This window comes from Protopterus annectens, chromosome 13.part0 (assembly GCF_019279795.1).
Source record: "Protopterus annectens isolate FY-2018-M chromosome 13.part0, PAN1.0, whole genome shotgun sequence".
NCBI classification, from domain to species: domain Eukaryota; kingdom Metazoa; phylum Chordata; order Ceratodontiformes; family Protopteridae; genus Protopterus; species Protopterus annectens.
The window spans coordinates 998,484,450-998,556,538 of record NC_056747.1 but is presented as its reverse complement, the minus strand read 5'-3'; positions in this window follow the sequence as shown (position 1 = coordinate 998,556,538).

The window sequence follows — 72,089 nt, the reverse complement described above, 5'->3', positions numbered from 1 at the left end:
TAGTTCAAGTTCTTAAATACTTAAGAAAATGGAATCATACCAGCTTGTTATTATTTTTGTATTTATTTGACATTTGTCTACTGGGATAGTCTGACTGGACAGAAGTCTATTTTCAGCAGAGGCGCAAACATTACAAAAATAAAAATATAACATTAACATAGTTGATAAAAATAAGGTAGTCAAAAATACAAATGACTTTATCTTACATCTAAAAATAGTCAAAGGTACACAGAATTATAGAAACATTTATATGCAAAAGGTAAAACATGATGTAATTGAAGAGTTGAGCACAGATAGAAGCACAGAGAAATGTATAGAAAATAAATAGTAAGGTACTATAGTAGTAATAAGAGTGATAGTTTTACATATAGCATAGATCCAGGAGGATATATAGCATGACAGTAGACAAAATATGTAAAAGATTAAGACAGAGAAAGGATAACGGGGATTTTGAGGAAGATGAGAGGGTTTACATTTGATGGAAATTATAAGAATGTAGTAAGGTAAGCAATATAAGAAGGGTGAAGATCCACCAGGAGGTAGACAAGAGCAGAGCCAAGACTTAGCTAGATGAGCCTTGAGGAGTATTTTGAACTGTGAGGGGTTGAGATTGGTTAGGATGTACTAAATATGTAATAGTCATTACTAAAGGTAAGTTGTCATAAAAGGCTTGTCAAACTTATAGGTTCATAGGTTCATAGACAAGTACAAGGCAAGCTGTCCTTGCAGGTCATTTTAAACCTAGCCAGTTTTCCTTTTTCTGCTCAAATTAACCTATGCCATTTGATTAGAGATTTACCCATCCCTTGACAGATAAATAGAAGTTATGTCCTTACCATAACGTTCCATGTGGAGTGTTCATCTCGCCTTTGTTCTTACACATGGGGTTCTCGGCTCCATGCCCAAGCTCTGCATCGAGAAGAAGCTCGAGACAATCTAATACCCACAATCCCCCTCTGCCTTTACCTCAGATCTAGTTTGCAAGCAAACCAATCTACAGAATAGCACATTCATGCTTATACACATATGTATAGAAAGAATCTACAGATAACTATATATATATCTAAACAGACACATATATATATATATATATATATGTATATGCCAACTATGTACACAATATCGTAACAGTAGCAGAATGCTCCTGGCCAGGCATCAAAGAACGTTCTTCCTAAGGGTAGATGAACACTCCACATGGAACGTTATGGTAAGGACATAACTTCTATATGTGATAGTGTTCAATCTCCCTAGCTCCTTGATCCTGAGGAACTCACGGGAGGACGTTCTTGAGCACAGTGGAACCAAAGGTTTCCCTGTCCCTAGAAACCTTGTCTACTTTATAATGAGAAATAAATGTATGTGGCTTAGACCAAGTAGCAGCCGCACAAATAGCATGAGCCAAAGCACTGACCTTGTGGAATGTCCTTTGGGTTTGTGTAAAAGGGGTTGATTTGAAGAATCGAGACATAGATTATACAATCCGTTAACCATTTAGAAAGAGTTCTTTTGGTAACTGCAAGTCCTTTCCTGCTATCAGCAAAAGCCACAAAGAGTTGATCTGTTTTCTGTGATCTTTTGTTCTATCCAAATAAAATCTTAGCTGTCTGTGAACATCCAATTTGTGTAACATATACTCCATTTTGTTGGAGTGGTTTTGAAGAAAGTGGGTAATTCAATGGACTGATTAATATTGTTAATAGAACACACTTTAGGGAGGAAGGATGAATTGGTTCAAGAGAAACTCTGTCAGAGTGAAAGATCAAATAAGGGTGCTTGATGGAGAGAGCCTGAAGTTCAGATACGTAATGGCTACCAGAAAGAGAGTTTTCCAGGACAAAAATTTTAATGGGCAAGAAGAGGCGGGTTCAAAGGGGCAACATTAATTTAGATAACAATAAATTTAGACTCCAAGGTAGATCTGACCGTGGTCTAATATGAAAAACTCCTTTTAAAAAGGCTTTACAAAGTCTGTGAGCCATAACAGGAGCTCCACATTCTTCCACATGGAAATTCGAAATGGCAGCCAACTGAACTCTTAGAGTAGCAGGAGAAGCACCCTGATGAAATAAGTCCGTTAAGAACTCTAATATCTTATTCAAAGGAGCTATAAAAGGATCCACATGGTGTGTATTGAATACAAATCCATTTGCTAGTATATGTTTTAGTAGTGGAAGCTTTATCACCAATATATCCTGGCCTGCTGGTCACAAAAGATCAGACCTGGCTAAGTTGCAAATCGGACCAGCCAAGCTCCTAGATGGAGTGAGATGGGGAACCCCTGATGAGTGAGTCAATAGATCTGGCTCTGGGTCCAGAATCCAGGGTCCCCGAATGCAGTGTATCTTCAGGAAGGAAACCAAATTTGACGAGGCCAGAATGGAGCAATGAGGATTATCGTCCTGTGTAGGTTCCTGGCTTTCTGGAGAAACTTTGATATCAGAGGAAATGGAGGAAATGCGTACAGGAGTCCAACCAGTGCGTCCCTGGGGACTTGGTAATAGGGCAAAGTAGCTCCTGCATTTGGCATTCATTGGAGACGCAAACAGGTCGCAGGAAGGCTGGAAAATCCTTTTCGCCACTGACTGTTTTAGGGACCGGTAACAGAATTGCTCTGCTCAGCCTGTCGGCTATGGATGACCCGGGATGTGCGTTGCTATTAGAAAGCGACCCGTGGACTCCGCCCACTGCCAAATTCTCATGGCCTCTCTGCATAGTTGATAGGACTTGGTTCCCCCTTGCTTGTTTATGTACCAGACTACAGACATGTTGTCCGTCTGAACTGCAATAGTCCATAGAGGAAGAAGGGGAGCAAAGTGTTGCAACGCTAGAAACACTGCCCTCAACTCTAGAACATTGATGTGCAGATTGTACTCCAAATTGATCCATTCGCCTTGGACAGTCTGTCCCTGAAAGATGCCTATCAGGGAAGCGTCCGTGGTCAAGCCACCAGTTTAGATCTGTTTTGCATGTCTTTGTTATAAGAATCTGTGTTAGAGGTAGTTGTTGAACGACCATTGTGCAAACAGTAGCCATTGTAGGACTCTCATGTGCAGCCTTGCAATAAGGGAGGCTGACATGACACCTTCAGTACTAGTTTTGCAGGAGATTTCCTTGACAAGAGTAGAAGACGATATGAGTCTGAAGTGATAATATCCTTTCTGGGGGAAGCCTCAGAATCAACTGACGTGTGTTTAATTCTGCTCCTATGAACAAGATATTTTGTGATGGCTGAAGTAAGGATTTTCAAGTTTACGGAAATCCCTAGGTGAACACACAGTTGAAGAACAAAGTCTCTGGCCTGCAGTAGTTGGGTGGTGGCAAAGGAGCCAGTCGTCCAGATACGGAAACACCTGGAATCCCTGGCGTCTCAAGTGAGACGCTACCACTGCCATGCATTTGGTGAAGACCCTGGGGGCTGAGGTCAGACCAAAGGGCAAGGCTCGAAATTGAAAGTGACTGGCTCCCAGAATGATCTCTGGATGCCCTGGCCATTTTGATGTGGTAGTATGCATCCTCTAGATCTATTGAGCACATCCACTGCCCTTCTGTAAGAATGGAAGGATCGATTGAAGCGTGACCATTGAACTTTTCTTTCCTGACGAAAGTATTGAGGTAGCTTAGGTCTAGAATGGGCCTCCAGTCCCCTGTTTTCTTTGGAACTAAAAAGAACCTTGAGTAAGTTCCGAATCCTTGATGGTCCGCTGGGACTGGTTGGATGACTCTTTTTTCTAGCAGCTTTGAAATTTCTATAGCTGCTGGCTCTATGGGCGGTACATCTGGGAGTCTTTTCTTTGGGATGGGATGGGATAGGAAGGGTATGTTGTAACCTCTGGTAACCACGCTTTTTACCCACTTGTCTGTAGTTATATTTTGCCAGGCCTGAGGGTATAAAGCTAAGCGACCCGACTGCCTCCAGAGCAGGACAGTCGGGCCTCCTCTCAGGAGTGCTGGAAAGGTTTACCAGGAGTGTTTCCCTGTCACCTTGATGTTGCGGACCCCTCTGCCACCAGGGCGTCTTCCACCTCTGCCCCCTCCTCTGCCTCTAGAGGGGGCATCACCCTGTGTGCCTGAGAAAGATCCTTGGGGTTTTCGAAACCACATTTTTCCACCGCGTTGCCCTTTGGGGTACGGTCTGGTTGGGGTGGAAAACGGACTCCGACAGCAGACAGAGTCTTTCCCTCTTGTTCACACCGGGTAAGGGTCTCCTTTACCTTGGGGCCAAAGAGAGTGGCACCGTCAAATGGGGCGTTTGTAAAAAGACTTGAAGGCTTCGCATCCAGGATTGTCTAGAGCAATCGCTGAAGCTGCTGCCCTACTCGAACCTTGAAATCAGCCTCATGGACGAGTTAACAATCGATGTTAGGGTATTAAGTTGCGCTGTCACTTTCTCTGAGACAGCTGCATCTGTAGCACCCTGGAGGGTATCTCCCAACTCTTTGACTAGATCCCTCTGTAGACGTGTAAAATGGGTCAAATAGTTCAGGGACACCATGGAAAAAGCCGCTGAACTAAAAATGTGCTTCCCGTATCCATCGTCCTAGAGTCTTTATTAGGAGGATGGACAGAAGACTCCGACATCTCCTTTTCGTGGCTGCTGCCACCACCATAGCGTCTACTGGAACTCCTTTTGTAAGGTAGGACTTATCCTGACGTGCTGTGATGTATTTGTTAGGTTTCCTTGGAACAGGTTCCACTGTGTCAGGAGCCTCCCAGCAATTAGTTCCATTAGTGGCGGAGTGACCCAGGAGGAGGAAGGGCGAGCACCAAATGCCTTCAGCAGAACTGACTCATCCTCAGAAGGGGGAAGGGACTGCCAGTCACCTCTCTGCTTCAGGATCTCCAATATGTCTGAAAAAGAGACATCTTCTGAAGGTGACTTAGGGGACCCCTCTGACTCATCTAAGTCAGTATCAGATGTCAAGGATTCCTGTGGAGAATCCAAGTGTCTCCTCTTACACAATCTCTTCCTAGGGACTTCCTCGTGGGGAGCATCCGAAGAAGCCTCGGAGGAAGAGGGCACCTCAGGGGTGGCTGAGACACTGGTGCCCGACACTTGGATGTGGCCGTGGGTGCAGATGAAGACAAAGGCCATTTATGGGGAGGAGAGACTGCTTCCACTGATGTGGTTGTCTGGGTAGACAACACCTTCCTCATCAGGTCGAACGCTCCCAGTTCCCGCATCGAAGAGTCCCCCGGTTCCAAAGAAATGGGAAGAATCCCCGACACAGGCACCGAAGGCATCGACCCGAGGGACGAATCGATCCGCCGAGGCCCGAGGGGAGAGTCGGAAAGAACAGACCGTCGGCTCCGAGACTCCGGTACCGGGTCCGACAGAGTCGAGGTGAGGGGAACAGACCGAGAAAAGGACGGTTCTGGACCCGAGGGCTCCGCAATCAGTAGATCAGCCTCTTCCGGCTCCAAAGACTGAATCGGTCTCGGAGGAGGAATGGATGGATATACAGGGAGGCCTTCAAGTTTCGACACCAACTGGGTGGAAACCGAAATAAGTTTGGAGAGGGCCGAATGCTCCAATAACTTCTGCACCACGCGATCCACATCGACATCCGAAAGTTTGGAGGAAGAAAGGAACCGAAGACGGAGCCGACCTCAATAAGGTCGAAGGAGGGAGCTCCATCACCGGTTCCAAGACTCGAGGCTCAGGAACCGATACCAGTTGAACACTCGGCCCCGAAGTCTGTGGAACCCGTGATCTAACCTTTGAAGAAGAGCTCGGAGCCGATGACTTAGGCTCCGATGTCTTCGACTCCTTAGAGGACTTTGATGCCTGGTCAGAAGCATCCAGAGCCTCTTGGAAAGCAGGTTTCGATAGACCTCTGTCCACCCTCCCACTAAAAGAGTGACAGATGGAGCAATCCTCTTGTAAGTGGAGAGGGCCAAGGCAGTAGGAACTATGGTTGTCAGTGACCGACATTTTCTGGCCACACTGACAACGCTTGAAACCAGACTTTACCTTCTCAGACATTATAGGGAAGAAAGACAAATCCAGTAAAAACAGTCAAATCCGATAAAGTTAGTCAAAACCGATGAAAATTGTCAAATCCGGTAAAATTTTCCTTAACTAGGTAAAATATGAAGGGTGTAGGCCCCGACAAATATTTAACCGATAATTATAGATAACGGTACCAATAAATTAACGGAACCACAACACAATCATACAGTTAACACTGAAAAACATCAAATAGAATAGAATCCTAATAAAATATAACAAAAAAAGTTATATCTTAGCTTAGAAACTCTCGAGCTAGCTCCCAACGATGCGTATGCAGCAGCGGCAAACTAGATCTGAGGTAAAGGCAGAGGGGGATTGTGGGTATTAGATTGTCTCGAGCTTCTTCTCGATGCAGAGCTTGCAAGAGGCCTAGGATCGGCTCCGAACCCCATGTGTAAGAACAAACGGCGAGATTGAACACTATCACATTTATATATTTACCCTAATGACAATAACTAGGATCATACCATAGATAATTTGATTGGACCCATGTATGGGATAAAACATTTAAGAGTTGCCTATGTCCATTAGTAGTATGGGGGCAGTCTGGGTAAATTTTCTGCTTCCTATCTGTAGATCCAAGTTGCACTTGAATGTAGACAGGGATGAATATTATTTATGTGGATGGAAAGTCTATTGTAGAGCAGCTGTATCCTCTGAGAGATAAACCTGTCCCTTCAAACTGTTCTGTTGATGTTGCAGGAGAAGTTTAAATCCATAGACCTAGTATTTCTGATAACATCTGACTTGCTGATGTGCAGTAACTCCATCAGTACTGGGTTGAAGGATGCCTTATATGTCAGATAAAGGTCACCTCTTAGCAGTCTGTAAGATACCAAGTATAGTGATGGGGCTTCCAGTCAGACATGTTGTTTAGGCCTTGTATCCTTTTAGCATGGTATGTTTGTGGGTGTTCCACTTCTTGCATGTCTCTGGACAGATACATGCCAAAGATAGCATTATATTCAATGATTGGCTTAATGAATGCTGAGTAAAGAGGGACAATGACATCCTTGTATCTAAGCACAATCACTTTGTTTATAAGCTTTGTTTATATGGATTTATTTTAATAATGTAAGTTTTGGAAACAAATATAGGGACTGTTAGGGTACATGTGGTTTTACTGATTTAAAAGAAAAAAGAACAAAACAATGCTATTTAAATCTCTAAATCTAAGCTTTTTTCTAGCATATACTGGAAATCCTTTACATGGAAAAATATATATACAAAGTATTTATTACTCCACAAAATATTTTCAAATGTATTAAATCCAATTCTTTATTATATTGTTGGGGCAAATAAGTTACTAATGCTGATCAAAATAGAAACATATTTTACGGATTGTGACAAACTCCACAGTTATTGAAAGGAAATTGTGAGTTTCTTTAAGTCTTTGGACAGATAATCGTCTATCAACAGGGTCAATACATTAAGAAATATTCTTGCTCCAGATGAAGTTAATTAGGGATATTCATTATTACATAGTTTATTACTAGCTGGAAATTGGAAATCTGAGTCTCTACCTTTATTTGATGACGTTTGAGAGTTAGCCACAATTTTATGTAAAACAGAAAAGACACAAATTATTAAGATCAACAAATTGTTAACTTTGGTTGTTGGAATAGCAACAAATGTTGCTTTCAATATATGAAAAAATTGATATTTATAAAACTGTTTAATGTCACTTGCCATTTGTTGACAAATAATGTTGCTTGTGACTGTTTTAAACTCTTCTTTGTAAATTTTGTATATATGTTAAAAGTTTAATAACATTTTGAAAAAAAAAGAAAGAAAAACTCATTAGTTAATGCCTCCTCCAAAGACCTAGCTCTGTGCCAAAATATTGACAAGACCTAGATCAGGAATACATTATCACTCCCCACCTCCATTACATATGCATATGGTTTCCCTTATATATTAGACAGTGTAAGATCACACTTTAATTAGATGAATGGATGAGATACAATAAATTCATCCCATGAATCACAGGCTATAAACATTTAACTATGTCAGACTAAACAATATCAGACCCCAATCCACTTTATTCCTTCTAAGCTTCCGTTTTCCTCCCTCTTTTCCAACTTCACTCTATTTTTCGTCCTTCTAGGATAATCCAAGCTGAAATTATTCTATCTATATCTCCGTAATTAACTATACTTCTAATACAATCTTCTTGGCTATCAGCTCACCTTCAAGGATTATTTTTCTATGGCATTGCTGGCAAAGCTTACAATGACTGACATCTGGCTGGGTTGGTATAAACCTATAAACCTGTTTTTACTGAATTACAATGAAAAGATTAATCCAGGAATGCTAAATTACAGCATGCACTTTTAATATATTGAAAATAGATTGTTAATGAGTAAGGCAATGTCACTTGCTGTCAGTTTTTCACAGCAACACAATCCTCTTATTCATAAAATGACATGTTTATTTTATTATTAATATTCACACAGAAAGGTTTTCTTAGAACATCCACTGGTGACCAAATATACTGCTTTTTTAACTTATCTGAATATTGGCCAACTAAAATGTTTTGCACGTGCAAATATGTCAAAGACAACACAAGTAATGTGTGGTATTCTTAGTCATAGATTGTACAAGTGCTTTAGGAAATTGGCATATAGCAGCACTACATAGAGTTATATTTCAACATACTGGCACTGATCATCATACAAGTGGAGGTTATGACAATTTCCGCACATGAACTGTGCAGAGCCTAAACTGTGCAAGGTAAATAAAGTATGCAAGAAAATCTCTACACAAATACATAGAATGCACGTATGTGAGCAACTTAGCTGTAGCATTGCATGTCTATGAAATATGGAGTCAGACATGCACAAATATCCCAAGACTTGGCTATAAGATTTCATACATAGCAGTACTGTTGAATGGAGAAATCCAGTCTACAAGCATTCTGAAAAAGAAAATGTCTAGTGAGGGATATACAAAGGAAAGAGCAGGAGTGTTGGGAAAGGAGGGTACATCATTTTTGTGGAAAACTGATCCCCTTTCTTTATAATATATTGGGGAAGAGGGGGAAGGGTATACTGAAGCAAGTGTAGAAGTTTTAATTATGGAAGATGAAAGGGTATAGACAAAACCACTTAAAAAAGAGACAAAGAAGTGTGGATGACCATGCAATAGGGAGAATTCACAAATGGAGGGGGAGACAGATCAAGGACAGACAACTGGTGATGAGTGTGGGTATGGAACAATGCTCAACAGCTGGGTATACCATAATAGGATGGGTACAAAAAGATTGGGGAATAGGAGTGGTATATCCAAACTAGCCCATTCATTAGTTAGTGGACCCATGCCTGGGGGTGTCAGGGGGCAACTATTGTAGTGGTGGGTCCACTGAATCTTCTATCCCCTTGCAGGAGTTCTTGGAATGTATCCCGCCATTTTTCAATCACACTGTCCTTCACAGCCTTGACCACTGAATGCAGATGGGCTTACTGAGGCTGTGACACTCACAGGTACCTTCACTCCTTCCAGATAAGGAACTTCCTATATCATGGATGGGATGCAATAGCGATGCTCATCACTCTTCTGGACCTGCAGAAGGAGACAAAATGGGGAAAAAACAGCATACAGTGAGTATATGGTAAATGAGAAAAATATGATATGAAATTTGAGGAGTGTAAGGGTAAACACATGCCAGACCAGGGGACAAAGGTTCCAACCTCCTATGGAACATACACTTGTTTATCTCTCACCTCATCTCATACTAGAAAAGGAAGTATGCACTGTCTATATGTAGTAAAAAGCACAATATGCTGATATGCTTTGTATATGTCTTGTCAACATGCCAGACCAGGGGACAAAGGTTCCAATCTCCTGTGGAACATACACCTGTTTATCTCTCACCTCATCTCATACTAGAAAAGGACGTATGCACTGTCTATATGTAGTAAAAAGCACAATATGCTGATATTCTTTGTATACGTCTTGTCACCATCACAGAATTGTCAGCAAAATACACATGTCATGTCCACTGCATATCAGGTAGGTAGGTAGGAGAAAAAAGCAGACATTGCAGAACACCTTGGAATGGTGAATAGCTGTGCAAATGATATATGGCCATGGGCAGCCATCATGTGAACACATGACATCAGGGTATGGGCCACCCAATGCATGTGAACACATGACATAAGGGTATGGACCACCCAATGAAGTGTAGCCGCTAATACTTTGCTCACAAACAACTCCTATGCCTAATGCAGGCCAGCCATCAACCCAACTCTAGCTGCTATTAAACCTGCTATCCATCTGTGGCTATAGTATGTATTTGTGCAGATGCATGTAGATGCCCTCAAAATGTCTGCTTTGAGTCAGAAGTGGTATGACAAGAAGACATACTATGGAGGATTACCTAAAGAGGATGTGTACCCTGTTGTGTGCATAGGCATGTGTGCATGCATATAGAGTACAGTTTACTGCCCAGGTGCTAAAAAATGCAAATATGAATTCAATAAAACCTATAGAGATAGTATCAGTATGAAACAGTAACATACTGAGATATAAGTACAATAACAGAAAAAGACAACCATAATAATACTGTGGAAGTAAAACAGTGCCAAACGTAGGTAAAGAAGCTTAGTCTCTAACTCAGGCCATGTTGTTCTTACTTTTGCCTCAGTCTGAGCAAGATCAGCTCTTTTATGACTGTGCAGGTCATAATACTGATGCATGCACTGCTCTTCAGATCCAAGTATGACAGTAGCCATGCTGAGCTCATTAGCTAGATCTGTCCCCAAATCAGCCTTCTTAAAAGGTCCAGTCTGAGCTGCAGCCAGCCATTACTGGTACTGGGGGATGTACTGATGGAGAAATAATTTAGTCTCTTTGCATCACCTGGTGAGCAGTTTTCCTTGGGTTCTCATAAATGGCATGATGCTGCTGAGTCATGAGCCAAAAGAGAAACTGATGTGTGGAATCACATATACAGGCATATCAGGTAGGTGCAATTTTGCAGATTGTTGTACGACATGCGATAATATGCATGCAAAAGTGAAAAGAAACGTATCCTCACATGAGATAATACTTGTCCATGCATGAATGAAGTTGAGTGAAGCATTATAGAACTAAGCACATGCATGTAATACTGTGATTCATTGAACATTTTATTAGAAAGCCTCATTTGCTTATGAGCTTCGTAAACTGATATGAATCAGCTGAAACAGTGAATGTGTCACCATTTTGTGCAAAGGTGTGCACAGAATTTTTGAGAATTTCATTTAAATGACAAACCATTCTCCACAGACTGAAAATGGAAATACAAGAAGTAATGGTCAACATATATAAAACACTTCCAGAAAAAGACTATGGGGTACAATACACATCCACAGCAATGGTGAGCTGTGTCTTAATGCTGCTATTACAAAGTGTCATTCATGCCACAATATGAACCTGTGCATCTAGGAAGATATAAAAAATTCTACTTCTCTATGGAGGAGAAAAAGGAATCTCAATTAGAGGGGGACAAATATATTTTTATAATTATAAGCCCTCCATATACAAAGGTAGGCCAAAATAAATTATAAAACACAGCACCACTTTACATGCATGATGAGGTTGCTTCTGAATGCAAAGTTATAGAAGATGTGGTCAAACATGTCTTGTTGGCAAAGATAACCTGTGTACTAGCACTGTATGTCTCTGTCCAATGGCAACTGTACAAATGATGATGACTGAGGTCATAGGTTCATAGGTTCATAGAAGGTTACTAGGCTACTGGCCCTAGAGCTCTTACAAGCCAAGCCATATTTAACCCAACTTGCTCCAATTGTCAGTGGTAAGGTGAGTGAAGTTCACAGAGGTAAGGTTCTATGGTAGTTAATACTGACTTCCTCTGTCCAGAAAGGACATGGGCACCACTCCAGGAGTGAATTTGCGGTCACCTATCCATTAATCTAGGTTACATTTGAAGAGGGTCAGGAATAGGCTCTGTTTCACATGAACTGGAAGCTTGTTCCAGAGAAGCATCAGTCTCTGGGAAGTGTATCTATCTCTCCAGCATGAGCTATTCATGCCAGAGGCCAGGTTAAGATCCCAGGAGTGAGTGACCATCATGCAGTTTGATTTACAAATGACTAGCAATCCCATCAGGGCTGGGTCAGAGATTGCCCTGTAAGGCAGGCACAGGTCACCCCTTAGCAACCTGTAGGAGACAGTGACAGGGCTTTCAGTCTGTAAAGTCTGTATAATGTGTGGGATAATGTTTGATGCACTAATGGTGCTGAGCATACACTGAACAGCAAAACCTACAGTTTTCACTACATGGACCTAGTGTCACGTTTGTAAATTTACACTGCTAAGTAATATTTGTCATACTCCATAGCTGTGGGCTAGACTCTATCTCTGCACATCTGCTACTGTAAACCATGAATATGTTTGATGGAGTGTTGTATGGCTGCATTTGGGTGGCTATTTACATTGTCCTCACTGTTGCTAGTTGCAGATGATCTGTGTGAGGGAAGTGCATGACCTGTGATAGGTCAGTAGTGCTGGACTATACTTACACTGTGTCATACTGTGCAATATGCAGCAGAGAGTCACCATTTTGCATGTAGAGGCTGGATCATACTGCAGTTCCCCTTCCACCAACTCATCCTGACAATAGAAATGGGATTTAAGTTGGCTAAAGACTCACTCAGTGGCTATATGGACCTGTGACAGGGCAGTTTTGTGTCATATTTCATCAGCTCCCTAAGGTAGTATGCTGGTGTTATAAACCATGGTTTGAGTGCATAGCGTGCATCACCTGAACAACATATGGAGAAGGAAGCACATGCAGGCAGGGTGGTTATACATTACATCTTTCTCACTGTAATGTAATGACCAGTGGGGGTTTAATGATTTCTGAGGTACTTACCTACTTATCTACTAGTTGTCAATGTGGTATCTGTTCATGTAGAAAATGGCAATAGCATGAATCTGAGTCCAAGTCTGGGAATCATGGGCTCTGCCAGGATGCTGGACTGAGGAATTAGTGACACGTCCATGTGTATCACACACAGGGTTGCCAGACGCAGATCACACACTACCTGGCAATTGATAGAATAGTTGCCTTCTTGCTGTCATGGTACTGTTGTCCGATGAGGAAGATGGACCATAAAAGCCATATGGGTGCAATCTATTGCACTATACACCTGAGGGAAGTGTTCCAGATAGTAAATGGCATGGATGATGGCAATTTTCTCTCCTGTAGTGCCTAATGAAAATAGACATGCTCCTCCACATGGTCTCAAAGCTCTTCAAGGAATTGCTGCAGTACCTTAGAGCCCAAAGCCTGTGATGTACCTAACATGTCCCCAGTCTGTCTTTAAAGTGACCTCATGGCAAGTATAGTAAGAGATATACATACATTGGTATCCATGCAGATGGGCAAGCCATGCATTCCCCCATTTCTAGTTTTGTAGGTCATACAAGTTCACCAAAGTAAGTATGATCTCCCCATCTGCACAAAACCAGTCAAGCACCTCTCAGTCTGTTGTCTGCAATGCATACATTGCTGGCAGACATGGGCAGAGCCAGATCATGGTGAAATGGGACCTTAGGCAAAGTAATGGGTCAACAACCCCCCCAACAGCCGGGGAGTCCATATTAGATAGTCGAAGTTTCATAACTCCGAACACCTAATGGTCGAACCATTATGTTCAAAGTTGCAGAACTTTCAGTATCTAAAAAAAATAACTACACAATGCACAAAACAAAAACTTGTTTTAAGAAGGGGGGCAAACCCCCCTGCATCCCCACATCCCCGCTACTTAAATTTACCAACTTCGAGATCAAACCACATTGAAGTGAATGGAAATCTCCGCTTATGGAGATTTCCATTCAAATGCTCAAACTTTTACAAATTCGAACATATGGTCTCAATCATATGTGGTTCAAACTTGTAAAAGTTCGACCACGTGATAGGAACCCCAGCCAAGCATCCATTAGCCAGCAGACCCCACAACCAGCCCACCACAATTCTAGAGCCCCAATACATATACATGTCTCCCCAGTTACCATAAACACTCTTCAAACTTGTCAGCATGCATACTATTTTCTTCTTTACTTCTGTAATGATTGCAGATATTTGGATTTAATTTAACACTTTTATTTCAAATGTTATAGCATAAACACTGATAGCCATTTGTTAAACAAAGCAATACAGTGTCACAGTGAAAACAGACTTAACATGAGTAACAATAAACTTCTCTGCCCTTGAAATTCACATTCGTTGAAACCTACATCCATAGAAAATGCATCGGGTCAGTGTGAGATTGTGTACCATTGAGCTGTTTTCAAACCTCAGGCACCCTGCACACATTTTTAGGACCATGCAAAAATACATTTGATCTTTGATTCATCTTCCTGATAGTATTAAACAATATTGCTTGTTTAACACAGCATCACTTATTAGAGAGTGTGTTTTACATTTTTAGTTTTAAACATTTTCCAGTAAGCAATAATACAAAACACATGAACCAATAATGATAAAACTACCCATTTCAGAACATTTCAGCCATAAAAGGCCACTCAAATGGTTGGCATTATAAATCCACCAATATCAGTCAATATGCACAATCCCTGCAGAAATAAAAGCCATCTAAGTAATTCCTCATTAAAGAGAACTATAACTAATGAAGAAGTTGCACTGGCAAAAAAAAAAATAAAAATTTTGCATTTCAGTGTTTCATTTACAAATTCAGTTCCCTATGGCCTTGAGGAATAAATTGTCTGTGTCACATGATCAAGTTGATGTGCTGGTGATATGTAATAGGGAATAGCTGGCAAACTGGCAACAGGTTCATAGATAAAGACATTTCATCCAAAGGATGACACACTCAGGAATATATCACTCCCCACTTTATGCTGCACAGTAATGTTAGCAATTGATCTGCCTGGTGTGGAAACAGAACCCAAAGATTTCTGCACAAAAAACAAGGGTGCTACCTGTTGCGCCACTGAAAATGAAAGGCACACTTCTGAAACTCAGACTGATATTGACAAGCTGCAATCCTCAGTGATCTACACAAACATAAAAAAGTAAGAAAATAGAAGGTGACCTGGTAGTTGTGGATGGAGGTTTAATGCTCTTGTCTGCTCCTAATAATTAAATGGTTCAGGGTTTGATTAACACTGAGGTTTCTGGGGCTTCTAGAATTCCCCCATGTTGTGAGAACTTCTGCAAAGCCCGAATGCTTGCTGTGTTTGGTCAGAATTAACAGAAGGTTATTTAATAAAGTTTAAATTTTTTTTATAGTGAACCAGTTAACATGCCTTCCCCAAGCCAACATGGGACTCTCCAAGATGACACAGGCCCTAAGCAACTGCCTAGGCCACATAGTGCTGGATCCCACTCTGTTCATTGGCTCCAAGCTCAGTGCGGTGGAGCAGATTGTGCTAACATGGCAATGAGTATATCAAAGCAGTTTATCACCAAGCTTGCTGATAAGCTTAACATCTTCACAGATGGCAGAATCTTTGGAAATGATAGTGCTTACCCTTTTGTAACCTATCTTTGCAAGATGCACTTATGTGTCTTTCTCATTATCCATGAACATATAATTAGAGCAACATTTGCATACTTTCCTTCATTTCTGTGTCATCATGCCCTCATTTTATAGGACATTTCTTGAGACTTTTAGAGGTTTGCACACATGCACTTGTACTCAACTTGAATACTAACCAGCATATTTAGTAGAGGGATATTATAGAGGGGTGTTGGAGAAGATGAAGGTGTATGTGTGTAAGAAAGAGTTGTGAAGGTAGAAGAAAGGGATTATTTTGATATGCATCGCTAGATATATCTATGTCTATATATATATATATATATATATATATATATATATATAGATATACATATATACATACACACACACACACACACACACATATATATATATATATATATATATATTATACCTAGCTATATATCTATATACCTATCTATCAATCTATCTATCTCTATCTATAGCTATAGCACTATAGATAGGTAGATGTATTTTAGGAATTACCAGAACATCAATTCCAATCTATGGGATAGAAAGGGTTAGACAATATTGATTTATATATAGGCTCTTTAAAATGAGGGCAGTCAAAACATGAGTTTGATTATTTTCTATTAAGTAACAGTTTATGGTGCTGAGTAGAGCTGAGCAAGCCTTATCTAGAGTTCATGCTTTAGCACTAAGCTAATCTTACACTTTCTGAATATCTGAGAGTCAAGATTTGGTTTGACTAAATTTGGTAAAAATATGTATTTTGCTCAGAATAGTGTGATGTCAGAAATATGCAGTTCCTGTGTAATAGCATAACATACAGTAATCCTGTCTTGTTTTTTTTTTTTGTTTTATTTTTTTTGACCTGTAGGGTTAACACAGACCTCTGGCTCAGCATTAGCTTGTCTCTTAGAAAAATACAAATTGCAAATGTATAGGATTACATGAATTTGTGAAACCCTTTCAATATCCACTTTTTTGATACTAGCTGATTTGGTGCCTGGCGTAAACTGGTTCACTTACATAACTTACAAAGAGGTGACAGTAGTAGCAATCTGAATGTTGAATTACAACCTGCAGGCATCTTTTAAGGTGTGTGCTTGACAGGTATTTAGGTATCCACCCATCTGTCATGTAGATGTAGTTTGAGAACTCCCTTTTTTTTTAAAGAGACTGAAGAGTCTTCAAAAGTGGCACAAATGAAAATTCATTTCTCAACTCATTCAGATGGCGATGACATTGTTGTAAACAGCACATTAGTTATTGCCTTAATTGCAGCAGTTCATCTATAATGTCTGCTTTCAAAACAACTGACATTTACCCTCCCCATTATTAACAAGCACCCCAAATTAATATCTATACAATACTCATTTCTGATTGTGGATGTCAAATTGTGCAATGTAACTATAAAAATATTTGCTTCTGATTACACTTGGAAACAAACTGCATTTCAGATATTGTTTTTCTTGAGTACTCATGTTAACTAAATTTAATGCATAATCAGTCTAAGCTTGGCTACGCCACAGAGTTATAAGCTGATGTTTCATTAGCAAAAATGCTTGTATTTGGACATTTCCAGCTCAGTTTACTCATATATGAAAGTAATGTGTTAAATACATAATTTCAAGCCTACAGTTGCACTACAAACTATACAAACTGTTCTTAACCTGTTGAGCAAATGGATAATTGATGGCCCCCACACCACACATGGCCCTTCACACCTGAGTTATGATTATGTCTATTTCCGGTCTCTAACTCAGAGACCTTTATGCATTTTTCAATACTGTGAAATAATTTCTCTAGCCCATCCAAACAGAAGTATGCCTCCCCCAAAGAGTTGCATATAGCTTGTCTCTAAGAGTAATTCTTAGGGTAATGCAAATAGTTACAGCACTTCATAAGTTCAGAGGTAAGTACTAGGCTAGCTGCACTTTTGGAATGTTTTAAGCTCAGCCCATTTCCCTTTAGAGGGAAACAGATTCTGTAACTATTGTTTGTGAGTACCTTAACCATTATGCAACCTCTACCCTTCGCTTTGTTGCATTTCTTGTTTTCTTTCCTTGTCCATATATTTCTTTACATGGTTTACTGCCCCTTCTGTGGCAGTGTCATGCAATACTTGCACTACTTGCAGAATCTGCTGTGCTAAAACAGTGGTGGATGGTACGTATACCTGTGCTGCATGCATACTGTCTTCTGCACTGGTTTAGCTTTGTAGGAATAAACTACAGCTCAATGAAATTAATTTTGCTTTGTCAGATTTACATATTCCACAAGCCACTGAAATGTAATCTGTCTGAAACAGTTGAGAAATGGCAATTATCTGTATCAAATCACAGAATCATAGACTGTATAGGGGTTACCCTTTTAAAACCTATATTTGCATCTGGCTCTCAATACTCAAAAGTGTAAGACTAGAGACTGGGCCACTTATGCCATGGCAGTACCCACCCTTAGACCTTGCCTCCATTTTGGATTTATGAATATCATTCAGTTGTTTAATTCCTTCTTAAAGGAAGAAAGTGTATCATATCACTTGATTTGGAAAGGAAGTTTATTGCACAGAATGGGCAGTTGCTGCATGACAAATCTGTTTCTTCACTATGATTTGTTAATTTGCTGAAGCAGGTTCATATCTCTATTTCTAATGTTCATAGGAATGTTTGATTTGTGGAGACATAAGAGGTCATGGGCTGGTATATCCATAAAGGCCAGAAAATAAGACACAGATTACTCCTAAGGAGTCTGTAGGAAACTGAATAGTGGAACAAGGTCTCCATCCTCTCTTGATAGATTAGCAAACTGTGAGCTCTGTTTATCCAAGGTGACTTGTTTACCCACCCCATTTAGGAGGTTTGGCCCCCTCACAAACCAGTTAAAATTGAAACAATATTTTAACTCTGAAGTTACAGAACCGTTTAATATTGTATTTTCCACAGAGAATATTTCAAATTTATTGTAGCAAGATGTTGGGAAGCAGCTTTGGGGGGAGGGGGAGAGCTTTTGCCTTGACAAAAATATGTCTCCTGTCTCTGGGCATAATACAACATTGGCCCCTACTATCTTAGAAGAGGAATTATATAAATTTCAAATCCTGGGGGGGAGGAGTTAGTAGGCTGGAATATCGGATAGTCCCTAATGATCAAGTAAATTAAATGTACCATTCAAAAATTATTAAATACCATCCACAGACAGAAAATGCTATGGTACTACTGCAATGGGACCCAATAAACAGAAAGGTATTATCCAGACAGTGCAGATAATATTTCTTAATATTAAAGCATATTAGTCTAATGCAGGGTATTAGGAAAAGACTCCAGTATTTCACAAGATCCTTTAAGTAATTTCCATAGACAACCATGGTGGGACTCTATAAAACTAGAAATGCAACACCAGTGCAGAATAGAGATCAGGCTACAAAGGAGGAAGAAGATCAAATGAGAGAAACATGAGAAATATATAAAAAGAAAAGGCTTTAGGAATGAAGAACTAACCTTGTAGAATCAAAAGCTTCATCAACAATGCAGACTGGCACGCTAGATCCAGTTGTTCCTAGCTTGAACAGTGACTATGGACTGGTTACAGGAATGTAAAGACAAACATTTGCCAGTATATATGCTAAAAATAGTAAACAGGAAGCAGCAATAACTACTATCAGGTATGTGAGCCCTAAAATGGGAGTTTCTGATGAGGCATAGACTGACAGGCTTTATGCTCAGCTGTACAGTGAGGTGGAGTACAAAGATGATGGGTAGTTTAGTCAGGTAAAAAATACTGAACATGGTAGGGCTATTTAAGCTGAGCACTGAACAACAGAAAACTCAAAGCAAATCTTTTGATCACTTGATATTGAGGGTCGCTATGTTTAAAACCACTTGAAATAAACCCCAGCTCCAGATGGGAAAAATGCAGAATTGTACCAGTAACTGGTAGGCCTGCAACGCCCTGGGCTAATGACCTCATGCCAATATTTTATTTATTTGTTTATTGGTATAGTGGACTGGTCAATACTGACCAATTTCAGGCTCAGTCTGAGTGAAATACAAAACATTTAAAAACAAAAAATGCAGAAATAACATCAATAACAGAGAAGTTTAGACTAATTACATAGAAAAATCTGTATATTTATATTCTACTGAACACGCACCATACAATATATAATCAAGGAGAATGTAATGTACACTATATACATTAGTTTTTAAAGATGGTCAATTTTCAGTGAATCTTGGAGAAGAGGAGACTTGGGAAGGAGATAGTTTAGGTGATATGTCCTGTGTTGAAGCAGGAGCACTCGGCTTGGATAATGATGTGGTTTTTAAGTTCCATTCTGAATTTGGAATAAATGTTGATTTCCTTTATGTGTACGATCACCCCTAAACAATATATAGATAGTCCAGCAAAAAACAGCTTTAATGTCAATGAAAACAGCTCCACACCATCAATAAAAGTATCTCCATAATGCCAAAATGACTATAGTTCATTTATTATGAAACAAAACAGTGAGCCAAAACTTTGACTAAAAGCGCTTAACCGTTTTTATTCAAAAAGTTTTGGCTCACTGTTTTGTTTCATAATAAATGAACTATAGTCATTTTGGCATTGTGGAGATACTTTTATTGATGGTGTGGAGCTGTTTTCATTGACAATGAAGCTGTTTATTGCTGGACTATCTATATATTGTTTAGAGGTGACCGTACACTAATTGGTGACTGTGGCCAAGTCTTCTTTAGTAGTTGCTATTTTGTACTTATTATTGATTTCTTTTATGTCGAAGGGGAGAGCTTGCCAAAGAGTAGGTACCTGAAAGGAGACAGCAAGTGCACTGCTGTAGAGTCTGGTTCTATGGGTAATGAGAGCCAGTATGGCTTGCGAGTAATGTCTCAGGGTGTATGAGGAAGTTTTTTCATGAAGTCTAGCTGTAAGGGGAGAAATGTGCGGGCTGGAGTAGTTTGTTGAGCTGGGATCCTAAAATTTGCTTAGCTCTTTGTTTTATGGGTAGCCATTTACTCATTGTAATGAGTTGACAGATGCTGCTAGAAATCATCTGGAGTGTGGCAATGTTTTTCTTGGAAACAGAAGCAATAATTGGAAGCCCATATTCAAGTTGAGAAAGGAGAATTCCTTTTGCCAATAGATACTGTGCCAAATTGGGATAGAAAAGGGGATATCTTTTTGGCCTAGAAGATGAAGGACTTTATTTTGGTTTTTACTTTGTTTATGCAAAAACAGAAGTTTAGTGAGTGATCAAGCCATAACCCTAGGTATTTGAAGGTGTGGATTAAATCTGTGGAATGGTTGTATACGTCAAGGATAGTTAAAACGTCAGGTGTTTGGAAATTTTCTTTGGCATTCCAAAAAAACATTGTTTTGATCTTGTTGGTGTTGAGAAGTAGTTTATGGTTTACAAGCCATTTGTGGAGCTCATGTAATTCCATCTAGAATTGGCATTGAATGTTGATGTGAGGTTTACCTGATCAGTAAATGACCATGTCATCAGCATAGAGGATAAATGGGAGATTAAAAATAAGTTTTTTAATGAATATGGAGAAGAGGGGGGGGCAAGAATGGATTCTTAGGGTACATCTTTGGTAATAGCTGCAGATTCTTATCAAGAAGATGATATTTTACCTCTGAAGTGTCTGTTATTGAGACAGTTTTTAAGCCAGGCAGTGGCATCTGAACTGATACCAATTTCAATTAGGTTGTTTTGGGGAAGATAGTAGTCAATGAGATCAAAAGCCTTTGTCAGGTCTATAAATAGGGCACCTGTAAGGAGGCCACTATCAGAATTTTGCAGGATATTCATAGGTTCTTCGGTATTTGCTAGGCTAATGACCACAAGGGCATTTAAGCCTAGCCAAGCATCCCAAATATCTGACAAGTTCTGATACCCTTGATAAGTGTAAGCATGGGCCTAGGAGATGAATCATTTACATGTTACCTGTGTCCATTAGAGACATAGGTGCCAAACCAGGATGATTTTCCAGTTTCCCATCCAATTGTCCAAGTTGTACTTGAATTGGGTTAGGGAGGAACTCTGTTTCACATGGATGGGGAGCCTGTGCCTTAGATGGGGTAGTATCTGGGATACATACCTGTCTCTTCAGCAGGTCCTATTTATATCACAGGCAAGGTTTATGTATTTAGAACAGGTAATTCTGGTGCTGTTTGTTTTGTGGATATGCAGGAGGTCCATCAGAGTGGGGGTCTGACTATGCCCTGTATGCCAGGCATAGATTTCCCCTCAAAAGCCTGTAGGAGACAAAATACAGGGATAGGGCCTTGAGGCAGTCTGCACAGGACATTTTACTTATATCCTGTATTTTTTTAGTGAGGAACCTCTGTGGACGTTCCGATTGTTGGATATGCCTGGTTAGGTAAATACCAAAGGGGGCATTGTATTCAATGGGAGGTCTGATGAAAGTTGAATACAGTGCAACATGTAATCAGTTAGGGACCAAAGGTCATAGTACTTTGTCCAGGCCAGAATACATGTTGTTTAAAGAAGACCAGGTTTTATTAATGGATATATAGATAGTTGGGTGCAGACTATTTTTTTTCTAGAATTGGAAGAAAGTGAAAGGTCTGTTTTGGTTGGTTTTCTTTGGGAGGGATTTAATGAAAAACACCAGACTATTTTGCAGTGGATGACCATGATGTTGAGTAGAGGCCTCTGTTGGTGTAGTGGTTAGCACCAACTGGGTCAGTGTGTCTTGAACCCACTAAAGAACGGCCTAGACTGCTTGAATCTGTTAGTCCATGACCTGTTCCAGCTTGTCTTCAACCAAGTCTCAAAGTTCATGTTCAGTAAGGTTTGCCAAGCTGTCACCTGCCAGACTGACTGCAGGACTGGTGCCAGCATCCCAACCCTGTGAAGATGTCCTTGGACAGGCAGAAGGAGAAATAATACCTAACCTGAGAGGTAAACACCTGGGCTCCTCCTGATGAATTTATATCTATAAAAAGTGAACAGAAATGGGAGAGAAAGAAAATAAAAAAGGATAAAAGAATGCATAATTGAAATAAGAAAAACAGAGAAGGGGGGGCAAAAGAGAATATAATTACAGTAAATTCACACATCATGTTTTACAGTGTTCAATTTCTTCCTATAAATCTATGTTATTTTTATAAATCTTTATTGAAGTAAAGCCAAATGTACGGGAAGTGCTTATGCAGACATGCAACTACTGATTTCCGACATGCCTATGTATACATGGGAAAATTATATGAGAAGTGTTTATACATAGTTGGGAAAAAAAGAGTGTATTGTTATCAAGTTTTAGTGGAGTTTACATTTTGCAGTCTATTACAAAACATAAATAACTATATTTGTGTCTGCTATCCATCTGTTTGCAAGATTCTACTGAAAACACCCATTATAAATACTTACATCTTATAAAATTAAAGACAGAATACTGGAATTATATAATGTGCTCAATGCACTGTAGTGCTTCAGTTACCATCTTTTGTAAATTATTTATTTATATAGATTAATGAAATCAGTTGAACACAATACTATTTAGTACTTTATTCATGCCTAGTAGCAGCTTCAACCAGCCTAGTTCTACCCCGCTGACGGTTATATTCAATTTCTTCATCAGCTCAAAAGAGAAGACATAAGACAATTGTTGTTTACCTGTATTGCACCTCTTTTTCCTTAATATTGCCAATATCACTAGTACTATAGGGCATTTCACTGACTGACATACTTGCTTACAGTGCATTTGTTTAAATATTTACTAATATCAGAATTTTTATACTGTACCAATCTTCCCCTTTAATGCAAGTTATAAATAAATTGTTATACTTTTGATGGAATGGTGCTTTAAATATTATGTTTTTTTATGTAACAATTTATGAATTACATTCAGGCAGAAGGTGTACACATGCAGAAAAATATAGCAATTCAAGGATCTATTCAGTTCCTTATCTGTACAAAAGTGTGTGCTTTTATAGTTTTCTACCTAACAGTTCTAAGCATATAAGGAGATGATTTAAAAACGTACACAAAAGTAATACAACTGGGCATTTCTCACTAAAGTATGTGCTGGTGATTCACTTGGCACTACAACCCCACCCTCCCTCCCCCAACCTCTACTCTAATAAGGGTGTGGTGCCGGACTGAGAGTTCATCCATTTTGTACATGTAGTTAATATTGAGGAAGAAATGATTGCCTTATAGAATTGTTATACTAATAAATATTTTCTGGCTCAAACAAACAAAATCATTTCTTTACAAAAACTGCATGCATGCACATTAAATGCTACCTACAGTAATACAATAATAAATTAAGTTATGTGGAAATATATTCTTTTTTTGCTTTGTGTATAAATACATACATTTACATAGATGAAAATTAATTTTAGGTGTACTCTTGCAGATATATAACTGTGATTTACAGAGAAATATATACAGATTATCATTTTACTTATACATATATTACATTTGTGTTTATACAGACAATTATCTTACAAGCATTCCATATATTTATATACAGATGCAGTTCTGTGTACAAATATGCTTATGTTTTCTTTTGCATTATTATAGCAATATCATAGATACATATTTGCAGTTACACATATTTCTTCTAACAAATATCTTCAATTCTGCAACCTTTTTATAGTTTATTTCTAGACCTGTATTTAATTTGACCAAAAAAATAACACTTATTATAGAATTCTGTCACTCTCATTGTTATCTGGATAACTCAATTAGCCAGCTTTTCAGGCCTATGCTTCAGTACGTCATCATACTTGTGGTAAAACTGGTGGCCAGAGCAGGTGATTCCTGTCAAAGATAACAGATGCTCACATGGCTCCTGCCAGATGTCTATCTTTTTCCATTCAGACGTTGGCATGAATGCCTAGACTTTATCCAGGTATGACTGGCTAAGAAGGTAGACCATTGTCAAGGTCTCCTTATGCGAGCAGCTTGGAGTGCAGCTTTGTGCCTTCACAGATGCTGCTGTCATTCAATGTGCCAAAATCAGAATGAAGAAAGTATGAGCAAGGCTGTGGTTTACAAGTTTAGAACCATTCCCTCTGAGGTGTGACATCACTAAAACCAATGCCAGTTAACCAGAAGTGGCATAGATCAGGTACTGTTATTATTGGCAAGTTTGGTTTAACCAAAAATGCTTTGTCACACATTTTTTAAGGGATATATTCACATTTAATTTATATGATGGATGAACAATGGTATGCAATCATCATTTTTCTTTAGATTGCTTACAATTGCTACTGCTGCTGTACATTATCTTAGCTACTTTTTTGGAGTATTCACCTGAATGCCATTTATATATGCCCTGTGCAGTAGAATAGGAGTATTTTATATATATCTATCACTCTTTCTCTCTCTCTCTCATTTTGCAGAAATAAATATTCCCATGTGTATCAACTTGTGTTAAATGTTGAGTGGTATCAGATGATACCTTGTGCCAGATGATGTTAGATGGCCAGGTATTATATTTCATGGTCGTGCAAACTCACATACATTTGACTCCATGTTGCTTTTTCTAAACATATTCAGCTCTGAACATCACTGCTGGAGAGGACTGCAGGCTCTGCTGCTGCCCCCAGTGTGTTCACGTGAACACAAGGCTGCTTTCATGAGCAGCCCAGATTGACTTACATGTGTGAGTGGCCATACAGATTTGCATATTATTATTATTATTATTATTATTATTATTAGATAATAATGTAAAAAAGGCTTATTTTGCATACAAAATGCTTAAATGGATCTGAATTTATGTGAAATAGTTTAATACTGCTGTATTACTCAGGTTAAGAGGTAAATGACTTAGGAAATTGTTGAATTTTTTAAAGTAAGAAAAACTAGAAATATTCTAAATTAATATGAAGCACTTCAAAATGATATAAAATTAGTGAGCACACTTCATGAAATGCATGTATCACTCATATGATGGACATATTACAATGCCTTTGGCAAACACTGTAAACCTGTCATTTGTAAATGGAAAAGCATTACAGCAGCAGTGGAAATAATTAGTGATCACTGAAAACATATTTTACTTTGGTGCCATTTAGTGATTATATATATATATATATATATATATATATATATATATATATATATGGTTAAAATTCTGTTTTAATTGTGAAGTACTGAAGTGCTAAGGATGTGCTGTTGACTGAACATATACGTTTTTATTTGGAGATTTCTAAGTATTACTGAAGAATGAAAAATGACAGTATTATGAATACATGACAAGGACAGGGGCTAGGTGAAGGATGAATTTGTTAACAAAGTGATTGCTTTACTGTTCTGAATGTATTTATGATACTTCAGACATTAGTATAGCACAACTTCACTTGGCTGGACTGAGACTTTGCATGTGTATGCAATTATGGGGTTTGTGTTGCCTAACTTTTTACAGGAGACTAGCAGGCATATTTTCATTAGTGTGTTGTTCAACTGATAATTTCATCCAATTTTTTTGTGTGTATAAGTGAGTTTTTGTGTGTGTGTAGTAATGATGCAAAACAAGGGATCAAGGCAGAGAAAGGACAGCTTCAGCCATGAGGAAAACTGCATCATCGGGCAGCCCTAAGGATATATGGTAAACATCTGTTTGATAAAGGGGGGCTCAGACAATCTGGGAGGACAAAACCCTGGAATCTGGCTGTCCCAGACATTAATGCAGTTGGTTGAAGAAACTGCACATTAACACAATGCAAGAAGAGGGCAGATGATACAGTAGGATGCACTAGAAGCAACATGAGGCAGAATCCAATTGAATGGAGCAGTACTGCTTGGGGGGGGTCAGCAATTATCCCATTAATACCAGATGAGTAATACCTCCACTCCATCCAGGGGATGACTATGACATAGAAGATGATAACACTGGAATAATTAGAGGTGGTGTGGACACTGGCTATTACAAATATATGCAACAGAAACACTCATCTGCTCTAGAAGATTGGTTTAAAAACAGTAACATCTATATAGATATAGATAGATACAGAGATAGATATAGGTATAGATCTAGATCTAGATCTAGATATAGATATATATATATATATATATATATATAGAGAGAGAGAGAGAGAAATTGAATGCTGACATGGAATGAATACACTAATTGCATGACAGTTATTATTAATAGGTAAACCTTCCACATCTACACAGAATGACAATGAAGGCAGTGTACATGGTAAGTGTCCCCCACTCCTCCTTAATAAGCATACAGTAGTGTATGCTATTTCTTTATTAGTAATGCTTTCAAATATTTTATAGCCACAGCATCAGAAACAAATAGTTACAATATACCAATAAATTAGGTGGATATCTGCAGTAGAATGTCTGTTGAAGATGATGATGATGATGACTTATGAGGCAGTCTGAGGAATGTGGCACAGAGTCCCCAAGTTTGATGGCAGGATCTCACATCCAACAACATGTTAATAACACTGCAAGAAATGAGAGTGCATCACAAAGTGAAGCACATGTTGACACTGCACTCACCCTTGTACAGGAGGATAACCCAACCACCTTTGCACAAGTATCTCCAAACCCAAATTAACACTTTTAGGATGATGGCAGACATTCAGAGGTAATAGTGTCCAGGGCGCCAGTCACACAAATTTGTTACAACTACCACAGGAAGCACATAAAACATGGGCTGCTTAACAGCAAATGTGCTATGACATTGTTAGGGCTCAGAACACTGCCACATAGAGTCAGCTGGAAATGGTCAGAGTCCTTTAGGGCATACTTGAGGATTTCCAGCACTACCTTGAAATGGCACAGCACAGTGATAATGCCATGATCAGACTGATGTAGAGTATCGTGATACACCAAGCATCCATTGCTGCCTCCATTTGTACACTAAGTACAAAAGATTAGTCCACATAAAAATCACTTTAGCTAGCTTCTAAGAACATTCAGCCATCAACCTGCTTAACTAAAAACTACGTGAAACTTCAGCAATCTTTATTCTTCCCATAGGGAGGGTATCAGAGAGAGAGAGAGAGAGTATCTCCTAGTTCTGCAAGCTGGACTAATCCTTAATACTCTGTTTCTTGTTAATCCTGTTATCCTCTGGGTCACAAGTGGGATACCAAACTTGACTTGAAACTTCTGGATTACCTGTGTTTTCCATTTGTACACTAGTTAGAACTTACCAGAAGCAAACAGGAGTTAATCTTGGAAGGAGAAGAATTAGTTGGGGGAACAAGCACAACATATTTTATGCTAACGATATCAGCATTCATCTGCACCTAGCAGAAAATCTCAACTGAGGTCCTGATCATGGTCATGTAGTACTGTAAGATTAGTGTTTGCAGGACCACCTGCATTAAGTAGGTCATGACAGCAGTCCAACTCATCATCCAGCTCTCATGGCAGCCCCTCTTCAAATTCAACATCACCTAGCCTATTTGTAGGAGAATTGCATGACACATTTGACCTTGTCCTAGTGTGAATTAAGTGTGACATTTCTGTTACAATCTTTCTGTTAACCTTTAAAATTTAACCTGTTAAAATTTCTGTTAACCTTCACAAATACAATTGAATGTTTAGCTTGAAAGGGAACAAGTTACTTAAAAAAGGAGGTATTATAACACTTTTCAATTGTATGAATTTCATGCCTGCAATGGTACTGCTTAAAACCTCATTGAACTGTGGAAACAAATATGCATGTCATGCCATAATAATGAAGTGATTCACATCATTAATGTTGTATGCACTGATATTGTTACAGCTGCCAGGCACTTAAAACTTCAAAGTAGGAATGCACAAGTTTTCAGGGAAACACTAATAAGAACATTACAGATTAAAATGAGTATTCTACCATGTAATAAAACACTGCTGTCAGTTCACCCTCCCCCACTGCACAAATGATGGTATTTTTGTCTCTGAGATCATAAATTATTGCGCATGACAAAAATAAAATAATCTGATGCACAGTACCTCAATAGACAACATACTTCAAGCTGAGACAACACTGTATACTATAAAAATGTTTTCATTCAAATGCAAGGTATAAACTCATGTTAAATACTGAATTAACATGCTTTTCTAATTAAACCACTTGAGAACATTCTGTACTTGCATAATTAGGTAAACATCCTCACTAGAATTTATTGTGCAAAATAGTTAAAAACATGATTATTACTTATATGATGTCTTATGACATCACTGAACAAGAGTCATTGAGCACTCAAGTATAACTTTTACAAACAATAATTTTAGTAGCTGTTCTTAAATTAAAAAAAGAAAGAAAGAATTCTCTAAAAATGAGAAGGAATGTCAGATGAACATTGGCAGTAAACCATACACCACACAGCATAGTCCACAGGTACCACCACATGCATCAGTTGCACTCTATGTGTATTTTACAAGAAAGGAAACACTAAGCTGAATGTCATGGTTCACAGTTCTGGACTAAACAGTCCAGTTTACCCACATAGCCATATGCCATGTACTAGCCTGTTACATGAGGTCCAGTACTACTGGTGCCAGCTGGTCATTATTAGTCACAGTGAGACTGGGACAGCCATGTGTCACTTCATCACCAGAATGGCACATGATCATGTTGTGCAGGATACACCATGCAGCAAACATCTTGCACACAGTAGCTGGATCATATTGAAAGGAACCCCCAGATTCATAAAGACACATAGGAGGCCAACGACTATCTCATTGATGAAGAAAACACTGAAGTGATAGTAAACAAATAACGCCAAGTCAATGCTGTAGAAATATACCTTTACTCATTAGCGCTTTCATGCACGCCCATGCATGCACTTCTTCAGACAAGTTAAAACGTAAAGATGTACAGATATTTATACTCATTTTGATTAAACAATTAATCAATAAATCAATTTTAGTCAATTATGAACCAGCTCAAAGAAATTGGTCAGTACAAATGTGTATAAACCATTAATGATTACTTACTATAAATTTAATACTATATATTTCATGTTCACTTAAAACACTTTTTTAAAAAACAATTTGGTTAAAAGATAATAATAAATTTCATCTTAATTGTGACAACTATAATAATTAAAAAACAGCAACCTACTTTTTGAAAAGAACTTATACAGATATCAAGACCTGTTAAGAAGTGTTCTTGGCAGAAATGTGCATTTTTTGTGTATTATTCAAACTTGGAGTTTATAAATAGACTTAAGTATAATAGAAAAAAGAAAGCTATTATTAAATATTTTAGGAAATTTATACCCTTTCTCATCTATTCAAAGCTTTTAACTTAAGTAAACATTTAATCGAACACATATCATTAATCCCAGGATGTGAGTATGCGTTCGTTTTGAATTGCCATAACAATTCACGTTCCTGTAATAATAAGTGCCAGGGTCCACCTCTGGGATTTTTATGTACTATTTCGACAACATTGAATAAAAAACTATGGGTTTTGTTCTCAAGTATATGTTTAGCAAGGGCATTGGAGGTGTTTTGCTTACCAATGGCATATAAATGCTCATAAATACGTTGTTTTAAGTGACATTCCATTTTACCTAAATAAAAAACGGAACAAATTTTGCATGTTGCTAAGTAAACAACGCCTTGACTTTCGCAATTGCATTTATCATTTATATAGTATTTAACATCCCGAACGGAAAATGTTGCTCCAACTCAAATTAATTTACAATAGTGGCAATGGCCACATTTAAACATACCTTTGTTGATCTTGTATGTTTGCGTGGGAGCTTCTAAAAGATTTTTTAATGATGGTGCTTTTTTGAAAACAATACAAGGTTTTTCACCCAAAATACCATTAAATTGATTACCATGTAATACAAATTCCCAGTTACTATATAGCACTTCTCTGATCTGAGTTGCTTTATGGTTAAATTGAGTGAGAAAACTAATTTTGTAATCAATATGCTTTTGATTTACATTGTCGTGACTTATATTGTTAACTTGAACATCTGAAACTTCTAATAAGTTTAAATTGTGGCCATTTCTAAGAATCGGGCTGAAATGTCCACTTTGTCTTTTACGTTTAACTTCCCACATAACTGTATAAATTAGTTTAGTGGGATATCCCCTATTTACAAACATAAAAAAGAAGGGAGTGGTCAAAGGACAGCTTGTACGAGCTTCTCGCATGTGTTCAGATAATGATTCTTTTGAAGAAGAATGTTCTAAACTTAGTGAAATGTTTGTAAAATACTATATAAATGATAAATGCAATTGCGAAAGTCAAGGCGTTGTTTACTTAGCAACATGCAAAATTTGTTCCGTTTTTTATTTAGGTAAAACGCATAGTTTTTTATTCAATGTTGTCGAAATAGTACATAAAAATCCCAGAGGTGGACCCTGGCACTTATTATTACAGGAACGTGAATTGTTATGGCAATTCAAAACGAACGCATACTCACATCCTGGGATTAATGATATGTGTTCGATTAAATGTTTACTTAAGTTAAAAGCTCTGAACAGATGAGAAAGGGTATAAATTTCCTAAAATATTTAATAATAGCTTTCTTTTTTCTATTATACTTAAATCTATTTATAAACTCCAAGTTTGAATAATACACAAAAAATACACATTTCTGCCAAGAACACTTCTTAACAGGTCTTGATATCTGTATAAGTTCTTTTCAAAAAGTAGGTTGCTGTTTTTTAATTATTATAGTTGTCACAATTAAGATGAAATTTATTATTATCTTTTAACCAAATTGTTTTTTAAAAAAGTGTTTTAAGTGAACATGAAATATATAGTATTAAATTTATAGTAAGTAATCATTAATGGTTTATACACATTTGTACTGACCAATTTCTTTGAGCTGGTTCATAATTGACTAAAATTGATTTATTGATTAATTGTTTAATCAAAATGAGTATAAATATCTGTACATCTTTACGTTTTAACTTGTCTGAAGAAGTGCATGCATGGGCGTGCATGAAAGCGCTAACAAGTAAAGGTATATTTCTACAGCATTGACTTGGCGTTATTTGTTTACTATCACTTCAGTGTTTTCTTCTAAGTTGGTGATTTTTTTGTGTTTTTATATCTCATTGATGACACAAGATTGGGGCAGGGCAGTACTATAGGTCTTTTCTACAGTTCAACTTGGATTTCTCACTGGTGTCATGAGCGATGGTTCTAGTAGATATCCAACATCACCTGAAACACAAAAAGATGATAGTAATAAAAAAGAGACATAACATGGGGGGGAATTGTGGGGTCAAAACCACAAAAAAATGGTTTAGTATTCCGCAATACATTTTACTCTGAATAACTACTTAAAACTGATAGTATAACAGAAAAAAATAAAAAAATATATTTTTCCACTTACAACAAAATGACCACTGGGCATCCTGCCTAGGAGGTGGTGGAATCACTTATGGGAATCATGTGCACTGCCAGGATGCTGAGCAGAGACATTGGTGATGCACCATCATGCATCACCCACTACCTAACAATTGATGAAATGGTAAACAACCCTTCCTATTATGGTACTGTTCACCTTGTCAATCAGCTGGGTCCTTACTGCAACATGAGTGCAATTTATTGCACAGAGTACATCAGGAAAATGTGCCACTCCATAAAATGCATAGATAGTCCTGGCTAGGTCCTGCAGTGACACTGGGAAATAGATACAATAATTCACATGTGCCAAAAATACATCCAAGAACTGCTGCAGTATCCTTGATCCTTGATGCAAAATCCTTTGTGATACCCAATGTATGCCCAGTCTGTCACTTGAACGTCCTTGTGACAAGTATAGTGAGGGCTATGCATATCTTGTATCTTATAGGTTCATAGGTTGGTACTAGGCTATCAGCCCTAGGGCTTATACAAGCCTAGCCATAACAATTCCCTGGCTATTTCTTCCCACTCTATTTACTTCCCTGGACGCCTGTCTAGCAGGGTGACTGACATGATCCCCGGGGTTAATTTCCTTTCTCCCATCCAATCGTTAAGGTTCCTTTTGAAGAGGGCCAAAGAGACACTCTGCTTGACATGTATGGGCAATCTATTCCAGAGTCTGGGGAGTCTCTGGGTCAGGAAACTACCCCTCCAGCATGTTTTGTTTATTGTGATGACAAGGCTTAGATCCATGGAGCGTGTGGCTCTGAGGGATTGGGATTTCTTTAAGTGTAGAATGTCCAACAGCTCTGGGTTTGATATGGCCTTGTATGTTAAGCAGAGATCACCTCTGAGTAGACGACATGTGACAGAGTATAGCTAGAGTTTTTTAAGGTGGTCAACATAGGGCATCTGCTTTAGCCCTGTGATTCTTTAAGTGAGGTATTTCTGTGGCCTTTCCAGTTGTTGTAGATGTCTTGAGAGGTACATACCAAATGGGGCGTTGTATTCTATAATGGGTCTAATGAGGGATGAGTACAGTGGGACAATGACCTCCTTTTTTCTGGATGAAAAGCCTTTAGTGATGAGGTGTGCCACATAGAAGGATTTACAGACTGTTGTGGCGATGTGGTTATCGAAGGTGAGACCACTGTCCACCTGTGTCCCTAAGTCTCTTATCACACTTTCGGTGTTTAGTGTACTGCCACCTATATGGTAATTCATGGATAAATGTTTTTTCCCAAAGGGGATAACTATACATTTCTTGGCATTGAGCTTGAGCCCATGGCTCTGGCACCAAGCATCTGTTTCTGTAAGGCCCTTTTGTAGAGTATCCACAACATTTGGGGATTCAATAATGGCTCCCAGTTTGCAGTCATCTGCGAACTTTGTTAGCCAGAGTCCCTTAGTGTTGGCCTGTACTTCAGAGAAGTAGATGCCAAACAAGAGCAGTCCCAGGACTGAACCCTGAGATACTCCACTTGTCACTTGTCTGAGGCTGGATTTGGAGTTTACAGTGTGGGTTCTATCAGTAAGCCAGTTAGCAACTCATTGGGCGACATAGAGATTAATGCACAGCTTAGTAAGTTTATCTATGATTCTAGAGTGGGGGATGGTGTCAAAGGCCTTGGCAAGGTCTAGATAGGCTGTGTGGACCACCTTACCCTTGTCCATGGCTCTGGAGACTGATTTGAAGAAGTCAATCAGGTTCAGGAGAAAAGATCAACCCTTCATTAACCCAAACTGGATGGGGTCCAGTGTTTGAAGGTTTCCAATGTCTTTGTTTATAAGTTCCATGCTAATATGCTCCATGGCCTTGCAGATAAGGCTTGTCAGACTGATGGGACAGTAGTTTCCGGGATCCAAGGTGGATCCCCCCTTGTGGAGTGGGATAACTGTAGCTCTGCACCATTCAGTGGGCACGAAACCTGAGATGAGGCTATGATTAAACATAACACTTAGGTGAGGTGCCATTTCATATTGTAGCTCATGCAGTACACAGCCCAGGATGTCATCTGGTCCCGTGGATGCTGTATTCTTAGCTTTGGAGAGTGTGTTTTTTACCTGTGTGGCCGTTATTACCAGCATTTGGCAATCTTCCGGTATTGAGATGAGCCATTTAGGGGGTAAGAGGGGGGTTAAGTTGGCACTGAATACATCTGCCAGAATATTGGCAATATCCTTGGAATCAGTATATTTAATGCCATTCTGTTTTACCTCAGAGCAGATCTGAGCATTGCCATTTAGATTCTTGACATAGTTATAGAATGCCTTGTGGTTGTCGTTGGAATCTTTGGCAATTTTATGTTCGTAACTAGCTTTGGAGGATTTTATGAGGGATCTCAGTTTCTTACTGAGGCTGGTTAGGGAGTTTTTTGCATCCTGGGATTTTCCTCTTTTCTGCAAAAGTTTCTTCCTTTTAAGTTTTTTTATGGCAGGGGACCACCAGATTGGCTTCCATTTTTTGGATGAGAGCATCTTGGTTCTATTTTGGATGGCACGATTCATGCATGAGTGGATGTGCTCATACAGTGCCTTAGTGCAGGACTCAGCAGTTGAACTTTCAGTTCCCATCTGCATGGGTGTCATGATGTTTGTCACTTCTGACTTGAGTAGCATGAAGTTGGCTTTGGACAAGTTTTGTATGGAGGTTTCCTTACTGAGGGGTGGGAGTGGGATGTGGATGTTAAGGGTGATTAGCTTATGGTCAAACCTGACTAACGAGGGGATGACCATAGGTGTGGAGCATCAATTTCCCATGTTGGTAATGACCAGGTCTAGGATATTAGAGCCCCTGGTGGGACTATGGATTAGTTGATCCAGGGCATTGGAATTTATGAATTCCAAGAACCGTTGGGCAAAGGTGTTGGTACATGAGAAGTTTTCTATGAGAAAAGGAAGTCCATGCATTCATCTAGTACCTCTGTGGGGGTCATACATACTCACTAAATCCCTTAGAATATCCCTGTACACTCTAAAATAATCTATTATTTCTTGATTATCAAAATTGTAATGGGCTATTCTCTGCTTATATGTTCACCTTCTTGGTCAACAACTGCCTCCAGGTACAAAAGGTTATCACTCAGCCAAGACAAGCAGCTCATAGTGGGAACTATCAAGGCTAGCAGCAAGTGACAGCACCTTCGCAGATTGCAAAGTAGATAACATAGGTGAGACTCCTCTTTACATAATGTATCTGTGAATATTATGGAAAAGTGAGAAAATCTAACTATGAATCACATATAAGTGAGTGAATGTTTCATTAGCATATGCCATTTTATATCATTCCTTATTTATATCACCTTATGACTTCAATAGCATCGGCTTATTCGTGGCCATCATGCATTAGCATAAGTGGCCTATATGAACCACAGCTTGCTTGCTGTCATTCATGGACAGTGAGGATAGGCCTAACTCATTTGCCTAATGACTAAGAATACCACCCAGTGTCTTAAAATTTCTTTTGCTGGCACAGCAAAAGGCAACTCTGTGATGAATCATGATGTCAAGTTAAAATGTCAGAATGCCTCTGTGAACACACAGCACACACACACACACACGTGTATGTGTGTTACTGTTATGCCATGGTTTGTTGTATGCACATGACTGGTGCATTGGTATGAAACTAGTTTTAGTGAGGATTATTTCTCAGAATCAGTTCATGTAGACTGTTATTATAGCTACTCATGGTCATTTTTTTGAGATATTACAAACCTGGACTATAGGTTTATGAGTCTATATTTCTGGTGTTTGGTTCCATAGCCCCTTTTTAAAGAGTAATATGATATCTTCGAGCTGGGAGACAGCTAGCTAAAATTTAATGAGTAGCTACCATTCGAAGGGCTTTGCTAACCCCACTGTACACTAGTTAATATTATGGGGTAGATGTCAATGAGACTCCCAACTTTTTTAAGTTTGGCCCTAAACTTCTCTCTGGTAAATGATCTGCTCATAGCCATCTTTCAGAATGGTGTTGGGGGTGAAGTAATTAACAGTGGTTAAGATTAAATCTGAAGTACTCATCAACAGTTCTGCATAAGTATATTGGCTGGCTTTCTGGATCAATCACTGTATAACACAGCTAAGCATTAATTATATCACTCATCAAAACATTGTTACTATTGTACTGCATATTACTTTGGGGCAACTTTTGACTTCCCTGTCAAGGCTATTTATAATTACTAACACAGTGGTGGCTGTTGTCAAGTGTTCTTAAATGTTATTTTTGGCATTTTCTGTTGTTAGTTTAATGTGACAATAATTAATTAAGCTAAGATGTGTAAGAATGAGTATCAGTGCACTAATTTGTAATCTTTCCATCACTTCAGTTCTAATCAGTTGATACAAGCTTTTGGCTGTTTGGTTAACCACAAGGACCAAGGCACCTGTATGATTTCTGTAAGTTATAGCACTTGGATGTCACTGCTCGCAATGCTTGAACAATGAATTAAACATCTGTTTATGATACTTCTCATCTTCAGACTGTCGCAACTGACATTGTAACATTAATCTGCATTATTTATTTAGTAATCAGACAGTGAATTCATTATAAATGTGTAATTAGTTTAATATCTAGACTTCTTCAGTTTATATTTCAATTACGGAGCTGCACCTAAAGAGGTTTTGGGAAGTACTATATTTGGAATTTTGTCTTAATTACAACTTCTTCATTTCTGATGCTGGTACAACCATACAATTCTGGAAAACATTGTATCTTCCTAGTGTGGATATTGGTGCTTATCGTATCTTCCTAGTGTGGATATTGGTGCTTATCTGGAATTTCCTGGTGTTCCATCACTGAAAAGATGTGCGGTTGTCAGTTTAAAACTGTGGGCACTCTCTGGAGTTGGCAATAGTCACCAGTAGTTATGTACCTGCAGGTGTTACAGCTTGGCCTATACCATCCCATGTGGATAGTTTGAGAGGTATGCATATGCTACTGAAGCTATAGGGCACTTGTAGACATAAAGTAAGAGCAGACCTGTAGAGTATTGAGCAGTAATGTGAAAAATATAGCCTATACAGTTGGTAATGGAATGTCTTTCTCTCTACCCACCCCTTATCTACATCACAGCTTATTATTCTTATACTACGGGTATGGTTCCATTTACACATATGTTCTCAAAACCTAATGTTGGGCCTTGTGTTGTATTATTGGTTATATATTACAATGGTTACATACTAACATACCTTGTTGAAATACCAATGTTGTTAGCCTTTTGCCGTAACTGTTACTGACATGCTATTACAATGTTGTTGTGTCTTTCGGCCTTTCTCGGTTAGGGGTCGCCACAGCGGAACTCCAGTCTGCTAATGATTGGTAGTTGATTTTTATGTGTCGAGTTACCAGCCCTGATGCACAACCTTCAACGAAGGTATGCCCATTCACGCATGTCTCCACACAGAAGACACTCTAGCTGAGAATCGAACCGGACAGCATTTTACTGTGAGGCGCCAACGCTACCGCAGCACCACCACCGTGCTACTGACATGCTATTACAATAATGACTGTTATTCCATTTATGCCTGTGTTCTGTGTGCTGTAAAAGTCGATTGCTCTGGGTTAATTAGAACACCTATGCATGCTGTTATAACTAATGTTGAAATGCTCTGTTCATGGCTAAACAATACACTTTGACAAACCTCAACACCATAGCATGATTGAGCAAGCTGGTTCCAACAGATCCACCTATCCCACCTCATCTGGCCATGGCACCTGGTCCCAGCACATCTGGTATCCATCCTGGATCTGCCCCCTACACTGGTCCTGCACCAGCCATGGGTGGAACCGCCCAGGGGATGGGGCCCATTCCCCCAGGCATGGTTGTGGAGAGGAGATGGTCACCTGGAAACAATTTCCAGGCATGGTACACAGGGTTATCCACTGTGATTTGGATGATTGACTGTGCCAGATCGAGGGCAGACTGGCACACCTGGAGGGGCAGGCCGGCTCTGGCTCACAGACCCCAGCACAGCCACTTTTGGGGCTGTGAAGGAGCAGTGGTGATTGCCTGTGGTTGGGGAGCTCAGTCCCACTGTTGCCATCTGGAGGCACTTGGTCAACTGATTCCCAAACACTCTCACCATCCATGGTGTTTAGCCCATCATGTGTCATACACCTCCCCTGTCCACTGTCTTGTCAGTCTTGCCTGTTTGCAAACACAACCTCTCCTACCCAACTTACCTCCAAGAACGTACCTACAACACTTCCCAAACATTCCACTATCATCTTAAAAAAAGGGGGCATCTGTCCCACAAAAAAATATCATTCCATACATAGCTCTCCATTTTGCCTCCACATACACTGCCATCAATCAATCCAATCATCCCAGAAATTAATCAACAAAGTTATGTTTCCCACACCCCTCCCTGTGGGATGTGAGGCTCCAAATTCCAAATTGTCCACAACATGCACAGCTGTTGCTGTACAAGAAATGGAAAGCTATGTTCCTTTCCTACACCTGTCCTGCACATCCCTACCTTCCTTTTATTGTCCCCCCCTGCTTGCCACCATTTCACCACTTTCCTATCACCCCTTTTTTCTTTTCCTTTTTTGGAAATAGTGTGGGTTTAAGCATGACTAAGCACCACTTAGCATCACAGTGTGTCATAGGAACCCACACAAACCCACTTAAAATTGCTTTACTCACCTTATCTTATTCTGACACTGTTATGCACATCAATAAAATAACCCTCCCTGCCAAGTCTTGAACACAGGACCCACCCAGCTACAACATAGTGTATTAGCCCACTAGGCCAACTCAGCTTTGGAGAGTGACTGGTGTTTCTATAACTATATTATGCATTACTGATGTCACATCAGCAAAAATATATACCCCTGCCAAGTATTGAATCAAGGACCATGTCAACTATAGCATAGTGCATTACGCCAGTAGACCAAGTTAGCTGTGAATAATATCTGGTGTTTCTATAAATACATCATGTATTACACTGATGTCACATCAGCTAAAATATTCATGCCTGCCAAGTATAAAACTCAGCATCCTGTCAACTACAGCATAGTGCATTGGCCCACTAGGCCACTCAGCTGTGATGAAAAACTGCTGTTTTTTACAAAGATATCCTGATTGCCAGTGACACACAACTTCTACATATAATGGGATAAATTATAGCTTACTTGGGCCTGTGATGTAGACACCAAACCAGTACACAGCCACATACATGTTGATGGATGTATGGGAGGCCTACAATATCAGATAGAGCTGACAACTGCACAGACTGTTGCATAATGTCCACAGTTGTGCCACCTACTTATGGCATGGTTGTCATAAAACCTATTCTATGTGCTGAAGTACTGGCACGTCAGTGCAGATTGAGGTTACAAAATCAGGACACACAGGTCACTGTCACATATACCCATCCGAACACAAATGTTCATGCGAATCCTGTGTAACACACTGTATGCATATGTCTTGCAACTACACCTGCCATAATAATAACTCAGTAGCTCTATCTGTGACATTCCTAGCATGTGTGACATCTGGACAGCCACAGTCCTGGTCCACAGTCCAGTCTGTTGCACAACAACTACATGCTTGTCAATACAACATAGAAATAACTGAGCCCAGCAATTTCCAACAGAACTGGTTGCTGCTACTGCAGTCACTGCCACCCACAGTAGCATGTCAAAGGCCTGTAGGGTGGGACACGTCACAAATATGAATGCATCCTAAATGCCACCTACTACTCTGGCTGGCAATATTACTTAACATATTTACCAGAGGCACATACCTCACCTGGACTGTTATGGGTACCGTTACCCTGGCTATGCTGTCACAACAGAGCTGACACTGCTCCCTCACTCACATATACAGCTTGCTGTCTCCAATGTGTTCACAATACCCAGTATGACTTCTGGTCAGATTGCAGCAGCTGAAGCCTGCTACACATGCAGCAGTATGTTCAGCTACCTGCTACAGGACTACCATACCTCCCAAACACCTAGAACAGGCCATCCACACAATACCCATATATAAAGGGTTGGGGGGAATGGTCAGGTGACAGGGACATGTGTCACAGTCTCCCCCTACAAAACATACACAGATGATAGACCAGCATCAGCAACATTCACATTCAGATAAAAAAAGATGTATGGCATTCACATCTGCCTGTCTCCTTACTGACCCCAACACACATTGTTGCAGTAAACTGCCACAGAATCAAAAAGTCTGTTAACAATGGGCAAACGTAGCATGTAAAACAGTGGAGATACCACATCAGTCCAAACAATGGATAGTATTTCTACCTATCCTCAGTGATTTTGTAGCTTCCACACCTCAATAATTTCCTATTCACCAGCCAGGAACAGGGCCAAGGCCTACATGAAGGCATTAATTATATTACTGTGTTGCCATGCCATGCCATTGGCTAATGAAAATGCAACCCAGCTGTTCTGGATGCTATTAGCAAGTGTGAGTCACAGACTGGTGCACAGGCAATTACCTGTTCATGAGCATTACCTACAAAAGGCAAACTGCTGCCTATGGTAAGCAGGTCTATGCGTTTCTTCATGAAGACAGACTGTGCTTTCCTTGGAAAACTAACACTGGATTTCTGCTCACAAAGGAGTACAGCACTATACCAGGTATGTCATAGAATTCCCCATGTAATGGAATGCAGATGGAGGGATGCAGTCATGGGAAGTAGGAATTCCAACAGTAGGTCTCAACAACATATCTTGGAATTATATTTTTCAGTTAGCCAGCTGTCAAGCACCTACCGTTGTCCCTTTTGGCTCTGTCTGCAGTGACATAGATCACAGCTCTGGCCTCTGAGTCCCCCAAGCAATAATCAGCACACATAGAAATGCTACTGGATTGTCTGTTGTACAATAGTGACAGTAACTACTGGTGGATACAGCTGTCATATCATATCATGCACTGTCAGTGAGCCCCTCTCATTCTGCGAATGTCATACAGGCATAGTTCAACCATGGTCCAGGTGTACCTGACTGTTCCTGATTTACTATGGCTAGGTCAGTGTATACTCCACACCTGTATATCATTGCCTGACAGCTATGGCTAGCAAACCAGGTGACCCCATGCAGCAGGACAGCAGGTTATAGGCAGCAGTAATGGGTGGACACAGGCTCCGGCTCAGCAACAATGTGTACATCTTGATCATACAATGTAAGGGGATGAATACAGTACCAGATATTAATGCACCATTACTGTGTTCTGAGGGGTCTGCCATGACACAGACATTCCCCACAGTCTGGATGCAACAATTACATACTGTCCAACTGGTTTCCAGACATCCACATTTGTCTGGCAGGGGGCCCACATATATCACGCACATGTAAACATTCCACAAACATCTGTGTACTACAGATGTTGGACACCTACAAGGAGGAACCCTACACCACATTTGCATTGCTCTCAGGTAATATGTAGCAAACATGTTGCTGGAATGTCCACATACACTTGTAGTACCAGTCATGTATTTGTCGGATGGTGGCTGTATGACATGGTAGTGTAACATTGCTCATAGTGGACACACCACAATAGACGACAATGATGGGTATGGACACATAACACAGTCTGTCACAGCACATAGGTCATATGTGCCCTAAGCCCCCATAAGCCTAGCATAGGTGTTAGCCCATGTGTATGCAAGGCAGCACCTGATGCCCCAGTCCAATAGGGACACAGGTGGTATCCCAAGGGTGTATGTGCTATTAACCATCCAGTTATCCAGGTTCCCCTTGCAAAGGTGTAAATAGCTACCCTGCCTGATGTGGAAAGAGTGTCAATTCCACAGCAGGTTGAGTGTGGGAGACACATATCTGAGCCACCAACAAGCCCAGCTGATGTCACACATCAGGTTGAGGGTGTGTGTGTGGGTTAATAGAATGGAGCTTCAGTTGCACTTGCGCAGAAATCCCAACAATGTGGAGTCTGTGATTGCCTTGTATGCCAGCCAGAAACTGGGTAGAAGGATGGACTTATAGCCTATTTGTGTATGGTAGATGTTTGAGGTCCTGGTATTCCCTGGTGGGGAACCTCTGTGATGTCTCCAGCTGCTGCATGTGCTGTGTGAGGTGAATGACGAATGGGACATTATACTCAATAATGGGCCTTATTGGGGGGAACACAGAGATGGTATGACCCTATTTCCTTGAATGACATATCTTTATGTATGAGGTGGGCCATGTAAAAGGTTTACCTTACAACAGAATCAACATGGTGGTGAAATATCATGATGCCATCAACCTGTATGCACAGATCCATCACTACTGATTGCGTGCCTAGGATGTTATTAGTATTGTAATGATATGTGGGACATCAGTCTCTCCAAAGGGGTTGACACTGCATTTCCTGGTATGCAGCCTGAGGCCATGTTTCTGGCATCTGTCATGTGTCTGTGTGAGACTCGCCTAGGCAGGTGTCCACATCACTAGGGAATTCAGTGACAGCACACAGCATGCAGTCATCTACAAACATGGCCCCCCATAGTCCAATGGCTGTGCCCTACACCTCAGAAGTGTACATCACACATAACAGAGGCCTTGACACAGAACACCAGGTGTCACTGCTAGTTATGGGTCAACCGTTTGAGGTGGATTCCCCTATGTGGATTAGGTGGGTCACATCAGCATGCTAGTGTGCTACCCTGCTGGTAACATATGGTGTGATACATACTTGGGAGCGTATATCTGTTATGGCCAAATGGATTATACTGTCAAGGTCTTTGTCCAGGTCAAGGTAGACAGTGTGCATTCTCACCCCTGCTGAATGGCTTTGGTGAATGTGTCAAAGAGGTCAACTGAGTGTAACAGACATGATCCCTTCCTTGACAAAACCAAAATGTGCTGGGTGATGGAGTGTGTGGAGGTTGCCAATGTTCTTGTTAATGAGATTCACTAAAAACTGTGCAATGGCCTTGCAGATCAGCCTAGTTAGGCTGATGGGTGTATAATGTGACAGACTGGTGGGCACCCCACCTTAGTGTAAAAGGTTGACAGTGGTTCATAGCTTCATAGGTTCATAGGTTCGTACTAGGCTATCTGCCCTAGGGCATTTATAAGCCTAGCCAGAGTGTGTGTGGCTTTCGCCACCCCTTGGGATGAGAATACTATGCCCATTTAGGGTTTAGTTTACTGTGCCTCTGTCTAGTCATGACACAGACATGACCCCCGGGGTAAACCTACGATCTCTCATCCACTCGTCAAGATTTCTCTTGAAGAGAGTTAGTGAGGGGCTCTGCCTAACATGGACTGGGATTCTGTTCCAGGGTGTAGGGAGCCTCTGGGTTATGAATCTGTCCCTCCAGCACGTCCTATTTATTTCTGTGTTGAGGTTCAAATCTCTTGCTCTCGTGGCTCTGATGGATTTGGATTTTCTGAGATGGAGCATGTCCATTAATTCTGCATTGGACATGGCCTTGTACGTCAGGCATAGATCACCTCTGGGTAGGCGGTATGCGACTGAATAGAGTTGGAGTTTCTTCAGCCGGGCAGCATATGACATATGTTCTGAAGGTAATGCTACTCAATGCTAGAAGTCTAAACCTCAAAATGCACTCTCTTGAGGCACTCCTAAAAATGGAGAACATCGATATCTGTGCAGTAACTGAGACCTGGTTCAAGGCTCCAGAGAGCACCCCTGCAATACCAGGCTACAACTCTTACCACACTTTTCAGCCACCAAACCAGGACCGAAACACTAAAGGTGGAGGAGTGTCAATATTCACCAAGGATATTCACACCACCAGGCTAGTTGGCCAACACAATGTGTCTGAAATTCTCCAAGTGCAACTAACACTAGGTAAGACTGCAATCCAAATTGTAGCTTGCTACAGATCCCCCACCATACCCCAAGATTCTCACTACACCTTTCTAAACATACTGGAAAATATTAGATAGAACCAAACACACTAATACTGGGTGATTTTAACTACCCTGCCATTAACTGGGAAAACTACTCATGTCCCAACACCTTTGTGCAACGGTTCTTGGAATTCATAAATTCCAACGCCCTGGATCAACTAATCCATAGTCCCACCAGGGGCTCCAATATCCTAGACCTGGTCATTACCAACATGGGAAATCAATGCTCCATACCTATGGTCACCCCCTCGTTAGTCAGGTCTGACCATAAGCTAATCACCCTTAACATCCACATCCCACCCCCACCCCACCCCAGTAAAGAAACCACCATAAAAAACTTCTCCAAAGCCAACTTCATGCAACTCAAGTCAGAAGTGACAAACTTCATGACACCCATGCAGATGGGAACTGAAAGTTCAACTGCTGAATCCTACACTAAGGCACTGTACAAGCACATCCACTCATGCATGAATCGTGCCATCCCAAATAGAACCAAAATGCTCTCATCCAAAAAAAGGAAGCCAATCTGGTGGCCCCCTGCCATAAACAAACTTTACAACAAAAGGAAGAAACTTTTGCAGAAAAGAGGAAAATCCCAGGATGCAAAAAACTCCCTTACTAGCCTCAGTAAGAAACTGAGATGCCTCATAAAATCCTCCAAAGCTAGTTAAGAAAATAAAATTGCCAAAGATTCCAAAGACAACCACAAAGCATTCTATAACTATGTCAAGAATCTAAATGGCAATGCTCAGATCTGCTCTGAGCTAAAACAGAATGGCATTAAATATACTGATCTGAAGGATATTGCCAATATCCTGGCAGATCGATTCAGTGCCAACTTCACCCCCTCTCACCCCCTAAATGGCCCATCTCAATACCGGAAGATTGCCAAATTCCAGTAATAACGGCCACACAGGTACAAAACGCACTCTCTAAAGCCAAGAATACAGCATCCATGGGATCAGATGACATCCCGGGCTGTGTACTACATGAACTACAATATGAACTGGCACCTCACCTAAGTGTCATGTTTAATCATAGCCTCACCTCAGGTTTCGTGCCCACTGAGTGGCGCAGAGCTACAGTTATTCCAATCCACAAGGGAGGATCCACCTTGGATCCCGGAAACTACCATCCCATCAGTCTGACAAGCCTTATCTGCAAGGCCATGGAGCGTATTATCATGGAACTTATAAACAAAGACATTGGCAACCTTCAAACACTGGACCCCACCCAGTTTGGGTTTGTGAAGGGCCGATCTTTTCTCCTGAACCTGAATGACTTCTTTGAATCGGTCTCTAGAGCCATGGACAAGGGTAAGGTGGTCCACACAGCCTATCTAGACCTTGCCAAGGCCTTTGACACCATCCCCCACTCTGGAATCATAGATAAACTTACTAAGTTGGGCATTAATCCCTATGTCACCCAATGGGTTGCTAAATGGCTTACTGATAGAACCCACACTGTAAAAGTAGCCAACTCCAAATCCAGCTCCAGACAAGTGACAAGTGGAGTACCTCAGGGTTCAGTCCTGGGGCCGCTCTTGTTTGGCATCTACTTCTCTGAAGTACAGGTCAACACTAAGGGACTCTGGCTAACAAAGTTTGCAGATGACTGCAAACTGGGAGCCATTATTGAATCCCAAATGATGTGGATACTCTACAAAAGGGCCTTACAGAAACAGATGCTTGGTGCCAGAGCCATGGGCTCAAGCTCAATGCCAAGAAATGTATTGTTATCCCTTTGGGAATAAACATGTATCCATGAATTACCATATAGGTGGAGTACACTAAACACAGAAAGTGTGATAAGAGACTTAGGGACACAGGTGGACAGTGGTCTCACCTTCGATAACCACATTGCCACAACAGTCAGGAAATCCTTCTATGTGGCACACCTCATCACGAAGGGCTTTTCATCCAGAAAAAAGGAGGTCATTGTCCCACTGTACTCATCCCTCATTAGACCCATGATAGAATACAACGCCGCATTTGGTATGTACCTCTCAAGACATCTGCAACAACTGGAAAGGCCTCAGAAATACCTCACTAAAAGAATCACAGGCCTAAAGCAGATGCCCTATGATGACCGCCTTAAAAAACTCCAGCTATACTCTGTCGCATATCGTCTACTCAGAGGCGATCTCTGCTTAACATACAAGGCCATGTCAAACCCAGAGCTGTTGGACATGCTACACTTAAAGAAATCCCAATCCCTCAGAGCTACACGCTCCAGGGATCTAAACCTTGTCATCACAATAAACAAAACATGTTGGAGGGATAGGTTCCTGACCCAGAGACTCCACAGACTCTGGAATAGATTGCCCATACATGTCAAGCAGAGTGCCTCTTTGGACCTCTTCAAGAGGAACTTTGACGATTGGATGGGAGAAAGGAAATTCACCCCAGGGATCACGTCAGTCACCCTGCTAGACAGGGGTCCAGGAAAGTAAATAATGTGGGAAGAAATAGCCAGGGAATTGTTATGGCTAGGCTTGTATAGGCCCTAGGGCTGATAGCCTAGTACCAACCTATGAACCTATGTTTGAGACCCTTTATCCTCTTGGTGAGGAACTTTTGGGGTCTTTCCAACTGCTGCAGGTGTTGGGTAAGATACATCCCAAATGGGGCATTGTACTCAATCATGGGCCTGATAAGAGAAGAGTACAGGGGCACAATGACCTCTCTTGATCTAGATGTGAATCCCTTCATGATAAGGTGGGCAATATAGAAGGTCTTCCTAACCACCTTGGCAATGTGAGTGTCAAATGAGAGGTTACTGTCAATTTGGATCCCTAGGTCCCTGATTACCTCTTCCGTACTTAATGGATTACCACCTATGTGGTAAATTGTGGGTACCTTGTTTTTCCCAAAGGGTATGACTATACATTTTTTGGCGTTCAGTTTAAGGCCATGGCTCTGGCACCAATTATCCATTTCTATGAGGCCTCTCTGAAGGATGCTTGTGTCCGCTGGAGTATCAATTATGGCGCCCAGTTCGCAGTCATCTGCAAACTTTGTCAGCCACAATCCTCCTATGTTTGCTTGCACCTCGGAAAAATAAATGCTGAACAAAAGGGGTCCCAGGACTGAGCCCTGTGGGACACCGCTTGTGACTGGCTTAGTCTGACATGGCTCCAGCAATTCTGACCTTGTGAGTTCTGTCCTTGAGCCAGTTTACAACCCATCTTGTGACATATGGGTTTACTTTTAAGCTGGTGAGTTTGTCTATGATGCCCGAGTGGGGTATTGTGTCGAAGGCTTTTGCAAGGTCAAGGTAGGCTGTGTGAACTGCCTTACCCTCATCAATGGCCTTAGTGACTGTTTCAAAAAAGTCGACCAAGTTCAAAAGGTGGGATCTGACCTTGACAAAGCCAAATTGGGTAGGATCCAATGTCTGTAGGTCCCCAATGTCTTTGTTTATGAGTTCCATAATGACCCTTTCCATAGCTTTGCAGACCAGGCTCATCAAGCTTATGGGGCGGTAATTTCCAGGGTCCGTAGAAGCACCGCCTTTGTGGAGTGGGACCACTGTTGCTGTACACCACTCTTTGGGTACGTATCCTGTAGTAAGGCTAAGATTAAACAGCAGCCTTATGTGCGGGTTTAGTTCCTCTTGGAGTTCATGTAACACGCAGCCCGGGACACCGTCCGGTCCCATTGATGCTGTGTTTTTAGCTTTGGCGACGGCGGCTCTCACCTGGGCATCTGAGATGTTAGGGAGGCTACACTCTGCTGGGATAGATATTTCTCCTTTTGGGGGGGAGGGGGCAGAGAAATTTGCACTGAACCTATCTGCCAGAATGTTGGCAATATCTGTGGGTTCAGTGTATTTTGTGTCATTTTGGACTAACTCTGAGCATATCTGGGAGTTTCCACCCAGGTTTCTAACATAGCTAAAGAAGGCCTTGTGATTGTCTTTTGTGTCTTTTGCAATTTTTCTCTCAAAGTTGGCCTTGGATGATTTCATGAGTGATCATAGTTTTTTGCTAGTACTGATCAGAGATGCCTTCCCTTTTAGGGATTTTGCTCTGTCATGTAGTAGCTTCCTCCTCCTGTTGTAAAGTTTGTTAATGGCTGGGGTCCACCAGACAGGGCACCTGCCCTTGGGGGAATGGGTCTTGGTTTTATTAGGGATTGCATGATCCATGCATTCTTGAAGGTGCCCATAGAAGGCTTTTATAAAGGATTCAGCGGTGTGGGTTGTGGTTTCCATTGGCCCAGGGGCCTTGAAGGATACATCAGTCTTAAGAAGTGTAAAGTCGGCTTTTGAGAAGTTCTTCACTGTGGTCTTTTGTGCAGTGGGTGGGGGCGGGATGTGGATTTCCAGTGAGATTAATTTATGGTCTGGAGTATACTTCCGGTGTGGAACATTTTGTCCCCATGTTTGTGATGATCAGGTCTAGTATATTATCTCCTCTTGTGGGAGTGGTGACTAGTTGTTCCATCGCATTTGAGTTTATGAATTCTAAGAACCTTTGGGCTAGGGTGTTGGGGCTTGAGTAATGTTCCCAGTCTATGTTTGGGTAGTTGAAGTCTCCCAATATGATGTTATTTGGAGAGACATTCATACTCTCCAGTGTCTTCAGGAAGGCTGAGTGGGGTTCCTGAGTTTGAGAGGGTGGTCTGTAGCATGCTACAAACTGTAGGGCAGTTTTGCCTATGGTTAGTTGCACCTGGATGGTCTCTGATGCTTCGTTCATTGCCACTAACCTGAAGGTGTGGGTATCTTTGATGAATATGGATACTCCCCCTCCTTTTGTGGTTTGGTCCAAGTTTTGGGGCCGGAAAGCATGATATGAGGTAAAACCTGGTAGCGCTGGGGTGCTCTCAGGAGCCTTGAACCAGCTTTCAGTCACTGCATAGACATCGATGTTCTCCATACTGAGGAGGGCTTCGACAGCGTGCATCTTGAGGTTTAGACTTCTGGCATTGAGCAGCATTACCCTTAGTTTTTTTTCACTTGTGTTTTCTAGGGAGGTGGGTTTGTCTTTTGAGCCTTGCCTAAAAAAGGCACTATGGGGGTGGCAAGAGCCTTGGCCAATATCAGGAAGCCCAGGGGGGACAGGTGTAAGCCATCCCTTGCGAAGCAGCGTGGCTTGTCAAGCATGTCATCCCAAGCAGACAGACATTGGATCCCCTTAGAATGACACCAGTAATTAAGCCAATTGTTAAAGCTGATCATTTTGTCTTTGTACTGTGGCATCATTCTTGGTGAGGGTAAGATGCTACTCAGGGTCATAGTCATACCGGCCTGGGCTACATAATCAGAGAGCTCCTCTATGTCTCTTTTCATGTAGTCCAGGGAGGTACATCTCAGGTCATTCACACCGGCATGGACAATGACTGAGTCATATTTGTACTTGCTTTGGAGTGACCTGAGTGCTTGTGTTATGTGGCGGATTCTAGCGCCTGACAGGCAGCTTACTGTAACCTTTTCCTTGTTCAGTCTGGTGAGCGGGACGTCAGTGTGTCTGACTATGGAGTCACCTATTACAAGTGTATCTGGCATGTTGTTTGGCCTTAAGGGCTGTGACTGTTTAGCACACTGACTTTGTGAACTATGTGTTGCATGTGCTATGTCTTGAGGTAGTGGTCACTTGGGTGTCTGCTTTGGAGGCCTCTGTTGTTTTGGTAGATTTTTAATCAGAGCCTCCGAGTATGTTTTTGTGTGTTTATGCGTTTGGTTTGCAGTTGTGATAGGTCTATGTGAGACTGGGTTTGTGGTCTGCGTGGTTACCTTCTCCTCCTGACTGGTTTTGCCAGTACTGAGTTGAGAGAGCTCAGCCTCCAGTTTGGCTATATAGTTGCATCTCTCACATATATTTGTTGGGAGGAGGAGAGAGTTGTCTGTGTACATGAGGCAATTGTAACATTGTCTCAAGATTCCCAGATTCACCAGCTGAACAGGAGAGGACGCCAGCAACTGACCCTTCGACATGCTAGAATAGTGTAAAGGATTGCTGTGTAACTGAGTCAGAAAGGACCTATAGGGAAATGGGTACTCAAGGGGATTTAGGTGAATGAAGTACTTTCTTTTTGTTTAAGAGTGCTTTACCTGTATAAAAATGCTTTAGGAGCAAGTGATGGGCTTTTCAGATAGAGAATAGACTGTTTAGATTGCAAGTAGAGCAGTTCTAAGGGAAAAATTGAAGAGCAGACTTTGCAGAGCCAGAAATAGTTTAAACTTGATTAACCAGTGCCTCCTTTGAATTTAGTGCCTTAAGGTGTTGCAGAGTCATGCCTGGGGTCATGTAGGATGCATCCTGTGATGTGATAGGCTCCCTTGGTGGCTGTATACCATGACATTCACATGGCAGCGGTAACCTCTTCCCTACATATAGGAGAAGTGGGCAGGTACTGGGGACGTCCTGATGTACTGATGGGGGGACATGGGCCAAAGCATACACTGACTCTGTCAGGCATCAAGTATGCTAGACCTACAGCACTAGTACAGGTGGTGCCCTTGTCCACCACAAGTGGGGAGATTCAAGTGCTTCCTCTGATGTTGCAGACATATAGCAGAAGGGGAAATGATTGTCTGTAGTGGATGCCAACAATGTGGGCTGTGTGTTTGCTGTGCTGGTTTCCAGGAGTGATCCCATTCCCTTGTTCACACTAAGGAGACATTGCACCAAAATGGGCACCTGCTCCTTTTTTGTCTCTGACAGTGGTATGTCATCACTGTTATAGACATTATTTCATGCAGATGTCCACCAGACAAGTGTACATATCCTTGCCAAGGATGATGTAGTCCTATCGGGTATACCTGACTCCATGCATCAATACAAATGCACGTATAGCACTTGTGTGTATGTGTGGATATTGGTGCCAATTCCTACAGAGGGGTTGGGGGCTGTGATGCTGTGTATACCACCCCACAGAAGGTGGTATTCCATGTTGGAGGTGTATGTATTTCTGACCATGGCTAGATGGGTATTGTGGGAGGTAGTGACTGCAAACATGACCACATGATGGTTGCTTTGCCATGGAGGATGACACTGTAGGGATGCTGCAGTGGTAAGCCATTTGTATAATATCAAATCCAACACACCTTTACCTCATGTGGGGGTAGCCCCTAGCTGCACCAAGGTGTTTGTAATTCCAGTGCTGACGGCTCTCTCTCCATTTGTGTGCTGACATGGGTACACCTTCCAATGAATGTTTGGGTCATTCAAGTAACCTATGATCAGAGTACAGACCCAAATCCTAATACAGTTGATGAGGTTCATATAGGCAGGATGGATTTCCTGGCCACATGTGGTGGTTGCTTGCTAGCTATGATTTGAATATGTGCGTTGGCAATGGTGAACTGCCCCTGCAGTCTCCCCTGTGCATCTTGCTGGCTATACAGCATGGAGGTGTGTATGTGTCTCATATATAGTGAAACCCCATGTTCCATGGCATTACCGCCCACACTTTGGGGTCTGACTGTATGATAGGATGGTTGACCAGGTAAGGCTGGGGTGCTGTCTGCAGCTTTGAACCATGTGTCTGTGACTGTGACTGGACAGATGTCAGCATTTCCCAGGGTTAAGAATGCTTGCACTCAGGACAGAGTCATGTGTAGACTCCTAGCGTTCAGCAGCATGGCCTTCAATGTGTACTGCACTGACACGTTTCATAATGAAGACACTATGAGGGTGGTGAGAACCATTGCCAGATGTGTGAAGGCCAGTTGAGACAGATGGAGGCCATCTCTGGCAAAGCATCTTGGTCTGTTGACCATATCATTCCAGGCTCTCAGGTACTGGAAACTCCTGGTATATCACAAGATAACAGGCCACATGTTAAGATTAATAATTTCCTGACTGTATTGCGGCATCAGTCTGGGTGACAGCAGAATGCTGCATAAGGCTAGGGACATACTGGCCTGGGGAACATAATCAGCATGCTCACTCATGTCTCACTGCATATAGTTCAGGAAGGTACATCTCAGGTCAGGCATGCCAACATGGACCGTGACAAACTCATGGCAGTACCTGTTGGTGAGAGACAGCAGTGTGTATGCGATATGGCAGATTCTGTCACCTGACACATAAGTAACTGTGACCATCCACCTATACAGTCTAGTGAGAGGCACATCAGTGTGTCTCACAATGGAGTCTTCTATTTGCAATATGTTTGATATGTGGTGATGCCTTCATGGGTGTGGGACACTGGTGTGTGGTTGTGTGGTATGTGCTGTGTAGTCCTGTGGCATTCACGTGTGGCTTTGCCTCAAAAGTTTCCTTTATTTGTAGATGTGTATGTTGAGGATGTCTGCATATTTGTATGCATGTTGTGTAGGTGTAGGTGGTATGTGAAGTGCACTGATTGTGTTGACAACCTGTTTGGGGACAGATATGCAGACTTGACAGGGAGACAGCATGGATTGTAGGTTCCTAATGTCATTGCATCTATCACACAGTGCACACAGTGTGTTACTTGGTGATGTTTGTTGATGGCTGTCTATCCATGTACATAAGCCAGGTGCTACACTGTGCCAGGATGTGCATATCAACATGACTGGCAGGGGAAACTGTAGGACACTGTCCAGTCACATATTCCAGAATCTGAGGGAGGAAGGCCAGATAAACCTAAGGGGTGGGCCTACAGATCAGGTGCTTACTACAACAGTAGGACAGTGACACCACTGCATACAATGTAGATATGCTATGAACAAGCAGTAATAGGTGCAACAGGAAAATGCATTTGAACACCTTATAGCAGGAAACATCAAGATCAGGAGGGCAATGCATGATGTATTGCCACTATGTTGCTGATAACCACATACATACTGTGGTGATAGATGGCAAGGTATGATGTGAGAGTTAGCGGTGGATAGTGCTGGCAAATGTGGATGCGCAGGGTGTGCAATATATGTGGTCCTGTGTGATGTGAGGGATGTACTGCTGTAGGAATCCACTTTTTACAGAAGCAGAGACTGACCCCATAATTGATGTCCTGAGACTGCATCACCAGGTCCTGTTGTCAAGAAGTCACCATAACCAGCAAGAAAACGCTGCACTGTGGGCAGATCTCATGGCATTGGGTTAATCATGTGGGCCAGGATGACAGGAGTTATGAGCAGGTGCGACACCGGGCCACTGATATGATACAGCATGCATGGCAAAAAGGCTGCAAATGTGGGTGGCCAGTGACAGTGCTGGCACTGGTGGAGAGCCTGCTATACAACAACCACTCTCAGCCACAGAGGAGTTCCTGGAAAACCTGGTCTCATCCACCAGCTCACAAGAATCGATCACACCATATGTCTTGGAGGTGGATGGCACAGATTCCACAGCTGAGGAGCATCCAGATAAGCCTCCAGTTGTCATCACATTAATACTGTAGCATTCATAGTGGCAGCCTTTGCATACCTGTACAAATATATCAGGTTGATCTGCATTTGTGGGGGGGTGGGTTGTGATGCACACATATTCTGAATGTCAGCAATGTGAGTAGTATCACAGTTTGTACTGTACATGTTAATATATGCACATATTATCCTGCACCAATGTCACATTTTTGTCTGCTGACAATACCTGTCATGTTAACTTGTGGAGGGGTGCACTGCAGTGCATTACTTCGGTAATCACAGTAGCATATTTGCAGGAGCTGTAACATATTAGCACATATATTTGTGAAGGTGTAGGCAGTCTGCTATAAAGGGGTGCATTACTATCATAGAAAAGGGTGCACTGTGTTGTAGGTGAAGTTCCATCACATACACTGATATATCACTTATCTCACAGGTGTATAGTACTAGCAACATGAACTGGACATAGCTGGACTGCATGCTGCTAAGGGCCTGTCTTGTGTGTGTCTGTTGTGGTCTGCTTGTGCGTTGTGCAAGGCATTAGTTATAAGGTGTGGTCTGTCTAATGCATTTGTGGCACCTCACTTGTGTGTGTGTGTGTGTGTGTGTGTGTGGATCAGCAGACATTATAGTACAGAAGTTAATGTAGTCATGTTGTCTTCCCTCACAGGTGATCATGGGGGTTGGAGTGTGTCCCCCTCACAACCTGATGTCAGTGTCTCATTGGGCTCTGATGATGGTGGTGGCCATAGGGAGGCACAGGTGGGGTTGTTAGAGGCTAAATCTGTCCTACTGGTTGACATCCCACTTCCTCCACCAATGACCCGGCACACAGTCGGTATGCCCACACATAACCAGTCCCCAGCAGCCACATATATTGGACAGTCAGAGGGTGGTGGCATCAACCAGCAGAGTGTGGTGACTATGGTATCTGTGACTGTAGACACTAGCCATAGCCAGAGAGCTGGCAAGGTCCCACAAAGGCAGTTTGACAGAGATGTTCAAAGGAAGACTGCTGCCCATCCAGCATCTGTCAGAGGTGTCACAACATGTATCACCTGGTGCATGTTTTGGTTTGTCGTTGAGGCACAGGCACATTGTGAATGGTACACCAAATGGATGCTCAGGTTCATGGATGCCATACTGCCTGGCATGCATGACTCCATCCATGGCATTGGCGATGCCTTACATCATTTCAGTGAAGTAGTGGATAGTCAGTGGAGTGAGACATTGTCAGTCATTAACTGTGCAATGTCTGTGCTTGAAGATTTGATGACAGTAGGGCATCGGGCATGTGGATGTATGTCAGCAACATCAGCTGAAAGGCCACGTGGCCATGCAGAGCCACACTCCTGTAGTTGCAATACCACCAGCACTACTGAGGGGATGGTGTTTTCCACACCACAATGGGGCAGGCCATGGGCACATGGTCCTGGGTGGTCCCATGAAGGACACAGACCCAGCAGACACTGGTTACCATCAGCAAGTAGTACCACATCTGGTCCTGGGTATGGTGGTGCCAGTGCCACTCCTGGTGGAACGAGTTCCTATGCTTGTGGTAGGAGACAGTGAACTGTACATTCTGCCATGTACAGTTCGCAGCTGTCCAACATACCCTTGTGTAGAGCTGGGACATGGCTTGACTGTGTACATGCACACACTCACACATCACTGTCACATGCTGGTCACCACCAGACACACACAGCTCCTCTCCATGGCCCAGCTGTCAAGCACCCTTCCAGACACACAATGTCAGCTGTGTTACACAGTCTAGGCCTTTGGCAACCGCACACCACAGCCTGCGCATGTGATGATACCCGTGCCACATCCCTGTCATCCTTACCATTGATGCAGGGACATGCTAATATGTGTCTGATGCACAGGGTGAATATAGTATACTTAATGGCAGTTTGTAATGCAGTAGTGTTATGCCATGTAAGGTACGGTCTGCTGGCAATTGTCATACGTACACATCAAAGTGTATGTACCTTTGTGCCATGATGCTGTTTTGCTGTTACTATTGCTGACTGACTGTTGTCTCTCGGACCTTATTCTGTTTCTGTTCCAGGTGTCTGTGTGTCTACACAGTGGGGACCTGCTTCCAATACAGCAGCTCAGGATGCCATAGTGGCAATGCAGAAATGTGACATCACCAAGGTATGGCTGCATATGTCCATGGTTACCTAGATGCGTATGTGTAGAACAGTGTGTGAGGGACAATGGGGCAAACAGCTTAATCTTGCATGCATACCCCTTGACACAGGATGCTACTCCTGATGCATGTCATCTGGGATTTCTGTAGGATCACAGGTTCACAGGATCATAGAAGTTAGTAGGGCAATGATCCTGGGTAACTTACAAGCCTAGTCATTACTTTATCGCAGACAGAATCATTGATCAGCACCTGTTGCTCCTATCATTGAGGGTTACAGGTGTGATCCCTGGGATGGATTTGTAGTTTCCCATCCACTCATCCCAGCTGCACTTGATAAGGGTTTGCATGGTACTCTGTTTGACATGTTTGGGAAGTGCATTCCTGAGACAGAGCAGCCTCTGGAAGACAAACCTGTCTCTCCAGCAGTTTTTTTGTTGATGTTGCATATCAGATTCAGACCTGTCCTGCTGGTAATGTGCAAAGAGTTAGACTCACATATATGGGCCAGCTGTTGAAGGGCTGGGTACAACATTGCCATCTAGGCATGCCACAGCCCACCTGTGGACAATCTGTCTAATACCATGTGGGGCACTTCTGATTCAATGCTGTCTGCATGGAACAGGTGTTGGAGGCCAGGGATTACCTTTGTGGGTATTACTATGGCCTTTCCAGTTGCTGCAAATGTCCGGATAGGTACATACCAAATGAGCCATGGCACTAAATTATTGTGTACTGACTGAGGACTATACAAATTTAATGGCCACCTTTTTTTGGATGCACTCCCTTTACCTATGTGGTGAACCACGTACAAGGCTTTTCTGACCACTGCCTCTACTTGATGGCTGAATGCAACAGTGTTATTAGCCTGACTTCAGGTCTCTCAATGCAGGTTGTGTGTTTATGGGGTTGTCATTGATGTGGGAAATTGTGTGGCCATGTCCTTCCTGTATGGTATGATTGTACTATTTTCTACATTCAGTTTAAGGCCAGGACCTTGTCACCATTCCATACCCAATGTACGACTCTGATGCAGTGTGTTAACATCAGTTGGTGGGTCTAGGATAGGCAGCACACAACTTACAGCTGCCACAGCCTTAAGCAGTACCTCCAAATATGGGTGGTGGCAGTTAGCATGCATGCCTAGATACATGTGGGTCATTAGGGGCAGCAGCTACTCACAGGGCCTCCACATGTCTACATATTGCACATACATAGGCAACATAGAGTAGGGTTGCCATCTTATGAAATGTGCAATGTGGGACACTTTTTGTAGTATTGCGAGAGTTGGCATGACAAACCATATCCATGGCAAGTGCAACAGACAAGACTTCTCTTGGTCTTCCAATATGACAGCTTATTTTTGTCACATTTCAATAGCTTATGCTATTTCTTATAATATTAAGGTGTTTCTGCTGTACAATAACTGCTTTATGGAACTATTACACACCCTTAGAAAATGTTTGTTGTCCTACACTCTTGGGACCTCTGTATTGTTTGAGTTATTTTCACAGGTCACACCTCACCAAACATGGACTGCAATCTGCAGGGTGGGACAGGTGGTGGTCATACCTCTCACTTGTACAGATTTTTGCAGAATGTGCTGATGTTTGCCAAATATTTTAGGTTCGATTTTCATGACATTGTGATTTTCTGAAGAATCAGTGGCAAATCATCAAAGACTGAAGTTCAATAATGACAGATATTTTATTTTAAGATTTCATACCCTTCTGAAAATTCATGCTAATGCAAAACCTGTTATGGTATCAACTTTCTATGTTTGTAAGAGCAATATTCAAAAATTGCCCCTATTATTTGGCCTTTGTTCCACTTTTCTATATGGCTTTTTCCAGATTTCTTATTCTAAGGGGTTGAAAGGTATGATGTTGGGCTTAACAGAGAACACTGTGCCATGGAGCTTATGTGGCTGAAGAGTGAGTAACAGTGCATCTAAGGTGAATGACACTAGCAGGCCCTGTAAAGTAAGCCAATGGGGAAAGTAACAGGGAGAAACGGGCCTTGAAAATGGTACCATCACACACACAAGGCAGCCACACGGTTACAGGGGATACTCACACACACACACACACACACACACACACACACACACACACACACACACACACACACTTGCCAGTTGTGAGATTAGAATCCCTACTTATCAAGTTATATGTATTACAGTGCCATGTACATATCGCATGCACCATGGAGCATATGGACCTGGAGAGTGTCTAATGGTGCATCTAAGGTGAATGACACCAGCAGACCCTGTAAAGTAATCCAATGGGGGGATTAACAGGGTGGAACAGGCCCTGAAAATTGTTTAGCCATCGCACACACAAAGTAGCCATACTGCTTCAGGGGATATGCCTCACACACATACACACACACACACACACACACACACACACTCACAGAGTTGTCAGCTGTGAGATTAGAACCCTTACCTATCTAGTTGTATGCACCATAGTACTACACATTAATCACATGCACCACAGAGCTTATGTGCCTGGAAAGTGTCTAATGGTGCATCTAAGGTGAATGACAACAGCAGACCCTGTAAAGTAATTCAATGGTGGTTAAAAAGGTGGAACAGGCCTTAAAATATATTGGCATTGCACACACACACACACATAGTCAAGACATGCACACCACTGCAGGGGGATATAGTTACACACATGCACTGAATTGCCATTGTTGGGATTAGAACCCCTACCTATCTGGCTATATACACTATAGTACTATGTACTTATTGCATGTGCCACAGACTCTATGTGCTTGAAGAGTGTCTAACGGTGCATCTAAGTTTGATAACATTAGCAGGCCTTGTAAGGTAGGCCAATGGGGGGTTCACAGGTAGGCACAGGCTTTAAAATGCATTTACATTGCACATAAATAGGCAGAAATTACACACAGCAGTAAGGGGATATATTTACATACATATACACACACACACACACACACACACACACACACACACACTCTCTGAGTTGCCATTTCTGAGATTAGAACCACTACTTATCTAGCTGTATACACTATAATGTTATGCAGTTATCACATGTGCCACAGAGCTTATGCATTTGGATAGTGTCTTCCACTGCTATTGGTGTAGATGATATCAGCAGCTGCTGACAGAGAGGCCACTGTTGTGGAGGACACCAGTTACAGGGCCATAAAATGGGTGACCACTGCACAGACATAGGCCTGTTGGGCGTGTGTATTCTGCTGTTTGCAGAATATATACACAGACACCCACACCCACACACACACACACACACACAAAAAACAGCTGATGTGAGATTAGAACCCCTATCTACCTACTATTACGCACTACTTCTCACCATACTATTTGCACGTGCCACTGGTTACACTTGGTGTACAAGTGGCTGCAGTATTACATCACACTATGCCTTTCTCTCTCTGTCTCTCTCCCTCTCTGTCTGCCTTTCTATATGTGGTATGATATATATATATATATATATATATATATATATATATATATATATATATGTCTATATTAAACTCAACAGATCCAGATATATCTTATATGTGCCACATACAGATAGATAAGGGCAATTATGTCTGATGGGGATATGGAGAGATTTTTGAGGTATACATAGCTCTCTGTATACACAGAGATATATAGGCACCACAGTTCAGATGCGAGTTCAGACATGGACTGAAACTAGCTAAGTGTAGGAGCATGCCCAGTATCACCATCATTAATTACAATGGGACTCCATGCCAGAACTACCTGTACTCCAGTCCTAGATTTTTTGTGCTACAGCCAACTGTCTGCTGGACCTGGTGGAACAGTCCAGCACCTCCCTGATATACTGCCTGAGGGATTTCCTGGCTGTGTGCTGTCTGTAATATCTGACCAATATGTAGGGTGTGTACAGCGTGTATTGGACTGATCAGAGTTTTGCATAATATGTCTGGTACATTTTACATAGCACTGCGATTTCTTGGTATGTCAGTGGCATATCATTATAGGTTGATGTGAGGAAATGCTGACAGACATTTGGGTTACCGACTCCATGCACTGCAGGGAACCTTTGCTACTACACAAACATTTTAGTATGCACTTTCTTCATGAGTCTGGCAAGTAGTTCCTCCTTCCCTTATATGTGGGCCTTTGTCCTGCCCTGGTCCAGTTCCTGGCTTTGTACACAGCTGCTCCTCTATGTAGTTGCAGGTATGCTGTGACTGGGGTAAGAGATGTAACACCACACACAGGGTTATGGACTTCATACCTCTGACTGTACCTGTTTTGCAGGTTGTCCGGCATAGTGCCCCATATGTTTGCTCTGGTCCTCAGATGTTTACTCTTGTACTGTTATTATAAGGCTACATGTTGCCCAGCTCTCTCATACTTTTACAACCATTAATGTGGACAGGGACATATATAACAGTGGGACATAGACCCAAACATGAGGACAGGATTTTAATATTGCTCTTGCAAACCTAGACAGTTGGTGGAATGGTTTTGTATTAGCATGTAATTTCCAATGGGTATGAAGTCTACATCTCACCTGTCTGTTATTAGATTCTCACAGCAAACTTTGGTCATTTGCCAACAGTTTGCCAGGAAACTGCAAATGTTATGACAATGAGAACAGATATATGAGCCATAAATGTGGACATTCTGTTCAAATCTGTACATTTATGGGGTATGGGTGGTGCCCACTGATTGTATGTACTGACACAGTTATGTGACAGCCTTTATATCCTGCTGCTACACGGACTTGTTACAAACTGCTGTTCTACTAGCCACCATCTAGGTTACTGAGGGCTGTGCACTGTCCATATCCATGGCCCCGTGCCACTCCACTGTGTCTGTCTTTATCCAGCTTTCTTACAGTAAGAAATACTGATATATGGACAATCTGTAGAACCCCTACCATAGGTGTAGCTCACATGCAAAACAGTAGGTGCAGCCAGTCTCAAACCATGTACCCCATCAACCATGGTAATGTACTTACAGACTAAGCCTCAACAGCCACCAGACAGTGCAGTTTACTTCCTGAAACAATCAACCACAGACAAACTTAGCACTCTGACCCCCCTTTATAGCCGCTGTGTGATTTTTGCAGTCCGGTACATGGTTTGTATCTGCTCACATTACTTCCACCAACATGGCACCTACACATGCCTTTCTGCTTACTAAATCATAAATCAACCTCATTTGAATGGTTTTCATCAGCTTATGAGGTGATTTGCATTCCACGGACACCTCTGTGTCCACACGCTTGTGCATGCCCCTCAGCCATGTTTCCTGGATCGATCAATGGCCATATTCCATGCTCGGGCTGTAACACTATTTCTACAAGGAGAATCACTCCATGTAGGTTTTATTGAATTCTAGCCATCATTGCCATCCTTAGTTTTGTGCTCATAAATGTGCTCATAGATACATTGTAACAGTTTCCTCATGGACTTCTGTGAGAAAAAGCTGTCACAACCTGAGCATTGCATTGCATATACAATGTCCACTGTGTTGCAATTAAAAAAAACACTTAATTTTCAAAATCTTGTCCAACAGTGGCATATAGTAGTGTGAGGCCTTGTTGGTAGACCTGCATTAGGAGCTCCAGACACATTTAAACATCCCTGTAGGTCTTCCATCTTTCTGTGTGGCACTTCCACTATTTTATTCACAAACTTGGGAAACTTCCCCACCATTCTGTGTGGATAACTGTTTCATTTAAACACTTACAGTTATCAAAAATAATCTTCTTGATAGCCAGAGATGTCTAAAAATAAACTGTAGAAAATATGCATTTCCAGTCACCATCTGTTGTTCCTTGTGCAAATTATTCCCACTCTGTTTGCAATCAAACTGGTTATTAAAAACAGTATAAGAATGAGGGAATATATAAGAGCAAACATCAGCATATTGAAAAGGTGGAAGATAAATGTGGCCTGCTAAGACCTACATGAAATCAAATCAACTGGACGTATAAGTGAATTTAAGTAAATCTTTATCTGCACTTTTTTCAAATAATACAGCATTTAAATTGATTTATTTCTGTTGCATTGAATACAATATAGCTGGAAATTGTGGCTCTGTTTTTTCAGTTAGTGCTTGTTAGAATTCTTAAATAGTCTGTGATAAGTGGGGGTAGTTTACTTCATTGTTATTCGGTTCCTGCCTTATATAAGTGGTACATTTTGAATAATTTTCTGCTTAAACTCTGAGCTTTGGCCTGCTAAGACGTACATGAAATCAAATCAACTGGACGTATAAGTGAATTTAAGTAAATCTTTATCTGCACATTTTTTCAAATAATACAGCATTTAAATTGATGTATTTGTGTTGCATTGAATACTGTCTAGCTGGAAGTTGTGGCTCTGTTTTTCTCAGTTAGTGCTTGTTAGAATTCTTGAATAGCCAGTGATAAGTTGGGGTAGTTTAATTCATTGTTATTCAGTTCCTGCCTTATATAAGTGGTACATTTTGAATTATTTTCTGCTTAAACACCGAGCTTTGGCCTGCTAAGACCTACATGAAATCAAATAAACTGGACGTATAAGTGAATTTAAGTAAATCTTTATCTGCACTTTTTTCAAATAATACAGCATTTAAATTGATTTATTTGTGTTGCATTGAATACTATCTAGCTGTGGCTCTGTTTTTTCATCTAGTGCTTGTTAGAATTCTTGAATAGCCAGTGATAAGTGGGGGCAGTTTACTTCATTATTATTTGGTTCCTGCTTTATATAAGTAGTACATTTTGAATTATTTTCTGCTTAAACTCTGAACTTTGGCCTGCTAAGACCTACATGAAATCAAATCAACTGGACGTATAAGTGAATTTAAGTAAATCTTTATCTGCACTTTTTTCAAATAATACAGCATTTAAATTGATTTATTTGTGTTGCACTGAATACTGTCTAGCTGGAAGTTGTGGCTCTGTTTTTTCAGTTAGTGCTTGTTAGAATTCTTGAATAAGCCAGTGATAAGTGGGGGTAGTTTAATTTATTGTTATTCGGTTCCTGCCTTATATAAGTGGTACATTTTGAATTATTTTCTGTTTAAAATCTGAGCTTTGGCCTGCTAAGACCTACATGAAATCAAATCAACTGGATGTATAAATGAATTTAAGTAAACTATTATCTGCACTTTTTTCAAATAATACAGCATTTAAATTGATTTGTTTATGTTGCATTCAATACTATTTAGCTGGAAGTTGTGGCTCTGTTTTTTTTTCAGTTAGTTCCCCACCCACCCTCCATGCGTTTGTTTTGGTGTTAATCTTGGTTGCTTTGAAACTGCCCGCCCCTCTTGTAAATTTGCATTTGGATACTCCTCCTGGGCCCATCTCATTAGCTCTCTCAAAAAAAAAAATTGCACTTTTTTCATCTGCTTTTACTGTATTTGTGTTTCTTCCTACTTTATTTTGCTTTTGCATCATCTTAAAAGTACTCAATTGCATTTATTACTGCTTGGTGTAGCTATAATTCTAAGCCTTTTGGTTTAAGCACTTGGGCTTCAGACCAGTTGTTTTACATTAAGGAGGTTTGTGGTCTGCACTGTTGTGGCAGGACAGGCAGCTTACATCCTTCTATGTTGGGAACTGCTGATTGAGGGCTCAGTGTTTGTTATTCTAAAAGTGTACTAGTTCTGGTTTACGCACTTGGGCTTCAGGCCAGCTATTTTACATTAAGAAGATTCGTGGTCTGCACTCTTGTGGAAGGAGAGGCTGGACTCTGCCCTTCTGAGCTGGGAATTTCTGGTTAAAGGCTTATAGTGCCTGCATATTTGAACTGTTTCTTACTGAAATTGGTGCACCTTGTTTGCTGTAGCATAGACTAGATCCAAGCCTGCTGAATCTATATTTGTTTGCATAACTTGAACACTAATCCAGGCTTTCTTAAAAGTATTCAATTGTAATTATTACTGCTTGGTAGTAACCTGATTAAAGTGTAGCTATCATTGTAAGCCTTTTGGTTTAAGCACTTGCACTTTAGACCAGTTGTTTTGCATTAAGAAGGTTTGTGGTCTGCACTGTTGTGGCAGGACAGGTAGCTTACATCCTTCTAAGTTGGGAACTGCTGATTGAAAGCTCAGTGTCTGTTATTCTAAAAGTGTATTAGTTCTGGTTTAAGCACTTGGGCTTCAGGCCAGTTATTTTACATTAAGAAGGTTCGAGGTCTGCACTCTTGAGGGAGGAGAGGCTGGACTCTGCCCTTCTGAGCTGGGAATTTCTGGTTAAAGGCTTATAGTGCCTGCATATTTGAACTTTTACTTATTGAAATTGGTGTGCCTTGTTTGCTGTAGCATAGACTAGATCCAGGGCTGCTGAATCTAGCTTTGTTTGCATAACTTGAGCACTAATACAGGCCTTCTTTTTTTGGAGAAGGCTCCCCTGCACCCCAGTGGCAGGAGTGTGCAGTTAGAACTTGTCTGATTGAAGACTATAGGAACAGGGCTCAGTTTTGATATTTTTTTACTGATTAATTGTGTAATTTGTTTAGAAGCCTTTTTCTGATTGCTTGTAGCAATTTAAAGCTGTTTTAAGTGTATTTTTTACTGTTTGCAATCATTTAAACCTATTTTAAGTATATTCTTAATGTTTTTGCCTTACCTTTTAAAAGAAATGTCCTTGTTTCCCACCTTTCTAAGCTAGTATAATCCAGTTTTCAGGCTAGTGCTGAATTCAGGGCTGTTACAATTTTCTGAGTTGCCCATACCTTACTTGGATAGAGGGAGGTTTCTCTGTTCACCTGTGAGACAGGGAGCTTTGAGCAGCCATCTGTCCCTGGAGGAGAGGTTGCAGCCCAGAAACTAGTAGTTTGTGGGCCATTTTGGGCTAATTTCTATTTCATTTCCCTGCTGTAAAAACCACGTTTGCACAGTTTTGCACGTCCGGGCAGTGCCGGTTAGCTAGGGCTAAATTTATCCTGGCTTCAACAAGTCTCTTCAGTTTTTCCCTTGAAAGTAGTCTAACTCTCAACCTTAGGACTTAAAAAGCATCCTACAGTCCAGCACTTGCTCAGGCTAATAGCAAGCACTAATATACCCTGACACTTGACTGCCCAGCATGGCAAGGCTCATTATTCAACCCTCACCAACCAAGTGAGTAAGCAGCTCACCCTACTATTTAGACATGACCAAAGGGCAATTTCAGGTATACTCTCTAGTCCAGCTGAGGAACCTGGGTATCCTGAGGCAATGTTACAACTGCCTCATGTACACAGACAACCCTCTCCTCCTACCACAAAACATTAACATATGCGAGAGATGCAATTATATAGCTAAATTGGAGGCTACGCTCTCTCCACCCAAGACTGGAACAAGCAGTCATGAGGTGAAGGTTACACTTGCACCACACGTCCAGCCTCACATAGACATACTAAACCTGCACTGGCAAAAAATACACATAAATACACAAAATCATACTCAGAGGCTCTAAATAAAAACCTGCAAAAGCATTACAGACCTCCAAAGCAGACACCCAAAAAAACTGCACCTCCTGTCGCAAACCAGACAACACATAAAACACAAAATCAGTGTGCTGCACAATCACAGCCCTCAAGGTGAAATAACATACCTAACACACTAGTAATAGGTGACTCTATAGTCAGGCACACTGACGTCCCACTCACTAGGCTGGACAAGGAGAAGGTTACTGTTAATTGCCTGTCGGGAGCCAGAGTCCGCCACATAACACAAGCACTCAGGTCACTCCAGAACAAGTACAAATATGACTCTGTCATTATTCATGTTGGTGTGAATGACCTGAGATGTACCTCCCTGGACTACATGAAAAGAGACTTGGAAGAGGTCTCTGATCATGTAGCCCAGGCGGGTATGACCCTGACTAGCATCCTGCCCTCACCAAGAATGATACTGCAGTATAAAGAAAAAATGATCAATTTCAACAACTGTCAAAGCTTCTGGTGTCATCTAAAGGGGATCCAGTGTCTGCCAGCCTGGGACAACCTACTTGACAGATCTCATTGCTTCGCATGAGACGGCTTGCACCTGTCACCCTTAGGCTTCCGAATACTGGCCAAGGCTCTTGCTGCCCCCATAGTGCCTTTTTTAGGCAAGGCTCAAATGCCAGACCCACCTCCGTAAACAGCACAAATAAAAAAATGAGGGTTATGCTACTCAATGCCAGGAGTTTAAATTTCAAAATGCATGCACTCAAAGCACTCCTCAGTATGGAGAACATTGACATCTGTGCAGTAACTGAAACCTGGTTCAAGGCTCCACAGAGCACCCCAGCACTACCGGGCTACAACTCATACCACATATTACGGCCACAGAACATGGACCAAAACACAAAAGGAGGGGGTGTATCCATATTCATCAAGGATACCTACACCTCCAGGTTAGTGGCTCAGCATGATATCTCCGAGATCATCCATGTGCAATTAACATCAGGCAAATCTGCAATGCAAATTGTGGCCTGCTACAGATAACCCTCCATGACCTAGGACCACCACTCCACCTTTCTGGAGGCAATGGAAAACATGAAGGTCCTACTGAACACCCTGATATTGGGCGATTTCAATTACCCTACCTTTAACTGGGAAAATTACTCAAGTACAAACTCCCAGGTCCAGCGCTTCCTGGAATTATCAACTCAAATGCCCTGGATCAGCTGGTAAACTCCCCTACCAGAGGTGAAAACATACTGGACCTGGTCATCACCAACATGGGCGACAGGTGTTCCACACTAGAGGTCAACCCATCACTGGTTAGATCGGACCATAAACTAATCACTCTGGATGTCCACACCCCACCACCACCCTCAACTAAGGAAACCACAGTAAAAAACTTTTCCAGAGCAAACTTCATCTTACTTAAGACAGGGATGGTAAGTTTCACAGTCCCCACGCTAAAGGATAATGCTGCTCAAGATGCAAAAACCTTTACAAATGCACTCTATGAGTACCTACAAGGATGCATGGATAGTGCCATCCCTAGCAAAACCAAGACTCACTCCCCTAAGAGAAGGAAACCAGTCTGGTGGACACTTGCCATAAACAGGCTATACAATAGAAGGAGGAAGCTAGTTCAGAATAAAAGCAAATCCCAAGAAGGAAAGACATCCCTGATCAGTATCAGTAAGAAACTAAGGTCCCTCATAAAATCCTCCAAGGCTAACTTCGAAAGAAAAATAGCCAAGGATTTGAAAGATAACCACAAAGCCTTCTTTAGCTATGTCAAGAATCTAAGTGGCAACTCACAGATATGCTCTGAGCTAGTGCAAAATAGCACAAAATATACTGAACCCACTGATATTGCCAACATCCTGGCAGATAGATTCAGTGCAAACTTCATGTCGCTCTCACCCCCAAAAGGGCCCATAACAATACTGGAAAAGCATGGTGTCCCAGAAATCACAGACACACAGGTGAAAACAGCCCTTTCAAAAGCCAAAAGCACAGCATCAATGGAGCCAGATGGTGTCCCAGGCAGCATCTTGCACGAACTACAGAACTAAGCCCCCACCTAAACACACTGTTCAACCTCAGCCTCTCCACAGGCTACATGCCCATAGAATGGCGCACAGCAATGGTTATTCCACTCCATAAAGGAGGGGCCACAACTGACCCTGGTAACTATCACCCCATAAGCCTGACTAGCCTGGTCTGCAAGGCTATGGAGAGCATCATCATGGAACTCATTAACAAAGACAATGGGAACCTCCAAACACTTGACGCGACCCAGTTTGGCTTTGTTAAGGGCAGATCATGCCTACTAAACCTGGTTGACTTCTTCAAGACAGTCACCAAGGCCATAGATGAGGGGAAGGTAGTTCACACAGCCTACCTTGACCTCGCCAAGGATTTTGACATCATTCACCACTCGGGAATTATAGAAAAACTCACCAGCCTGAACATAAACCCCTAAGTCATGAAATGGGTTGCCAACTGTCTTACAGACAGAACTCACACGGTAAGAATAGCGGGCTCCAGGTCCGGCTCTAAACCAGTCACAAGTGGTGTCCCACAAGGCTCGGTCCTGGGACCCCTACTGTTTGGCATATATTTATCAGAAGTACAGGCAAACACAGGAGGACTATGGCTAACCAAGTTCGCCGATGACTGCAAACTGGGAGCCATAATTGACTCTCTGGCTGACACAGACATTCTCCAAAAGGGCCTTACTCAGATGGACACCTGGTGTCAAAGCCATGGTCTCAAGCTAAATGGCAAAAAATGCATAGTCATCCCGTTTGGGAAAAACAAAACACCCATGAATTACCACATAGGTGGCAGCCCCCTTAATACATAAGAGATAATAAGAGATCTGGGGATCCAGGTAGATAGTAATCTCTCCTTTGACAATCATATTGCCAAAGTACTTAGGAAATCCTTCTATGTAGCCCATCTAATTACTAAAGGGTTCGCATCTAGAAATAAAGAAGTTATAGTGCCCCCCTACTTGTCACTCATCAGACCCATCATAGAGTACAATGCCCCATTTGGGATGTACCTCACAAGACACTTCCAACAGCTGGAAACACCACAAAAGTACCTCACCAAGAGGATTACTCGTCTCAAACATATGTCCTATGCAGACCGACTGGAAAAACTCCGCTGTACTCAGTGGCATATCACTTACTCAGAGGTGATCTCTGCCTGACTTACAAAGCCATGTCCAACTCAGAATTGATGGACACGCTCCACCTAAAGAAATCCAAGTCACTGCGAGCCACTCACTCTAGTGAGCTAAACCTCACCACAACAATAAATAGAACATGCTGGAGGGATAGATTCCTGTCACAGAGACTCCCCATGCTTTGGAACAAAATTCCAAACTACATTAGGCAGAGCCCCTCACTAACACTTTTCAAGAGAAACCTTGATGAGTGGATGGGTAACAGAAAATAAATCCCTGGGATGACTTCATTGGCTCTTCTTAACAGAGGCTCAGTTACTTAATCAATGGGGCAGTGAAAGCTGACACACTCTGGCTAGGCCTAGTACCTACCTATGAGCCTATATTCCAAAAGGAGAGGAAACAGACAAATGAGATAAAATGAGATATGCAGACATATGAGACAGAGATGAAAAGAGATTCAAAGACAGGGAGAAACAAAAGTAAGGCAAGGACAAAAAATACGCTGAGAACAGAAAGGAAGTCACAGGAAAGAGGGAACATAAATTGGATGAGGATAACAGTGAATATAAAACAAAAACAAAAACAAGACTACAGAGTAAACATGAGCTTTCCTCAAAGGAAAAAAAAAACAGCTGCTAATGGTGATTACAGTCAGGCTGCAGAAATAAATGAATGAAAAATGCTATATATAGGAATGTTGCCAACACTGTAATATATTTCCAGGTATAATCCATAAGAATAAATAGGTCATAAATGCAATTTACAGTAATGCATGTAACCACACAGTTCCCTGACATACAGAACTCACATTAATATCAGAGGAACAGATCATGATGAAAATCTGTGATTTTACACAATTAAAGTTGTGAAATCACTCAAATGAACTATAAAACTACTTCCTTAACATGTGTTTGCACACCAAGTGCATTTATAGTTACTGTAGTCAGATTTACAACTGTATGGTATGAATACTTCAAAACTAGAGGTGTATTTTAACAATGTTGATCAAAAGAAATGAATGTCAAACAATAGTTAATAATAGTAATTTCTTCTATGATAATGTAAATAATTGCTGGCAACAACAACTTTGCCCTATCATGCTCCCTCATAAAAAATGCATTTCTTTACAAAAGACTGTTTGTATCTTTTCATCTTCTCAATTCTCAAGTGCATGCAGACATATAATTAACTATTGCTGGTTATATTTTTACAGTGTGTCGGTCTTTCTCAGTGTGGTTAATTATGATGTGTGTAGCAAAGGTTATACATCTCAGATGTGTGGTATTCATTGTGAAATTGAACAAACATGCTTTTTTTGTTCTAAATGATTGAAACATCTGTGTTTAGAATTTGTGCTCTAACGTATCTTTTTGGAACTGAGTGATATCTCATAGTTACCATGAAATGTCAGCAACATTCATGCACTTCTTTCAAATGCCTGTAGCAATTGACACAGCAGCACATGTGGTGTACATTTAAATAGAAGTCATTTAGCTTAAGGGTTCATTAAGAGGTGTTTCTTGATTTATCTTCCTGTCTCAGGCTTGAAATGCTTTTGTCTCATCTCAAGAGTTATGTCTTTCAAAGAAGAGGTGGCACTTTATTTTAAAATAATGTGATGTCTGTTGCAAATGAGTCAGTGTTTATTTGCAATGCTCTAGTATTTTACTGATTTTAATGAGACATCATGCATCTATATACCATATTGCCCATAATTAAATAATGTATACTAATAAAACACAATTTAGAATTTGTACACTCAAGTTCAAACATTTCATATTACTGTTATATATTGGAATACATACATCTGAATATCAGAAAGTTTACAGATAGTTCATAGGTTCATAGGTTCATACTAGGCTATCTGCCCAAGGGCATTTATAAGCCTAGCCCATAGTTATTTGGCTTTCGCCACCCCTTTAGTTTGAATAAAACTATGCCTATTATTTTGCTGTGCCTCTGTCAAGCAGTGACACTGAAGTAATCCCTGGGGTATATCTGCGATCTCCCATCCATTGGTCAAGATTCCTCTTGAACAAGGCCAGCGAGGTGCTCTGCCTCACATGTACCAGGATTTTGTTCCACAGCATAGGGAGTCTCTGGGTGATGAATCTGTCCCTCCAGCACGTTCTATTAATAACCGTGTCAAGGTTTAAGTCTCCCGCCCTTGTGGTTCTGAGGGATCTAGATTTTTTGAGGTGAAGCATATTCATTAAATCTGGGTTTGACATGGCCTTATATGTCAGGCACAGGTCACCTCTGAGCAAGCGGTATGAGACTGAATAGAGCTGGAGTTCTCGGGCAGCATAAGACATATTTTTGAGACCCTTTATCCTTTTGGTGAGGAACTTTTGGGGCCTTTCCAGCTGCTGCAGGTGTCGGGTCAGATACATTCCGAATGGGGCATTGTACTCAATCATAGGTCTAATGAGTGATGAGTACAGGAGGACGATGACCTCCCTTGATCTAGATGTGAATCCCTTCATGATCAGGTGGGCAATGTAGAAGGTTTTCCTAACTACTTTAGCAACATGAGTGTCAAACAAAAGGCTACTGTCAACCTGGGTCCCCAGATCCCTGATGACTTCTTCTGTGCTCAGTGGATTGCCACCTATATGGTAGCTAGGGGTAACCTTGTTTTTCCCGAAGGGTATGACTATGCATTTCTTGGCATTTAACTTTAGGCCATGGCTCTGGCACCAGTTATCCGTTTCTGTGAGGCCCTTCTGAAGGATATCTGTGTCAGATGTGTTTTCGACTATGGCGCCCAGTTTGCAGTCATCTGCAAACTTTGTCAGCCATAACCCTCCTGCGTTTGCTTGTACTTCAGAAAAGTAGATGCCGAACAAGTGTGGACCCAGGACTGAGCCCTGTGGGACACCACTTGTGACAGACTTTGAGTCTGACAGGCTCCAGCAACTCTGACCCTGTGGGTTCTGTCACTTAGCCAGTTTGCAACCCATCTTGTGATGTATGGGTTTACATTCAAGCTGATGAGTTTTTCGATGATACCTGAGTGGGGTATTGTGTTGAAGGCCTTTGCCAGGTCAAGGTAGGCTGTATGGACTGCCTTTCCCTCATCAATGGCCTTGGTGACTGTCTCGAAAAAGTCAACCAAGTTTAAAAGGCATGATCTGCCTTTGACAAAGCCAAACTGGGTTGGATCCAAAGTCTGCAAGTTCCCTATGTCTTTATTTATGAGTTCCATTATGATCCTCTCCATGGCTTTGCAGATAAGGCTTGTCAAGCTAATGGGACGGTAATTTCCAGGGTCGGTGTAGGCACCATCCTTGTGAAGTGGGACCACAGTCGCCGTGTGCCACTCCTTGGGTACGTATCCTGAGGTGAGGCTAAGATTAAACAGCTGTCCTAACTGCGGGTTTAATTCCTCATTGAGTTCGTGGAGCACACAGCCGGGGACACCATCCGGTCCCATGGATGCTGTGTTTTTTGCTTTGGAGAGAGCAGTTCTCACCTGGGCATTGGAGATGTTTTGGGGGCTACAATCCTCTGGTATAGATATCTCTCCTTTTGGGAGAAGTTTGCACTGAACCTGTCAGCCAGTATGTTGGCAATGTGTGTAGGTTCAGTAATCTTCACATCATTTTGAACTAATTCTGAGCATATCTGGGAGTTTCCTCCTAGGTTTCTAACATAGCTAAAGAAGGCCTTATGATTGTCTTTTGAGTCCTTGGCGATTTTTCTCTCAAAATTTGCCTTGGATGATTTTATGAGAGCTCTTAGTTTTTTACTTATAATGATCAAAGGTGTCTTACCTTTCAAGGATTTTGCTCTATCTTGTAGTAGCTTCCTCCTTTTGTTGTAGAGCTTGTTTATGGCTGGGGTCCACCAGACTGGTCGCATGCCTTTGGTACAAAGAGTCTTAGTTTTGTTTGGGATTGCCTGATCCATGCAGTCCTGTAGGTGCTGGTAGAAGGCATTTGTAAGTGATTCAGCGGTTTGAGTAATGTTTACCACTGGCTCAGGGGCCTTAAAGGAGACCACACTAGTTTTTAGAAGTGTGAAGTCGGCTTTTGAGAAGTTTTTCACTGTGGTCTTTTTTATTTCAGGTGGGGGCGGGATGAGGACCTCCAACGAGATTAGTTTATGATCTGATCTCACCAGTGAGGGGTATACTTCCGGTGTTGAACATTGTGATCCCATGTTCGTGATGATGAGATCAAGTATGTTTTCTCCTCTTGTGGGGATGGTGACTAGTTGTTCCATGGCATTTGAGTTTATGAACTCCAGGAACCTTTGGGCTAGAGTGTTTGGGCTTGAGTAGTGTTCCCAGTCTATATTAGGGTAGTTGAAGTCACCTAGTATGATGGTGTTTGGAGATACATTTATCCCCTCCAATGTTTTCAGGGAGGCCATGTGAGGTTCCTGAGT